The sequence below is a fragment of the Bidens hawaiensis genome, unplaced genomic scaffold, assembly GCF_021521415.1.
Source record: "Bidens hawaiensis isolate Kalapana, Puna unplaced genomic scaffold, B.hawaiensis_p1.1 tig00014471_1, whole genome shotgun sequence".
Lineage (NCBI taxonomy): Eukaryota > Viridiplantae > Streptophyta > Magnoliopsida > Asterales > Asteraceae > Bidens > Bidens hawaiensis.
In genome coordinates this window covers 1,118-73,206 of record NW_027492261.1, presented here as the reverse complement: position 1 = coordinate 73,206, position 72,089 = coordinate 1,118, and the positions used below count along the sequence as shown (strand labels likewise).

Sequence of the window (72,089 nt, the reverse complement as noted above, 5' to 3'; positions counted from 1 at the left end):
ATATATGTATGTATACATATAAATTTGAAAAATTACATATAAACTTACAATCTGATTAATCGCTAGTCAAAACCACATTGGTACCTCACCGCCCGCCTAGTGAGTTCTACAATACTGGTGCAGATAATCAAACTGATGTCAAATTTTCATGATATTACAGGGAACGATTGCACACGCTTTAGAGAAAACAAAGTACGAAGATTCCGACATGAAATGGAAGCAACTAGACCCTAAATATCACTTTTCCTGCCAATTCACAGCTGACATGATTGCAATGAATTCAGCTGATTTCATCATCACCAGTACTTTTCAAGAAATTGCTGGAAGGTATGATATTATTAAAACACAACTAATTTACTTATTTTGTTACCAGATTTTGACTTGTAAACTGTTTTTGTAACTTATTATCAGTAAAGATAGACCTGGACAATATGAAAGCCATGAGGCTTTCACACTTCCAGGCTTATACCGAGTCGTTTTGGGCATTAATGTATTCGATCCAAAATTTAATATTGCGTCTCCTGGAGCCGATCAAACTGTTTACTTCCCCTACACAGAAACACAGAAACGATTCACTTCTTTTCGTCCCGCTATAGAGGAATTGCTTTTTAGCAAAGTTGAAAATGATGAGCACATGTAAGATTGATGCTACATTGCTAATCATGTTAATGATTTCATATTATATTATTATGAAATTAACTTGTTAACACTAATGTTAATCTGACAGTGGATACTTAGAAGATAAAACCAAACCGATCATATTCTCAATGGCACGACTCGACACGGTTAAGAACATCACAGGGTTAACCGAGTGGTTTGGAGAGAATAAACGGCTCAGGAGCTTGGTTAACCTTGTTGTCGTGGCCGGTTTCTTTGAGAAGAAATGGCGGAAATCAAGAAAATGCATTTGTTGATTGAGAAATATCAACTTAAAGGTCAAATAAGATGGATAGCTGCACAAACTGATAAGAACCGGAACAGTGAGCTTTACCGGTTTATTGCTGACTCAAAAGGCGCTTTCGTGCAGCCCGCTTTATATGAAGCGTTTGGGCTCACGGTTATTGAGGCTATGAACTGTGGTTTACCGACTTTTGCAACGAATCAAGGCGGTCCAGCTGAGATTATTGTTGATGGTGTTTCTGGGTTCCAGATTGATCCTAATTATGGTGATCAGTCTAGCAATAAGATTGCTGATTTCTTCCAGAAATGTAAGGAAGATCCCGAGTGTTGGGATAGAATCTCAGAAGGCGGTTTGAAGCGTATATACGAATTGTGATTACTAATCATATCAAATCCTAATATATCATATCATATCATATCATATCATATCGTATTGTAACATAATGAATTGTTTCTGATTTTTCAGCTATACTTGGAAGATATATGCAAATAAAGTGTTGAATATGGGGAACATTTACTCGTTTTGGAAGCGCTTAAATAAGGAGCAGAAAGAAGCGAAACAAAGATATATTGAATTATTCTATAATCTACACTACAAGAACTTGGTATATAACTATATATTATTTAATTCTTTTATATTTAATTAACAGATTTAATAATTTTTGGGCATGATCAATGTCGCAGGTTAGGACTGTGCCCATTGCTAGTGATGAAGCTCAACCCGCACCGGTGTCAAGGCCAAAAGTGGCAACACAGCCTGCAACAAGGCAAGTCATCTAAAGATTTCTAGATTTATAGAAATAGTAAATGCTACTTTTTATTGAAAGTTTATTAAACGAACAACAAACTAATGAACGGTTTTTTTACCTTATTTTTTAACAGACGTTCGCAATCTACACTGCAAAGGTAAATCTATCATAATATTCCTTTGACATAAAAGAAAACAAGTTTTGGTTGACATGTGATAAATGTTGTTTTTTTTGCTTTATTTCAGGCTGTTTGGAGCTTAAAGGATTAATGACAAATGCATCCTTGTTAAAATCATGTGACTTCATTACAAAATATTTGTGTACACTGAAATTACTTAACTAAAGAAATAAAGTAATTCACATTCTTTGTCTATGCTGTATTTTCTCTATCTAAATAATAATATCTGAAATAATGATATATGATAACTCTGATTACAACGGAGAAGAAGCCTCAACATATAGGAAACCAGAAACTCTAAACAAACCTATAACGGGCCGGTGGGCTAAAGACATTAAATAATAATAATATAGATATTTAGCACTCTAGAAATTAAATGCTTAACCCGAATTGAGATTAATTAAAACCAATTCAAAAATCCAAACCATGGTAAAAAGCTTAGAAGACTTAAGTTCTTTAGTCACGTTAAAATATTGAATCACCGTGAGCCATTGATCCCATCTTTTGAGCCGGTGAACTGCTATCGTGTCGTTAATAAGCTCATGCGAGCATCTTCCATTTGTACCTGGATAATCATCATACATGGCGGGCTTGTTAGAAAACCGGTTTCTTGCTTTCTGTCCAGCATTTAACCATCTTCCAACCAGTTTATCCTCGGGACCAAACGTGTCATTCCTAGGAATATCAGAACTTGCAATCCATTCCACCAAGTCCCAAGATAAGACAAACCCCATACCCGACATATACGTCACAAACGGATTCATACTTTGACACGGAATCACAAACCCATAGTACAAATCAGATCTTGGTAGCGGCTGCAGTGATAGGGCCAGTGGTAAAAGGCGTAAAAACACATCATCGTCCGCCTTCATGACATAATCATAAGGTTGAGGTAGAATTTGAGGAAGTGAAGAGAAGTATGTATATGTTTTCCCATTATTCATGTTTTCAAAACAGTTGAGAATGATGATGTCATTGAATCTTAGGATCTCTAGGGATATTAGAACTCTTTGTTCTTGTTTTATGAGGTTGCAAAATACAAACTTGATGTCTATTTGGGCGAAGGGCGTAGATTGGATGCCATAAATGAGGCGGAGGAAGTGTCGGCGATCATAATTATCTGCCCGAGTTAGGATTCCTATTAGGAGGCTGAATTGCTTTGGTGATGAAAGGTTTTGGAGATGTGATGAATGTAAAAATGGTGTTTCTACACATAGAGTGAAGATGATGTAGATAATAATGAGGAGAGCAGAAGCCATTAGAGGTAACATAGTGAAAACGAGTCGTTTTTGGTTCATTTCCGATACGAGTTTGTATGGATGGATGCATTAAGGTTCATGTAGGAAATCAATGAAGTAAATATTGTTTGGGTGAAGTTGATGTTGTTTATGCATGTTTAGTGGTTGTAGAAGGTTTGCCTTTCATAAATTTCATGCTTTTTGCATATGGGAAATGTGTTTAAAGGAGGGTTTCTAGTGGAAAAGTGAATATTCAAGTAACGGTTGCAAAATTTATGGAAAAAAATGGTAACGCTTGTAGCATTGCCACTACATATGTTAATCATTCACTATGCATCATAATGTTAACCCGAGAACCTGTTTTGACATTAACCAAGTTGACACTTTTCTGAAACGAAAGCATAATTACCACTAATTGGTGGAATATCATTTATATAATGGATGTGGCATCCCAATATAAATATAAGAGAACAGCATGTGCTCTAGCAAACTAGATGAAACTATCAAAAAAATCAAGATTTTTTTTAATATCGGCAAATTTATTTAATTTTTATATGGAGCCTTAATTAGTGATCAATTTAGAACCCCAATATAAGCAATTAAGCATCATACAAGCTGAAATTGAAGAGGTATGTACCCGCCTCAACACCAAGCAAGGCGGGTCAACCCACAAGATAAAGACATTATGAAGGCACAAAGCCAAAACCCAGGCGCATGGCGCATACAAAACATGCTCAGGCATCATATGCTCGCGCATCACATATGCGCGCGGCGCATATCGCATGCTCTTGCACATCACATATGCTCGCGCGTCACATATGCGCGTGGCGCACCAGCGCGCGGCGCATATCACACGCTCGTGCATATCACACCTGCGCATGAAATATCTGCGCGTGAGAATAAAAAGAAGACTTCGCGCATCCTCAGGATGGGCGCATATCACACGTGCACATAATCAACCTCGTCCTTATCCAAATCAGGGTTAGGGCAACCTTGATTGTGCACGTCAGACAATCTTCTAGAAGGCATCTTTTTAAGGAGTAAGAATATGCTGATGTTGACAGCTGCCAAATGAAAGGTCGACAACTCAGCATGACACATGTGCTACCACATGATTACAACCAACGAGAAAGCGCCAGGTGTCCCAGAGGACACATGGCGCAGTGCGGTTGGAGGAGGCCAACGAGGCTGAGCCCAACCAGTGGAAACCCTAGCACTATAAATACAGCATCAACTCCACTTTGATGACACATTCATTCACACTCAATCATTGACAGTTACAAGCAGTGATATCACATTCAATCATATTGAATTATATTCACTCACAGTCAGTTACAGAAAAACACACAGTCACATCATCAAGGGTATTCAGCGATTCAGCAATACTCTTGAGATTGACTTACCTACAAACATTATTATCTTCTCCAAAAGATACTGATTCTCACGCCGGAGGGTTACCCCAAAGAGGACCCCTCTGTCCCTTTCTGAGGGGTAAGTAACGGCGCTGTTCATTTTGTAGGTGGAAGAACTCGGATCCAGAAGAACCATCGGTGAAATAGTTTAATCACACCCGAGGAAAGTAGATCTGCTACTAGTGAGTAGATCCACGTTTCTTCATTGGCGCCATCCGTGGGACCGAACCCACGACCACGTGGTTAAAAGCCACTTACACAAAAAAAAAAAAAAAAAAAAAAAAAAAAAAAAAAAAAACACTTACACAACCCGTCGACTTGGATAACGGGCTCAAGCGCGCTGTCGGCCCAGAGCCTGCTCATGCCGACCCCAACCAGCGCCTCCTCGCAAATTTTCTTCGCGGGGGATGGTTCGGCGGTCAGCTTTTTAACCCATGCGCCAGTTGGGTTCTTGAGGACATCCTCATCCGCAGGCGCAGAAGTGATAGAGCGCATGGTCATACGGATGGGGATCACACCGGCCTTAATGTAAAAAAACCTCTCAGACCAGTCATGAAGGCTCTTGAATGAAACAGTGGAGCACTTCACCTTCTGACTGCGAGGAATAAAAGAGATCCAATTGTCTTGGATCTTGGCCTTATAAAAATATTGAAAGCGCCGAGGAGTGGGTTCCTCGCGCTGGGATTTGCACATGAACTCAAAGTGAGTCACGCGCACGAGTCCAAACGGATGGACTTGGGATATGTGAATCCCATAGAACTTCAACAGTGCACCCACAAACCTTGTCATCGGGAGACGAAGGTTGCAGTGGGTGAAAAAGTGGCTATATAGGGATATATAGCCGGCAGGCGGGTCCGCCGCCGTTTGCCCGGACCTAGGCAACATGCAGCCAAACAGGGTGGGAAAGCCCTGAGAGGCGATGAGGTTGTCGAGATCGGCCTGCTTCAATTTGCAGGGGATTTCATTCCACCTTTTGGTGGCCTTGGTCCTCCCTACTTCCTCCGATGTGGTTTCAACAACCTTCTTCCCCTTTCCTTTTTGCTTCAATGTCGACATCACCACAGATTTCACACGGCGTCTTCGAGAGGCAACGGAGGTGATTGAAGGGCTAGACGAGTATGAACTATCAGACATACAACTGTAATAGCCGATAATCGAGGATTACAATCGATGTAAACACTCAAATCAGAATTTGAAAGCAGAAATTTGAATTTTAGAAACAATGAAGATGAAGATAAAAATTTCCTAAGGGCCTGCTTTTATAGGACCAGGAGAGAGAAAAGTGGCAGCTGATCGGATTCCACGCGCCCCCACTCGCAGGGGCAACCCAACGAAGGCGCGACACGTGTCCCTAACAGCTGTGTGAGGGGACAAAAAGATGTAACCGACCTGCCACGGAACAGACACGCGCCCTCACTCGCAGGTACAAACCAATGCGAGTGCGACACGTGTTCAAGACAGCTGTGAGGGGACGTGAAAGGCAACTGTAGCACCTCGAGCACACGAAACGTCTGACACGTTTACGGCGCACGTCATCACCAACCAACCACGTGTTTGGACCTTTCGTTTTCAACCAAATGGATAGAACTTCGCGCGACGATGGAAACAACCAAGAAAACGACAAAACCCCCTACAAAAGGACAATTCAGTGAGTCTAATATCTATCTTACCACGCTCGCGCGAGATAAGACACACATTAGACTGGGGGGGCTTGAAGAGGTATGTACCCGCCTCAACACCAAGCAAGGCGGGTCAACCCACAAGATAAAGACATTATGAAGGCACAAAGCCAAAACCCAGGCGCATGGCGCATACAAAACATGCTCAGGCATCATATGCTCGCGCATCACATATGCGCGCGGCGCATATCGCATGCTCTTGCACATCACATATGCTCGCGCGTCACATATGCGCGTGGCGCACCAACGCGCGGCGCATATCACACGCTCGTGCATATCACACCTGCGCATGAAATATCTGCGCGTGAGAATAAAAAGAAGACTTCGCGCATCCTCAGGATGGGCGCATATCACACGTGCACATAATCAACCTCGTCCTTATCCAAATCAGGGTTAGGGCAACCTTGATTGTGCACGTCAGACAATCTTCTAGAAGGCATCTTTTTAAGGAGTAAGAATATGCTGATGTTGACAGCTGCCAAATGAAAGGTCGACAACTCAGCATGACACATGTGCTACCACATGATTACAACCAACGAGAAAGCGCCAGGTGTCCCAGAGGACACATGGCGCAGTGCGGTTGGAGGAGGCCAACGAGGCTGAGCCCAACCAGTGGAAACCCTAGCACTATAAATACAGCATCAACTCCACTTTGATGACACATTCATTCACACTCAATCATTGACAGTTACAAGCAGTGATATCACATTCAATCATATTGAATTATATTCACTCACAGTCAGTTACAGAAAAACACACAGTCACATCATCAAGGGTATTCAGCGATTCAGCAATACTCTTGAGATTGACTTACCTACAAACATTATTATCTTCTCCAAAAGATACTGATTCTCACGCCGGAGGGTTACCCCAAAGAGGACCCCTCTGTCCCTTTCTGAGGGGTAAGTAACGGCGCTGTTCATTTTGTAGGTGGAAGAACTCGGATCCAGAAGAACCATCGGTGAAATAGTTTAATCACACCCGAGGAAAGTAGATCTGCTACTAGTGAGTAGATACATTCATTGTTATTTTATCAAAAAAGCCATGAAAATATGTAATGATGTACCTGGGAGCAAAGGTGTAAAAAAAAACCGGTATGGGACTGGTTTTAGGTAAACCGAACCGAACCGGTTAGAGTTTAAAACCGGTATCACCCAAACCGCCAGTTTATGGACCGGTTCCCCTTAAGATCTACTAAACCGGTTTGAAAACCGAATAGGTTTGTGGAAAACCAGTTTATAAACCGGACCGGACCGAACCGACGTGACCATGCCGGCCTATCTTGCTTCTAAACTGGTTTATAAACCGAACCGGTTTGAGTCAAATTACCAGTTTTGACCAGTCGTTGACCAAACCTGTTCGGTTTGGGTTTGAAACCGGTTTTGTACACCTCTACATGGGACTATGAGAGTATGTGACTACAAATGATCCATAATAAAGCCCATATAAGAGGGCCAACATAGAATCCTAAATTAATGACAAATATAGTGGTCTAAGATAAAAGATTAACCTCCTGACCATATTTAACTTCTTGAACACACCAAATGCCTCTAGTGCTTACGTACTAAACTCCCAACCCTTAACATTACTAGGGTACCTTGTGTTCCACGGTAAGAACCAACAAAGAGTACAAAGAGTCCACTATTCTTGAATATCTCCCGCCATTCCATATATTGGCTAAGATATCACATTTCTACTATAGTATGAAGGATTAATCTTGAATATTAGTAAAGTTAAAGGTTTATTTTATTAAGTTATAATTTAGTTATTTGAATTGTATTAGGTTTATTAAGTTATAATTTAGTTATTTGAATTGTATTATGTTTATTTTATTAAGTTATAATTTAGATATGTCTTGGAGAGCAAGTTTAGTGAGTCTATTTAAAATAGGGTCTAGTTTATTATTTTTTAAGTTTAGTTTAGTTTATAGTTTATTACCACATTGATATGATTGCATCTATCATATTTGCAACCAAGCTATTGACCATGGATATCACGGTTAAACTACAACGATCCCATCGGCCATATTACCAAAGTGATGTTGACTCTAGTAGCATATTGCTTATCTACAATACAAGCAATCTATCTTCCCCAATAAAGTACAACCCTAACTTCATCTTTTAATCCACACGATTTGAGCTGATAATCCATCTAACCCTATTCTTCTTAAAATATCCATATTTAACTCGTATAAAATTATGTCTTCAGCATTACACTTGGTGGAGGGTTGGATTGTTATAGCTTGACTATAATGATGATTGTGATTCCGCTGTATAACAAATTATGCTAAATAAAATCCACAATATTGACACAACTTTAGTTTGGTGTGAGAATTGCTATATTTTAAAAGCTATGAGAATACAATTTGAATTGATATAAAGAACAAGGACCCGGTATGTATCTTGCTTTTATTTATGCTAACTATTTTTATTTTTACTTGAATTCAAAGTTATTCTTGCCTTCACAAGGAGGTAATAGCCACAATGCTGGGTATCGGGGTTAGCTGATTCAAAAACTTTTTATGTGCAGTATACAAGAAGTGATTCCGATTTATTACACATGTTTAAAGAAATGACTAATAAAAAAAGAATCTTGATTGTGTCATCCTATAAAATTACTGTATGAAGTTCTTGGGTTGTTCAAACATATACAAGCTTTCATTTGCCATCAAAAGTATAATCTTAAATCTTAAATACTTAGAGCATGTTTGGGATTGAGTTTGAAAAATGCTTATTGGCTTTTTGATGTTTTCAAAAAGCAAATAAGCAAAGAAGTTACAATTTTATATTATATAAATGATATCAACCAATATTAAATCACTTAAAAAATAATTAAGTTGACTATAAAATTAGGGCCGTCTCCGAGAATTTATATACCTCGGCCACACTGAAATAGAAAAGCCCCAACCGCCGCGCTTAAAAAACTACTCAAGAAGTCAGAAATAGCATTAAAAGAAAATGTTTGTACTCAACCGAATGACAAACGGGCTAGAACTCATCATAGTAAAATTTATTATTTTCAATATTAACTTTTTAGGATTAAAGAATTTGAAATACCGTAATAAAGTGCTAGGATTCAAGTCTCAGTTCATTCACTATTAAGACATTTCCCTCTAATCGTGTCTAAACATTACTTTAGTTTACTTGTGTTTGGGTACTTCATTCATATTACCGGTTTCAAATGTTTTGGGTATTCCTGCGCTAACTTGTTTTGTTGGTTGAAACACATAGTGTAATCATGGACCGTAAAACTCTGTTTTCTAGTAGTGTCCCTTAATTCGGGACTCACAAATGTTATAAACAAAAGGTAACAAAGCAAAGTCTCCTAAAAGATATTCATTGAGAAAATGCTTAAACAACAATCACTGTCTTTCTATGTACATGCTATTATAGTTGGCTCCATGGCAGTATAAGTATCGCGATTGCAGTTCTCAAGACCAAGGCTTGTAGCCTCTTCTCCCTGCATTCATTTTGGATTTATAAAACACATACTATAAGTTTAAGGTTTAACATAACAAAATATGATTAGTTTGCAGGAAACGATTTGTTGATTCAAGTACCTTTAGGAGGTTTCTAAAGTAAGTAGTGGTATAATTCCCGGTTGGAAACAAAACTTCTACTAAGTCTGCAAGGACTAGTTGTGGTTGAGACACTGCTCCGTTGAACCAATCTTCCAAAACAAAATGAAGAAAATATAATTATTGTTTACGTACTCGTTAGCCTGTCATGATGCATCATTAGAACATAGCATACATACCAAGTGCCAGGTCAGTTGAAAGGCGTTTATCGTGTCTCCACACACTTTCATGTGACATAAAAGCAAAACAAGATTGATCCTCTATATTTAGGTTTTGAAGAAACAAGGTTGAGTTGTAGCCAAATGGGTCTGAAGTTAATGTTCCATCAATAAATACATCCACAGTCTAATATAATTACAAAATTTAAGAATCTGTGTGAGTATAAGTTTAAGGAAGAATTTGAATATAATGAGTGAAACTTACACATAAGATGGCATGAAGTTGTTCCAAATCTTCAATAGATGATATGTTGTATGTTATTGTGTTAATGGAGTCATCCAAGTTCTCTCCACCTGCATCTTCTATATACTGTTGTACAAGCAATTAACAAAATGTTAGTTAATTTTGACATTCTTAATAGTTGAATGTCAGTTATTTGAAAAGCATACCTTTAGCTTATATGCTTCTTTTGTGAAACTCCAAACACCCTGCACCAACACAAACATAAAAAATAGTTTATAAAATTATCAAAGTAACAACGCAGTCCACATAGTCTGATGATGCTAAAACGCGCTTTTTATAGGCATACATACATCATAAAACTCCATCCAAGCCACTATTGGTTTGAGCTTTTTGCTTGCAGCAGAATTAACCAAGCACATGGAGTTACTTTTCACCTACATAATTGCAAACATCAAATGTAACACGCATATGGCCAGCGGCATTCATTCCATTGTCACTTTTGAATCAATGGTTAAATATGGAAAATCAAACAATGCTACACTTACAGCATCATAAATTTCATTAGCTCTCATTTCCACATTTGCAAAAACTCCCAAGTACTTGATCCACTCGGCCCTCTAACAAGCCAACAATGTATAATCATGAGATATCTAAGGGTAGAAAATATATATGGGGTGTTTGGGATCACGTTTTAAAAGGGATTAAAACGCAATGCCAAAAACCCCCTTAGAGATACAGATAGAAGGTGGTACTTGAAGAGGAGTTTGCTCGCCGATGGGGACAAAAGACACGTAGTTGCACGACTGAGTTGGTTGATTGGAGTTATAGCTGATGAAATGCGCGGTAAACTGAGAAAACTGCTGTGGCTCACTCTTGTTGAGCATTTGAAGTTGTCCCTCATTGTAGAGTTTAAGAAGACATGGAGAAGCTATCCTATCTGATGTAATGCCTTTTAATGTTGGCATGAGTCCTAGAAGCTGTTCATGTTTATTTTTTAAAAAAGCTAGAATAGCTAAAGTTTCATAAGAGTTTATAAATAAAATTAAAAGTTTTGTAACAAAAACTAAAAAGGTTTTAACTGATTAGTAACTTCATTAATTGTTCTTTTATATAGATCAATAATAAAAGTTATAAACTTCATACAACTATGTTAACTTCAATTTTAAAAATATTCACTATTATTATTAGTTAACAAAACAGGTTATATGTGTCACATTTATAATTACAAAATGTCTATTTATATGATTCTAGCATTACATAGTTTTCTACTAAAATCGGCTAACGAGAAATAATCTCACGAACAATATTTAATTAAAACAATATATATACAATTGTATACATAGAACGATAAGACTTACAAACAAACGCATAATCTCACCTCGAAGAATGAAACTGCATACATTCAAAATAAAACAACCCATAAATTAATCATACATTATTATTTCATCAAAGTAGTTTGGAATTTAAGTATTAATTTAACTTTATGATATAAGTTACTTTTATTAATTTATAAATAAAGAAATTAATTTAAAATGAACCTGGAAAATAATTGACATCCAAGGAGAAGTTGGCTAATGGGATGACAAATGATTTGATCCTTGGCGTGCAATATTTAGTCTTTGCTGCCATCTTTGAGTTACTCTGCACCATTGTTTGCAAATGCAAGATTTTAAACTAACAATATTTATATAAATTATAAGATCATAAACATATATTATACTTCTTTTCATTGTAATAAATAAAATGGTTATATACTGTAGTTGTATAATCCAATGGCCTTTTATCCTTTTCTTTTATCACATTTTGTCAAAGTTTAAATATAAGCGTTTATACAATTCTCACCACCGCTTAAAATTGGTTCACATGCCCGATTCATGTTTAAATTTAGTATTTTGGGTACTAAACGATTTTAGGAAGTTCGGTAGGTACCAAGATCGAAGGCTCTACTAGGTCGCCAAATAAATTACAAAAAAAGGAAGAATATCACTACTTCTTCTTCTTGAGTCGGATTCAATCGTTTTCGAATTAAAGATTTGGAATTTTAATTCACATTTTGTGAACAAAAATCTTCTAAAGGGTGGAGCCCGTGACTAGATAGATTATTTAGAGGTGATGTGAAGTTTTGAAACCCGTGATTGGGTACCCAACAAAGTGGGTCGAACTTCTCATATATTTTTTTACTACAAAACAAGAAAAAGTAATGAAAGGAGTCCTCAAGGACACAATACCCCCTTTTTTTAAGAAGAAAAAACAAAAAATTATCCCCAATAACCTTTTTAATTCATATTGTAGAAACTATATACATAATAAAATTTTGGATGATTATATAATAGTTCATGTATCATGTATGGGCTGTCTCTAGAATTTCAGATGCCCGGTGCAACCGTTCCCACTAGTTATTTGACGCTTCAGATTCAACTCGAGAAGCCACTGTACGTAGGCAGATCTTGTTCTTTCACATTACAGTTCTTTGACATATTTCACTTTCTAGAAAGTTCAATTATCCGAACGCCTTAAATATCTATGTTATTTTAATACATGCAATGAGTACTCATAGTGTTAGATCTTTTTCCCAGCAGTTTATGACCACGACAAAATAATTTGGGCTTTATACGATATGTGTAGGGTATATACGAATGTAATTGGTAATGATTTTCCACTATTCCCTTTGTGGAATGATGCTAAATCTGATGAGGCCTCACTGCCTCCTTTATTTTACCTTTTTCCAAATCTTTCTAAGTGACACCGGCCAAATGTCCAAACAATCTCGCAAGGTGTAGTTTGTGAACTTACAAACTTACAAGTGTCAAGAATAAGGTGGAAACGAGCCTGATCACCTGATTCGTCTAAGCTTCAGCTTGACTCGTTTAAAACCTCATTAAAGTTTAAAATTGGCTCATATGTAATTTTTCAAACTCAACTCTAGCTTCGCTTGGACTTGTCTTGTTTAATATTTTACTAACTATTTAATTATAATAACTACCTACGTTTATATCAATATTTAAGTATTTACAATTAATTATATATTCTTTATAACACAATATACATTTCTAAGTATTTCTATCATAGTTTATACATTGTACTTTGATTTACAATGCCTAAAAATTAAAATTATCCTTTTTGGACCTACTTAATTAGGCATTTCAAACCTTGATTCTAGTAACTTAAATTAAGTTGGGTTTTTAGAATTCTAGTTTATTTAAACGGAATAAGAATTTTAGTTAATTTGACTTTGAGTAGGCCAGTAGGGTTTTAGTTTGTTAAATGTTGATGACTGATTTGAACCTTTAATCTATAATTCTATACTACAGGAAGAAATAAGAATTGCTAAACCGATCCAAAAATAAATTATTATGTAGCGATAGTCAAACGACCTAAAAAATTTCTGACCTTAGTTATTTTTTTTTATCTGGTTTGCCTCTAAACTTAAACCAGGTTATATTTAGATATGTTATAGTAAACCAATGAGTAACGATTAACGGTGACTTATATTAATATAGATACCTGGATGAGAAGATAGCTTTTTCCATGGAGGTCGTTTTTGATGACTTTGAAGGTATTACCATAATATATCCAAAAATAACTAGCATCTTCTATCCTCGAAATGTTACCGGTCACTTTTACTGTGGCACCCTCCACCATTACTCCGCCATTGAGTAGCGAAAGACCGCCCAATGCCGACGATAAAAGCGCCATATACACTAGTAACATGATTGTGTATGAATGAATATATGATTCCAAAGTCTCACCCTCTTAAAAGATATATAGAATGTAATGGCAAGAGAGAAAGAGTCAGAGGCTCTATAAATATAATTATGGGTTGGTTTTAATGGTGAGTTGGGCCTTTGTGAATGGGCATGTGTGTATATATATATATATATTTTTTTGAAAATTGACTTTCATTAAAAAACAAACACAACCAACGACTATCACCAAGACGGAGAAAGACGCCGAAAGCCAAAAACCAAAAACAACAATCACGTTACATCAAATAAACACCATCTTTTCCAATCCACTACCGCTATCTTAGATCTATTTTTGTACCAAAGAAAACCCAAAGATTTTATATCCGCAACCATTTCTACCACCTTAGTGTTCTTGCCCGAAAAAATCTTTTCATTCCTAGCCCGCCAAATCCCCCAACAAGTAATGATGACAATAAGTATGTATATATAATAAGTATATATTTTATGAGTCAGGTAAAGGCGAAGGCAAAGGGAAGTGGGTGAGTTGGTGTAGATCTTACCCGTGATCTGCCAAATATGTATATTATGATGTATATATGTGTGAACCCTCGGGTGGGCAAAAGTGAAATTGCACTAATTTTGACGTTATTTTACTAATCTCGTGAAAATAACGTTAAAAGTGACGGACGGTTAATCAGGCATCATGTAGTGGCGTTGATAGCTGAAAGATAAGGGTACATGCACCGATCAGCCGGTGTCCCGATGATTGAGTGCTATGTGCCTTATGTCCAAGGCTTGATGCAAAACTACTATCGAGCCGGGGGTCTCACCGGAAACAGCCTCTCTATCCCTATGGGGTAGAGGTAAGGCTGCCTACATCTTACCCTCCTCAGACCCTACCATAGCTTTGCTATTGGTGGGATATACTGAGTACGATGATGATGCTGCTGATGATTTTTAGTTTGGAAATTAAGGGTGGTTTGTCTTTATGTTTTTGTTGTTTGTTTTTTACTTTCTTTACTTTTCATATTCTCTAGCACGTTCTCTAAAAATATACATGCATCTCGATCTTTTAAATAGATAATCATAAACTGGCCATTTTTATTTATCTCCATTGCAGTCGTTAAAAACCAAATTGCATTTAATTAGTAACACCCTAACCCGGTTAATGCAGATATATTATTATATGAGTTAAGTTATAATAAGAAGATTAGTTTTTTTTGTAGAAATAATAGTAAATAATCTTGTCCAATCATTTTTAACTTGAATGGTTGAGATTAGATTAGAGAGAAAATTAAGTGTAAAACAATGGTAATGTCATAATAGGGATAATAAATTTCTTGACTTTCTCTCTCCACATGCAAGCCACATGTCAATTCCCCTATCATTTTAAAACGTCCATAACTTTTTTATACGACAGTTTTTTTTTAAAAACAATTTCACCTTAATAACGAGTGTTTTTTTATCTTTTATATGAGTATCATATTGCTATATAAAAATAAAAAAAAATTCATGGGTTTTTTACAAATTGTGTTGTACCAAAATTGTTTTCCAAAATTGTATTATACAATTGTGTTTTATTTTTTCATAGTGTTTTTTGCGTTGTGTTTTTTACATCGTGTTATTTAATGATGTTTTTCATTGTGTTTTTAATTTCATAGTGTTTTTTTTATTGTGTTTTATCATAGTGTTTTCCATTGTGTTTTACCGGTGACTTTCCGACGAATTTTTCGAAGACTTTTCCGGCAAGGTGGTGGCGGTGGGTGGTGGTGGTTGTAGGAGATGAGTAAAAATTTAAGTGGGTTTTTAAAATTAATTAAGTGGGTTTTTGAAATTAAGTTAATTGACTTTTCAATAATAAGGTAGTAGACTAAAATACCTTCATTCTTAGTCTTCTTAGAAAAATCAAACTTCTTATTTGAACATTTCTCATTATTATATTACATACATGTAAAAGACCTATGTATGATTAAATATATAATATATTTATATTTATATTTGACCATTATAATCATTTATATTATAATAGATCAAAATATTAATTATACTTTATTATATACTAGTTTGGTAATTGTTGATGGACCATATTACCCTTACTAACTAATAAAAGGTTCCCCCTTGGTTGTATATATATAGAGATAAATATTAACATCATAACATAATTAGGGGTGTTCAAAACTATCTGAATCCGAATCCGTATCCGAATTATCCGACTATCCGTATCCGAACTATCCGAATTTTCGGATATCCGAATCCCGGATATCCAAAAATTCGGATTCGGATTCGGATGTTAGTTTTCAGATTTTTCGGATATCCGAATTATCCGGTATTTTAATTTTAATATTTTTTATTTTATATTATACTTAACACCACAAAACCAAGAGCACACATAAGTCATAGCAGACACCACAAGCAGGCTAAGCAGGACGCCTCTTTCTCTCAAACTAACCCTCGCCGGTCAAAACTCTCGCCGTCGCCGGTCAAACCCTCGCCGTCGCCGGTCAAACCCTAGATCATACACATCCGCCTTCGTCTCCGTCACTTTATCTCACACAATCGCGACGCCTCTTTATAAATAGAAGGTGGGTGAGATGGTTAATGAAGCGGGCGAGTTGAGTAAACAGATGAATACTCTTATTGCGCTTCGGATTAAAGTAGAAGATCCGGATTATTGTGGTTTGTCGTGGCGGTTCACAGGTAGTGACAGAATAGCGACATGATATCTTCATATATTTTCTTCGTGGAAGATCTTGCTGATGTGTTTTGTTGAGTTCTCATTTTAGCAAATAGACCCAAAAAAAATTGGCAACAATTGTTTTTTTTATTTCTTTTCGGATGTTCGGATATCCGAGGTTCGGATATCCGAAGTTTCGGATTCGGATAGTGATTTTCATTATTCGAAAGGTTCGGATATCCGGTTTTGGATATCCGAAACTTCGGATATCCGGTTTTGAACAGCCCTAAACATAATCATACACCATAACAATTTTGTGTGTCTCTTCTCTTCTAAAACCGGGTTCCTCTCAAGACTCTAACATCATCCTTAACTATACATCCTAAAGGGGAATTCGATCAAGCTGACAACCATGTCGTCTACATCCTTCTCTATTACGATTACTACTCTCACTGTTGTAACAGGTTCATAGATTTAATATTTATCATATTTTCTATTACCTAAAATAATTCATTATAATGTTTATTAAATTCTCTATCTTCTTTAACTTCCCTCCGCACATCCTCACCATCTGTCCTTATCGTGTGTAAACAGAGGAAAACAACAAAAGAAACACGATTAGACCAAATATTGCTTAGTAACAAAACTAACAATAGTAATAAAGACCACTTTGAAATTTTTTTTTGTAAAGAAAATGTTACGTTTTACAAACTCACATTACATTATGTTTCAATCAAACTCAAACCATTCGATTTTGTAGAATCTACATTTAATAACGTAACGCCGAACTATGATGTAAACAAAACAGAATTCATACTTTAACTCCAAGTTTCACTTTCTCCACCTTATATGGTTAAAAAATCTAACTAGTTAAACATAGAGAAATTTATGATTTGTACCTTATGGGCGGGGACACTATGCATGTTCAATTTCTTAAATTGATTGATATGTATATGCCCTTGTACTTTTTCGACAGGCTTTTTTGAGCGCTTCCGTCAGTTTTACACGCTAGGGGCTGTTAAATTTAGGATATTTTCGTGTTTTCGTAAATAAATATTGCTTAATACCTTCATGCCCATCTTGTATCCGAGTTTAGACAAATGTGTATGGACCCAATTCTTAGGAGGCAATGTCTACCTCTCCGCTTCACAATTTCTACTCCTTCTTCACACATTCTTCTCCATTCACCTTCTTAAGCATTTCCATTTCTTCCTCACATCAACTTCCCAATCCTTAAATACCAGAGCACCATCCATTCATTTCCATGCACTACTACCATACCCAAGCACTCCATTCACCATCTACAAACACCACCACCGAGCACCGGCTTTGAGCACCACCACCGTCACCGGCTACGAGCACCACCACTGTTACCTGAACACCTCAACCGTCACCCGAGCACCACCACCGTACATGTAGCATCGCCGATCTCCACGCCCATCGAAGTCAACACCGTCAACCCAAGTCAACACCCATCAAACATCAAGTCGATACCCACTTCGATCATCCATGGATTTTAAGTATTCGGGGGAGATCTGATCCTCCTAATTCTCCGGTAAATCATTATAGTTAATCGTTAATTTTTTCGATAAATCGGTAAATCGTTATAGTTTAATAGTTAATTTTTCAGCCTTTTGTTGTGTAGCGGGAGTGTGGATGAAGATTGAATCGACACGTGCGTTAGTTCGGATTTATGTTGGAGCGGTGTTCTCTTGCCATTTATAGTTGCCTCTCTAGGCGTAGTTAGCGGTGTCGGTTGTTAATCTAAGGTTATATAACCTAATATTAAAACGGCATTATATAACCTAATACTAACAAATGACACTGCTAACTACGCCTAGAGAGGCCACTCCAAACATCAGTCCACGAACGGCGGGAGAACACCCGCTCCAACATAAATCCGAACTGACACATGTGTCAGTTCTATCTTCACCTGCACCCTCTTTACACAACAAATGGCCAAAAAATTAACAATTAAACTATAACGATTTACCGAAAAAATTAACGATGAACTATAACGATTTACCGGAGAAGTAAAAAGATCGGATCTCCCCCAAGAACTTAAAATCCATAGATGACCGAAGCGGTTATTGACTTGATGTTTTGGTTTCATTTGGTCAATAAGTTTTTTTTAAACAACTTTTTACAAGTTTCAGGTTGAAATTTTGAGATAATTTGGTTAAAAACTTAAAAGAGAAACTAGTTTCTAGTTGATATAATTTTAAAATATTAACACCCCGACTTTAAGCGGAATACGTCCGGGTGCAACGTGTAGATCAGTCATAAGCTCGTAACACTATTAAAGTGGCAATAATTATATTTATTTCGTTTCATAACATAACAAGTACATAATTATTCAAATAAAAGAAAAACACTAAACACTTCATCGAATAACATAAGTTCTTTTATTTAAATAACCTAAAGTATACTAGTGATCTTCATTCTTAACACACCATCGGTTCAACATGTAGCCCGTTTAAAATAATATATATGTCAACAATTATGTTGGTGAGTTTCATATGTTTTTGGCGTATATGTATATATATATATATATGTAATGTGTGATTCAACTACCGTCATACAATAAATATTCAAGCGTAAAGTAAATGAATACAACTAGTGACATCCTCCCGTTCCTTTAGCCGAAGCCGTAGTAGTATGGGAAATGAGAAACACCATACGCTACAACCGAAGTCGTTACGTTAGAAGGAACAGGTGCGTCCCGTCGGACCCTCCCACTAAATGTATGCGTTTGCGTAACTTCCACCATTAAAACAATAAACACGTTGCAAGCAAGTTCACGCATAATCATAAAAAATACGCAAGAATAATATTACGTTTACGATAAATGTGAATCGGTTTGCAAACAAGCGTATAACTAACGAAATATAAAAACTTGTTAAGTGCTACACACCAAAATATTAAAAGTGTTAAAAGGGGTTATGAAAAACTCATTTGGAGTGAGGAATATGGTAATGAGATGACGGTGATGGTTTAAGCGAACTAAACGGTTCCATGAGAAGGCCCAACAATTTGTCCTAGTTATTAAATTATAAACAAAATACAAATCTAAAACAAAAATAAGCGAACTAAACACGAATAAAAAACGAGTTTATAAAAGATTTGGGATCGTTAAAGTGTTCTCACAAGATTTGTAAAAAGAATTAATTAGTATTCATAAAAGTCGATATTATTATTAGTACTATTATATTGATTAAAAGTCGTTATTATGATTATATATATACCTGAAAATGTTTAATGATAATTTATTTTTAAAAGTTTAACGTGGTTTGGTTCGTTAAACAAGTGTAAACAATATTAGTTTTTAGTTAGAGTTTAGATAAAATGATAAACTTGATTAAAACAAATAATAGAGAAATAAAAAAATAACAAAAATCACAAAATCGGACCAGGGGGTTCGAACCCGTGCCCCTGGCTGGGCTTAAGTGTTAAGATGAAGGCCAACCAGGCTAGTGGCTAACTCGTTTAAACTATGAAACACAAAATACTTAAACATACTCCCAAATCAATCCATAACCTCTAGAACCCTATGATTCAATTGAGGGTCTTACACTCTCTGTTAATCAAATCAACAGGTGGGTTTCTAAGAGGGTTCAAAAACGACTTAGAAGCTATATTTTGTAATAACTCGATTTTTCGTTTATTAAATAAGTAACCAATACCTGACCCGTTTTCGTTTTTGGGTAATTTTAATCAATAAAATATTGTATTATTTAAATATATACATTTAATATTCTTTTAACTTTGATTAATATACACGTTTCACCCAAAATTTTATTTTAACCCTCTTTGTATCCAAAACTAAATTATAGGGTCCAATCTGCAAAATTTTGATTTAAATATTATATTCTGATTTTGAATCTAAACCCAACCCGTATCCAAACCCGTTTAAGATCCAATCCCATACCCATTTATTTTCTTGCACCATAATCTTCGTTGTAAAATGGAAATCGATTCTCCTAAATCGTTTATACGGCTATTTCGTCTCACACCGACCATGTAATTAAGGAAATACTGTTGGTGCATGATGTCAGTAGTTCAGTTTCGAGTGTCTGTAATCGTGTTAGTTAGATTTGAGTTTTGTATGTAAGCGAAGTTACTAACAAGTTCGCTTATATGGGCGAACTTGTTAGACAAGCGAAGTTAGGGACAACTTCGCCTGAACATACCAGGCGAAGTTGTCGTGTCTATATAAGTTGTTTGTTACGGCTTATTCTATAGATAGATTGAGAGTTTGTTTATTCGTGTATTCGAGTCAGAGAGTTTTGTATCCGGTGATCATAGTATCACGTGTTTACGGTTGAAATACAACGTGTGTTTGGTTATCATATCGTGTGTTAGCTCGTATTGTTTTCTATACTCGTAACGTCTTACGTAGGGATTCCGCACCTACGTAGTACGCGATATCTCGTGTAGATCCGGCTGGGAACCTACAATTGGTATCAGAGCTTTTGCTCGATTGTGTGGTTCGGGATTATCACGCGGGTATAGAAATCGTTCCGTTCGACTATTCGCGGGACGAGTTTTCTGAGCTTTTGTGCTATACTCTCCTCCTACAATCTTAAACAACCCATAACACCTTCACAAACCTCGAAAAACCCAGAAATCTAATCTGCAGAAAGTTCGTGTTCATCAGGCGAAGTTGCCGTCACTGTTAGTAGGGTTTCGGCGAAGATATAAGGTTAAGCGAAGTTATCCACAACTTCGCCCACCTCTTCAAGTTCGCTTACCTCAAGCGAAGTTACCCACAAATTCGCCTACCTCCCAAGTTCGCTCAGCTTAAGCGAAGTTATTCTCAAGTTCGCCAATCCAGCAAATTTAAGAAAGTGAGCGAAGTTACAAATTCACGCGAAGTTAAGCTTTAAGCGAAGTTATCCACAACTTCGCCTACAGAGCTGTTTGAAAATAAAATTTTTTATTTTTGGATTTCTTTGAGTTTTGAGAAAGATGTCTTCGATAAACATTACTGAACTGGTAAAGATGGAAGTAGAAGCGGGGTCGGCTACAAAGGCACCTAAGATGCTTAAAAAACTGATTATGTAGCGTGGAAAGATCGTTTTGAACAATATGTCAAGTATCAAGATGCCAAGATGTGGGTGTGCATACAAGATGGTTACATTCCACCTACTGCTGAGTATGAGGGTCGTGATCAAATCAAGAAATACAAAGAGATGGAAGAAGAGGAGAAGAAAATGTATAAGGCCGAAAGCAAAGCTCATGCAGCAATTACAATGGCTCTTCCACAAGAGATACTTCACACCTTTCGAAAGTATAAAACTGCTAGAGAGCTTTGGGAAGCACTTGAGAACCGGTTTGAGGGCAATGTGGGAATTCGTGCCTCGAAAATTAAACTTCTAAAAACCCAATTCTCGGTCTTCAAGTATCTGAAAAATGAATCACTTGATGATATCATCACTAGATATTATCATCTGATGACTGAACTCAGCAACTATTCAATTGCTTACAAAGAAGATGAGATAGTTGAAAAGCTTCTTGATGCTCTCCCACCGAAATGGGAGATGTATACTGTGTTAATGAGAGAAGATAAAGACTTTGCTAACTATGACCTGGAGACAGCAGTTAACAACCTAAGAACGTTTGAACTAAACGTGGTACGAAAGGAGACACCTACCGATCAGGTTCAAGATCCGGGTATGTATGGTGCAAAGGTTAACTCTGGATCAAGTTCGAAAACTGAATCATCTGCTTATTACTCTAAGGGAGAGTCAGGCGCTAGCTCAACACATGAAGGACATGTATCTCTCAACATGAACGGTGATGTGTGCTTTGTAGCTGGAGGATCAAATGCTTCTCAACCTCAAGCGACCAAGAGTAGTTTTTCCCCAAGTGTGTCAAACAACAACTACTCAAAGATGCCCATGAGTGTTAAATCTGCTGAACAGCAGTTTGCTCTCTATGCATCTTTTATTGCTTCGTATGAGAACTACATTCAGGGTAAGATTGTTGATCCTGCGATTTTGGATGAAGACTATGATCAGATCGATGCTGATGATCTGGAGGAGATGGATCTGCAGTGGCAGATGGCTATGATTGTCAGAAGGGTGAAGAGGTTCATGAAGAAGACTGGCAGGAAGTTTGTCGGAGAGATGCCAGGGTTTGATAAGTCGAAGGTACGCTGTTACAACTGTCAGCAGAATGACCACTTTGCAAAAGAATGCAAAAATGAACGTGTAGAACGCAGTCAAAACAGATCTACACAGCAGAGTGGTAGTGGTAATGACTATAGAGCCATGATTTCCAGACAGAACGAGGAGTACAACTGGAATCTGCATGTTGAAGAAGTATTTGAACAGGCCAATTTGGCAAAAATCGAAACTGCATATAGTGAGAAGGGAACTGGCGAAAATGAAACTTATATGGCAGATGCGGCAGACCAGCTCTCCGAGGTAAGTACCGAACTCCCTTGTACTAAGTGTGAACATCTGTCTGAACAACTGACAACTATAACTGATCAGTTTGTTAGTTTGGATGCGCAATTTAAAACTTTAAAAGAAGATCATCATTTCACTAAAGCTAGAGAAAATAGTTACAAAGTAAAAATTAAAGCTAGTGAGAAGGATATTAAAAGTCTTAAAGCAAAGCTTGCTGAAAAAATTCAAGTGATTGATCTTAGCTATGAGGTTCTAGAAGAGAAAACCAAACTAATAGCTGAAAGGGAAAAACAGATAGCTGATCACCAGGTAAAAGTGGTGGAACTTAACAGGAAACTGGAGCAATTCAGAAATTCCTCCGCTATACTTGATCACCTCGTTAGTGATCAAGGTTCCCCAAAAAGGGGAGGAATTGATTATCATGAAGTTCCACCACCTTTCAATCATAATTACACTTATGACCCTAATAATCAGAAATCTGTTGATGTTGACTATGGTCAGACAGTTCTAGTTCAAGTTACTACTAAAGAACCAGAAGTTAGTAAGCCTGTTGCAAGTGTTAAGATTTCTGCTCCGAGTCCTGTCTCATCTAACTCAGACAAGTCCTCTGAGTCGTGTGAGACAAAACAAGAGGAAGTGTTACCGAAAGGTGGAGAGAAAAATAAAACACCTGAAAAGAAGTCTCCACTAAACCCGTATGTCCCACCATATGTGAGACTAACGGGCAGTAATACAGCCTCAACATCTAAGACAACTATTGATAAGAAAGTTGAACACAGGAGTTGTTTTAGATGTAATCAATTAGGACACCTTGTTGCTGATTGCCCTCTGAAGCAGAAATTCAGAGGTGTGAGAACTTCAAAATCTGAGAAAAGAACTAACGTTAATCAATATAATGGTAACAATGAAAACCCATCAAATTTCAGAAAATGGACTAATCCAGGTTTTCAAAGAAATAGATCTCAGTTTTTCACTGCTAACCTCCAAACCTTAAGTAATAATTATTTTAATTCACGAAGGTTCGGATGGCCTCATAGTCAATCCACAAGAAGGTATCCTGTTAGGACTCATAGAAATCATTATGATACTAACTTTGGACAGCCAAGGTACGGAATGTATCGACCCAAGACCAAACGGTCTTGGGTCCCCAGATTTTAATCATCTGCTTTAATCGTGCAGGAAAAGTTGAACAGGGCTGCCAACAATCAATGGGTTGTGGATAGCGGCTGTTCCCGGCACATGACGGGTAACAAGAAATTGTTACACGACTTGAAACCTGTTCAAGGAGGAAGAGTGAGTTTCGCAGGAGAGAGCGGTGGAAGAATTACAGGAATAGGGACGGTGTCGAATGGAAAGATGACTTTGGAGAAAGTAAATTTTGTTGAAGAACTGAAGCACAATCTGCTGAGTGTTTCGCAGATTTGTGACAAAGACTACACCGTACATTTTACAAAGGATGTGCTTAAAGACCTGAAGTGGTGGTTTGTAGATTGTGAGACAGCTGAGGCAGTGATGGAAGACGAAGATGAACAAGAGCTGCTTAGAGTGTACGATCCGATGCACTTGGTAAACTTATCGCAAGCTGATTTGCAGGTGTTGAATGACAAGAAGATATTTTATATTCCTGCTTGGAAAGACGAAGCGAGGAAATATCAAAGAGTTGTCTCGGTTTGTGTTCGAGAAGGAGTGCATGCTTGAGGATAGAAGATTGAAGATTACAAGACACGTGTTTGAAGCTAAAGAGATGAAGCTACTGCCAAGGGGGAGTCTGTTGGTGCATGATGTCAGTAGTTCAGTGTCGAGTGTCTGTAATCGTGTTAGTTAGATTTGAGTTTTGTATGTAAGCGAAGTTACTAACAAGTTCGCTTATATGGGCGAACTTGTTAGACAAGCGAAGTTAGGGACAACTTCGCCTGAACATACCAGGCGAAGTTGTCGTGTCTATATAAGTTGTTTGTTACGGCTTATTCTATAGATAGATTGAGAGTTTGTTTATTCGTGTATTCGAGTCAGAGAGTTTTGTATCCGGTGATCATAGTATCACGTGTTTACGGTTGGAATACAACGTGTGTTTGGTTATCGTATCGTGTGTTAGCTCGTATTGTTTTCTATACTCGTAACGTCTTACGTAGGGATTCCGCACCTACGTAGTACGCGATATCTCGTGTAGATCCGGATGGGAACCTACAAATACGATCAATTTGATATAGCTTGACAATATTAACGAACCGTCTCATAACAATTCTGATTACACCTGTTAGGACTTGGAATATTAGCGAAGGGGTTCATCATTCTCACATCATCATCATTGTAATTTGGTTCATCTAATCAGGTGAGTATTTCACTCCCCTATTTTACGATTTTCAATGTTTTGGGACATATGTGTATTTACAGTACTTTCTTATTATTATTATCCACATGAGCAACTGTTATCCTTGTGTATATATCAGTTTATGCCTAACTTTCTATTTGCTTACTTGCTTTATTTTACCGCATTCGGAAAGGTCCATCATAATAGTATGATCATACGACTGTCGTAGTGGTCGGCATCCAATCGCATGAAAATAGTTTCCCCAAATCATTTTTGGTAACGAATGCACGATTCGCATGACAACGGTTTTGCCCTTTTTTATTATTTGTTTGAATTGTATACATGTTATGGCTTAATTGTTATCTCACATGAACACTTTGCGTTTTCCTTTAAATATTATATTGTATCTCAATTAACTAGTGTTTTACTCACTCAACTTAGTGTTAACAAAAACTATTTTATTTTCTACGCATATGCAGGTTTAGATTTAACTGATTGAAAGCTTTGGAAGAGATTTAACTGATGCATTAAGTTAGAAGAATATTATCAAGACAACTTATCAAGACTTAAATTTTGAACTTATTTATTTTATTCTGATGATTTGTACTTGTCTTATAGAATTTTTTGTATTGTTTGAATATTTAATTGAAATTAATAGATAATGTCATTTTAAAATTATTGCATGATAGTACCTTGAGAGCTGTGAGAAATTAATTCGCGCCCCGGCATTTCCGCCTTAGGTTGAGGTGTGACATATTCAATTACCTGAAATGGTTAATGTCACACCCCTACTAAAGGCGGCGGAACATGCCGGGGTGCAACGATTTCCCATAAGCGCATGACACTATTTAAAGCGACAATATTTTAACAAACTCATTTAATTTCACAACATCGAAAATGTCACATAACCAAATATTCATAAGTCAAATACAACAACATATAACAAAATATAGCAAATCAAATATTGTTCATTTTTGCTAATATCCTAGAGGTATTTGTGACGTTTTCTTCTCCAAATTTCATAATCAACCTAGTTGCAAACCTGTAACATTTCATAAAATAAATTTTATCAACACAAAGGTTGGTGAGCAATTCATAAGTTTGAGCACATATTTATATAGTAAGAAAAGCCACAAAACTTGTACAAAACAATAAATAAGAGCAATAACTTGGATAAATAGATAAAATCGCTAATAGATTTACGTTAGCGACACCTTGCTATGAGGGGATGCCAAATAGTCTAGGATTTTATAGTTATCGTTAATTGCATTACGTTAACGACACCTTGCTATAACGGGATGCCTAATAGTCTAGGATTTATAGATCAACCAACCAAAGGCGATAAACACATAGGCATATAATCATAGAACACCAAATCGAGCATTTATTTAAGTAATTTATGTAAGTAAAGTATACAAATAGCGTTTGTGGTTTGAGACTCAAGTATAAAACATTTAGTTTAGATAAGATGAAATGTCACCCCAAAACAAAAGATGGAAAACGGAGTATGAAACTACTCATGTTCAAGTAATAAACTTGAAAAGTTGGTAATTTGAAGATTTGCCGGAACGACGAGTTAACGTATGAAGCCTAAATAAAATAAAGTCTTGGATTTAGAAAGGTTGTCTTGAAGATCTTAAAATAAAATAATTGTTGCAAAAAGTAAACAATTAAAGTTCAAGGTTTATAATGTAACTATCTAAGAATTTATAATAATAACCCTTTAAAAATGTATGTTTGTTCGAAACCGGGTTAAAATATCTAACCTTAATATTTACTTAACCTATGTTAAGTAATAAGGTGAGAAAAATGCTAAATGCAAGTTCCTTTGGGACAAAAGTTACTAAAAAGGGTCTTTAACGAGTGTTCGGGTTGTTGGTCGGGTCTTGATAATTGGTCAAACCCAAAGTCAACTTTCCAAAATGATGAATGTTATGAGATAACTCAATAAAACTTTATAAGGCTTAACTAAGTGTGTAGATCTATTGTTTTAGAACTAACAACGTACGTTAAGCGAGTGTTCGGTTTTGTTGGTCCAAACTATGTTATGAGATCAAGTTGGATTCAATATTTCCAAGTACTTAAGACAATAATTAAAAATCATTTTGTAAACTATTTTTAAAGAAATATACAAGTCTTAATAGCTAAAAACACACTTGTGTGTCTTAAGCGAGTAAAAATCGGATTGGTTCGGTTTCCATCTCACAATACGTTACTTGATGGTCTCCACATGCCCAAATAACCAAGAACTTGTACAGATGAATTTAGAAACTTAAATCTAACATAACGCATGTTTAAAACAATTATTTAATAAAACTAGTAACAAGTTCGGTTCACGGTTTGGACTATTTACGGTTAAACAGAGGTTAGTCTCTACAAACCCCCACCATGGAGCTTCATAAATATGACACACAAACTAAAAGATCATAAGTTAAACAAGATTAATATGTTCAACGAGTTATATAAGTGTATATATATCAAGGACCACAGAAGTCCTACATGAAGCCTTGCCTTACGAAGTCCGAAGCTTAACCAACCGGAGGCGGAGAAGCAACTACCAAAGGTAACAAGGGGTGTGTATTATATATATGTTTTACCACTATAAACAAGTATTAATAAGACTACATAAGCTAAATAGAATGAAAGATTAAACTTGGTTTGACATTTGGAAGTCAAACCTTCAAGAACACATAAATAACAACCTTGAATCTCTGAAGAATTGAGAGAGAATTTGGAGTGAGAGCAAGTGTAAAAATGAATCATATGGGTGTGCATATATTGGGTAAGGGTCAAAGCTTCTTTGCAAGGTTCTCTTTTATGTTTGCATGAAAATAGGTTGGTTAAACAAACAAACAAAGCACAAAACAACAAACAAAATCCGAATTGAGTGCAGGAGGTTCTAGGCGTCGTGCGAGCTCCTCTTAGCCCCTGGCCGCGCAGCGTGCCCAGGGGGTGGGGGTGGCCCAGCTCGTCTAGTGGTTCGTTTCGCGTCCGGAAGTTCGTTGTTGATGCAATTTGCTCGTTTTAAGGTCGTTTTTGAATCCGTAAAAGGGGTTTTTCAACTTAAACAAATGGGAATGATTTGGTAACATAAAAATCCAATATTTTATATATCATGAGTTTCGGTTTACAAAACGGGTCGGTTTACAACATAAAACAATACAAATACGAATACAATCGAGACCCGAATTTGACAAATGTCAAAGTTAAGGTTTGAATGAGATGCAAGAGTTAGGGTTTTTTGCCAGTGATGATTTCAATAGTGCTTCTGGACAGTTTTGCATATGCAATTGGGATAGCGTTTTGTGCCGCGATGATGAAGTGAGGGTGTAGTGCTTGTTAATTGGATATTAGACTAGTATTTATAGGCTAACAAGGTCAAAACGGGTCCGCGTTTATGTCACACTCTCAAAATCCACTAACGGAGTTTTACCGTCAGAGGGTGTGAACTGGCAGGATCGGAATCATCAGTTATAATCAAACCATAAAATAAAGTTTCAAAACCATGAAAACGTTTACGAGTAATTAAATGCGGAAGCGTAAAAACCTTTAATCAAAAGTTGCGTCACGCAGGACGACTTAAAACCAAAGATAACCGTTAAAAATAAGTTTGCAGGACAAAAGCGTTTTTAATCAATGCATGTTCCTAAACCGCGCGCCCGACTCGGCTACCTGAGAATAACATACTAAAAGTGTCAACACAAGGTTGGTGAGTTCACAAGTTATATAAAAATAAATCGTTTAGCGTTTGTGTTCAGCGTTACAGCGTTACAGCGTTTTGCGTTACAGCGTTACAGCGTTTTGCGTTACAGCGTTACAGCGTTTTGCGTTACCAGATAGTGTTATGTCAAATTATATATCGATAGGTATCTAGCCTATACAACAAGTATTACTAAGTGTTCGACACCGAAGCTGACTCGTTTAATAAGTGCCTTGTCACCAGGTCCTCCAGATCATGGTACGTGTTAGCCAAAATTACACCCGCTCGACCTCCAGTCGAGTTTAGCGTTGGGTGGGGTTTGTCAAACCCAGTAGTACTACTCAACAGTGACTCGCTATTTTAAATATTAACCGGTTCGATGTGTAGGACTTCAAATATTTCGTTTGCCACTTAGCCTTTACAAGTGATATATAATTTATAACAAAATCTTAAATGCGTTGTGGAGTATGTTATCTCCCCCAAGTGAAAAACGTTTGAAAACAGTTTAAAGAGGGGAAAGTGAAACTCACTGTTTGCGAAGAATTTCCCAAATTAAATCACCAAGATGCGCGTCACCGAAAAACTCTCTCTAGCGTTCTAAAACAATAAAGAGATTTTTCTAAGTGTCGGAATATTATCGAGTCTCTAGACCCGGCACATAATACCTATGCACATAACATGTTTCGTGTTTCGTTTGTGAATCATGTGTGACTTTAACAAGTGTTTTTGTGACACATTACATGTGTAAGCAATCATATACGTGTCATGTATTCATGAAGTACATCACTATCAATTATTCCCCGTAAGGGCATTTTGGTCAAAACAAAACAATTATATAGCAAGTATCATGTTTCATGCATTTTTACACAACTTAGCAGCTAGTTTCACCGAGACAGAAATCCTACTAGAAAGATTGTACTATTTCACCGATCATAGCATCTCAATTAATTTACCAAAAATCATCACAGAAGCACATATGTCTTAGGTTTCCAGAACATATTTAATTATATTTTTATTCCACATAATTTTCTCACAATCATCAAATCATTACAGCAAACTCATAACAGTCAAATTCATGCGCAACAGAATGTTATTTGCAATTCTCGTTAAACGAAAAATCCAATATATGCAAGACCACTTGGGTTAGGTTCCTAACTCAATGAGTCAACTTCCAGAAGTGGAACCAACCCAATTGGTCTCGTAGTTCATGAGATATAACATTTACAACATAACCTAACAGCAGGTCTAAAAGCTCAGCTTTGCACGATGTTTTTGTAAATTCATAAGAGTTAACTTCTACTTGTCCAAAAATTACAAATTTATACTTTATAGAAACTAGACTCAACCTAGTTTACTGTAGTATCAATAATCTCAACCAATTTTCATGTTTACCCTTCGTTACAGTCACTTAAACATCAAATACACATTCTGTCCAGAAACTGTTTGCATCCAAACTCAATATATTCACAACCTATGAACTATCATGCATTCATATGATCCTCTAAACTCCATAAACACCATCCATGCACATCAATTACATATTACATACTTGATTAGGGTTTGTGTTTGAACTCAAATCAAAGACACAACAATTTACATGCAACAAGATTCAATCTAGTTATCAAATCATCATCCAAATAACAACAATCATATTAGCTATACACACTCACAAAATCGGCTGCTAGGGTTTGTTATTAACCAAACAAACATCAAAATCAAGCAACAAGAATGTATAGGATAATCAAATATACCTTCCTAGCACCTAGTTCTTCAATCAAGGGCTTGAATTGATGTTGTATGTGTGTGTATTGATGGACGGCAGCCAAGGGAGCAAAGGGTGGGGTTTCCGATCGGTTTTGGAGAGAGAGAATAATAAGTTAGGGTTAAGTGATTAAGGTTATATTTATAGACATACAAGTTACACTCAAGTCCCTCCACTTTCAATTATTGTTTTTCTAACTTAACTAACTTAGTTCTTGTTTCTTGTCTAGCATTACACACAATATAATCAAGTAACACATATGTTAACACGTAATTATGACATAATTATTATGTTGACGTTTTTCGTTTATTTATCAATCGTTTGCGTCAACTCGTTTGCGTTTCGGTGCAATTCCCGAAAGACTACACATGTAGTAAGTGTTAAGCGTCATTTAAACCCTAGTTTAAATGTAATGAAGTGTGTGTTATAGATTCAGTGATCTTAAGTTTGAATTGACGGAGTTGAGTTAACGGAGTTAACCTGAAATTGACGATTGTCACAGTTTAAGAGTTAATACAATTGATTTGATCTAGCTATCAATTAACAAACTTTCTATGTTGATTTGATGTCGCGTTGCACAAGAAACGAGTAATTACGTCCAATTCCATGAATTTCGGCTTGAATTGTGGATCAAAAAATCAAAGGGGGGGGGGGGGGTCGGTAGCAGCGAAAGGGGTGAGGGGAAAGAATAATGAGAGGGAAAAAATGGTTTTGGTATTTGTAGTTTGGTCCTTGATTTTACTTGGTGATAAATAGTTTCAATAATCAAAGTGTAGGGGTTAAAAGATACATGATACATACTTTAAAATGCAAATATAATTAAGAATTCGACGTGTTTATTAAATACGAGGATTTGATTATAACGGGTAAGAAAAAATGAAAACAAATATTAAGTCTGAATTTGACAAATGTCACAGATATAAACAGTCCAAAATAAAATAACTTCTTCAAATATTCAATCAACCCACTTGTTGTCTAGTGGTTGGAGGCTTGTTTTCTCTAATGGAGACTCAAGTTCGAATCCCACTTGTGTTACATTTGGGTGGATATTGGCAATGGAGGATTTGAGCTAGACATTGTGCCAAGGTTGTTAGTTCAAACTCTGAGCCCACCCAGGTTTTCATCACACCGTGTGTTACGCCTGAGAGTTCTGCTCTTGTGGTGGCACAACGATTTTCAAGTGGCGGTCGGCGGTATGGCTTCTCGGGGAACCACCAAAGCCAAACTCTGAAGCCAGCGTGGGTATGGTTAAGACAACATAGTCTGGCCAGAATGGGGCATCGGGGCTCTCAAAATTTGGAGAGTGTGGTAGCCTAAAAACAAGAAAGTCGTTGTTCTTAAGAAATCTTTAATTAACCAATTATCAAACCTGTAGAAATGCATAAAATATATTTTGTCAACACGAATGTTGATGAACAATTCCATGATTTTATATATATAATATTACGAGGCAAAAATCCACAACTCGTATGTGAAACCGTAAACAAAAGCGACAATTGAGGTGTATATAAATCATATATAAATGATGATCCTTTCTAATAGCTAGTCAAAACTATCAAACTACAAGGAGGAACATATGATCATACTTATTGATGATGAGGATGAGGCCAACATAAAAAAAACAATAAACATTTAGCAATTAATCATATGATGTATATATATGACACAATTAGACAATTATTCTAAGAAATACATAAACTAAAGTTTGTGGTTTGAGGATCTAAGTCTTAAATCATTTTTGTTTGAGTAAGTATGCATGCTATCTCCAAAGTATAAAAAAGAAAACGATGATGAAATTACTCACTTGGAAAAAGTGACTTTGATGAAGAAAAACTTAGAATAAATCCTCAAGTAAACGAGCCCGACAGTTCATTTTAACGTGCGTGTCCTAGATTGAAAGACCTTGAGTTAAATTGAGTCTTTGAGGATGGGATATAAATGGTATAGTAGTTCATAAAAACAATTCTTGGATTTTCGGGATTTTAAGTTATATTTTACAAAATGCGGTTAAATATAGTAAGTATAAAATAAAATAAGATTTACATGAAACCGGGTCTTTGATATTTAGTTTTACTTAACCTTTGTTAAGTTTTACATAAGGGAGATGGTTTAGTGCAAGTGTGCACGGTCCCGCCAATGTAAGCATTAAGATCTGACTTTTAACGGTTTGTTCGGTTTAGTCGGTTCGGGACTTGATAAAGTACAAAATCCAAATCCAAATCCAAATTTACATCACCATGATATATTAAATATATGAATTACTTCGGTAAAATCAGTCGGTCATACAAGTTTGAGAATTTTATTAATTAAAGTCCCAAACTCGGGTTTAAGCGAGTGTAAACTGGCCCAATCTAGGTTTAAAATCAAGCTTGGTTCCAACACACCATAAACTTAGAAATAGAAATAATATAAAACGAAACATAGTTTAAAAGGTTAGAACAGATTTTTGATGGTTTGAACGGTGACTAGCTCGTTAAAATAAGAAGTTTGATTTTTATTCGGTTTTTACCTAAAACTTGTTTTAAGTCGAGATTTGTTCCAGCACTTCCAAAATCCTGATTGAGTAATATAAAGTAAAACATAACTAAAAAGATAGGTTGAACTTTTGTTGGTTTTGAACGTTAACTAACTCGTTAAGACGAGTGTTCGGTTTTATTTTATTTTAATCCGTAACTTGGTTCAAGCCAGGATTTGTTCTAACACTTCAATATCAACAATATAAGAACTAAAATATAAATAAAGTCTCAAATCTAAAGTGATTCATGCAACATGTTTGCTCGAAAGTTAAATAAAGTGCTATATGAGTGTTCGGTTTTGGTTTTATCCTTTAATTGGTATGAGGCCGAGGATGGTTACCATACGTCTAAAACCACAGAACTAAAATCGAGTAAACTTTCCAGATCCAAACTCAAATAGAAGGTTAAACAAGTAAATTTTCCCGAAATCGACCAAACGGGCTTAAAATGCATAAAATGTGTGTTTGAATGTCCAAAAACCTTTAATAAAGATGAAAATGACTTTCTTAAGATGAAATAAGTTAGAACAAGTGGAAATATCATAAACATTTACCCGAAATTGTAAGGCCCCGTTACCGGTGCCCTACATTTGGTGTTGGATTTACTCATAAACGCATTTCTAAGTATCAGAGTTAACTAAACATTCGCGGAACATAAGAACTTTCATAAAACATTTCATAACAATCCAAAACTTGTCTTAAACAAACAACTTGTCTTTCAAAAACTAAGTAATTAAAACATAACACGTCTTGGGTCTTCTGATGCCAGCCTCTTATTCAATGCCACGTGTCCCCTCAAGCGAGCTGCCTTATTATACTCACCTGCGTGCATACTAAAAATCAGCTACGCTGATTGAGTTCTAGTTAATCACATAACATACAATACATTCATAACTACATACTTTCATACTTCCGTTTATAATATACTTACTTACCTTCGCACTTTCGTTCTTTCATATACTTACCTTACGTTTTAAAGAGCATTACACCCTATAACCTTCGCATATATTGTTAGGGTATGCAACCCTTTAACCTTCGCATATATTATTAGGGTAGCAATCCTTTATCCTTCGCATATATTATTAGGGTATGCAACCCTTTATCCTTCGCATATATTATTAGGGTATGCAACCCTTTATCCTTCGCATATATTATTAGGGTATGCAACCCTTTAACCTTACCTTACCTTTCATTATCATATCCGTACAATTAATACCATACACAACATAATCGTACATACTCCCTTATTCACATACACATTTCATACATACTATACTATAATTACCTTAACAATACGTGCAATGCCCGAAAGTCGTTCACGTACTATCAAGTATACATACATAACTATCACAATCGTCAATAAGACATACACTTACCATTTAAGGTAAGTGTATTAACATTCACATCGAGTATGCACACAGCCCCGAAAACATAACAAGGAAATGGGGCTAGAAACTCACCTGGATGCGATTACGTTCACCGTTTATGGTTATTCCCTTCTTGAGCTGTGCACGACTAACTGTATAAGAATTAACGTAACAATTAACTATTACTACTCGCATTGTATTTCTATCTTTATATAACCCACAACGAACGGGGGTCCGCGGGGCAACGCCCCTGGCAGCAGGATTCTAGGGGCGGCAGCCCCTAGCGGGGTCCAAGGGGCAGAGCCCCTGGCTTGGGTTAAGCTGCCAGGTCAGCTTGGAAAAATTTTATTTTCATTAACTGTCTTAACACATTTTCCATTAACATTTTAAGTTATTTTTAAAGTTTGGCTTGTTCGCTAAGCCTAAGATAATAGGCTTGTTTGCTTTATATTAGATATGGGCTTAGCCCAACTGTTCATTATGGTATCTGGGCCCCACTGGATTTAGGCCCAAAACCCAACATAATGGGGTGGCCGAAAACATGGCCGAGAACCCTTTGGCAGAGAACTCAGGACCGAGAATCATGCTTGACCGAAAACACATGTTTGGCCGAGAACCCGTATCTGACCGAAAACCTTTGGTGACCGAGAACCTTTGTTCCTGACCGAGATCCCTCATGGCCGAGAACCCTCTGGTTTGACCGAGAACTCTCAGTTTTGGTTGAGAACCCTCGGGTCAGGTGTTTTCAGCTCATCAGTCTATTTTCTCGTTTCTTTCCTTATTCTAGTTAGCTGATACGGGTCCATATCAAGGATTTTAACCACTTTTCTTCATCGTTCTCAACCGTTTAACCGCCCAATATCATCCCACTATCAAGATTTACTCGTTTATAGCATAAAGCTTGGACCTTTATCATAAAAACGTTCTTTACGCTAGACCTAGGGTTTCCTTCATGAACCGTATCTAGCCATGAGTATATTACGTCCATTTTTAATCATCAAGTTGTTAACTTTATGTTTTATCTAGACCCGATCTAGTCTATGTTCAAGTTTCATGGCTATCCGTTCATAAAAACGTAAGCTTTAAGATCAAGAACATACCTTTAAAGCGTTTTCTAGGTCAAGGCTAGCTTGATACGTGGTCTTGGACTTGTTATCTTGCTTGTATGATCAAAGGTCTAACGTTGCTATGATCAGTTTAAGGTTTGGATGGCGGCCGGTGGCTATGGGAGGTGTATTTGGCTTAAGTGTGTGTTTTATGGTGTAGAGAGAATAAGATGAATAAGATGGATGAAAATGGAAAGATTTAGGGTTTAAGGGGTTATTTATACTCCCTTAAGCCCATGGACCTAAGGCCCATCTTTTCTTTTTAGTCCATGATTAGTTCCTTTTAATTAGCCTACCTATATTTTCCCTTTTACCATTTTACTATTTACTTATTAACTCAAGTAACTTTTCCGTCATAACGAGTCAATATTCATTATTATTATTATTCGAAATTTTGGGATGTTACAGAAATGGATTGAAATGCATCCGTTTACTTTTAATGACAAACTTAAGCAAAACTAACTAGAATAACTTGCTAGTTCAAACAATTTGGCAGAAGAAGATGAAGATGAGCATGTGAAATGGCTGAGATTGAAGGGGTGTTTATGGGGAAATATTGGGGTTTGAGGCAAGGGAGCATGAATGTGTCTGGCGGATAAACCAACACCCTTGATTCTTTTTGTTTAAATGATTTTTGAATTAAATAAATTATAACCGGAGATAAAAAAAAACATGTTGGAGGGTTCTAGAATGATCATGGGTCAAGTCTTGGTTGATTGAATAGTTAAAACACGAGTTCGGGTCTTAAACGAACAAAAATAAAATGCTTTTTGAGGGGGCAAAAATGATTTTGAGGTTGAAATATAAAAAAGATCAGTTTATTTAAATACTTGAGGGAAATTAAATTGGATGCTCACAAACTGAAATTTCCGATAGCATAGGGATAAGAATAGACCATCAAAAAGGGACATAATAGTCATTAAAGCATTAAGTTGGACGAAATAATGACATGAATGGGCGTGTGCACGCCGTAAAAGTATGAGGGCATATATTAATTAATTTAAGAATTTGACCTGTATAATGCTCTACCCATAAAACACATGGGCACAAACCATAATTTTCTCTTAAATATATGATGTACTATAATGGGTATTAATGTTATTTAATTAATTAACAAATAACTCAAATTCTTCATTTCTATTAAATTTAATTTTGCAATATAACTCCACTGTTGACCAAAATATCCATATACATTATAAGTTTGAAGAGATAAGCAAAATGTTAAATTCCTATTAGTCAAAAGGAATGTATTTATCATTATTTCATACAATTTTCACTTGTGTTTACATGTTATTAAAAAAGTAATGATGTTGTAAGTACAAAATCAATATAAAATTTATTTATGTTAACCGTAAATAAAAAGAATGACTTAGGTGTTGTTTGTTTTTTAAGACAAAAACTGTCTGCAATCTGATTTCATCTGATTTTATGTCTGCAACTGAAGATGTAGTTTGAATGTCTGCAATCTGAAAATATAATACTGTTTGTTTTATAAACTGGATATCGTCTGCATAAGCTGAAAATTAGTTATATCACAATAGATAGAAGTCATTTAACATTCAAGTTATACAAAAATACCATAGTAGCACCAAGTATTAATAACAAAAAAAAACTAAAATAAACTCAAAGTACGTTATTTTGCATTAATTCTTGTGCTATTTGATCTCGAAGTTGACTCATGAATTGACGGTCCGCTGAACTTCCATGTCGTGGTAATTCTTCTTCTCTATTTTCACCACCATGTTGTACATGTTCATCTCCATCCTGAAGACCTACATTTGGGTGATCATATTCATCAAAAAGCTCATCGCTTAAACCCTCTTTCCGTATAAAATTGTTAAGCGCAAAACATGCAATGGTAATATTTCGTTGTGTAACCAACGAAAATGGAGCCATTTTCTTTAATATTGGAAAGCGTGCCTTCAAATACACCATAAGAACGTTCAATAACATTTCTAAGCTTTGCATGTGAATTGTTGAATTTTTCTTTGTCGGTTAATGCACGCCTTCGACGGAAATCTCCTAGCCAATACTTCACATTTCTATTTGGTGCCATAAATCCTCGAGTGTGTGCATACGCAACATCACATAGATAATATTTATCTGAAAACAATTCAATCTTCAAACTATATAATATAGATAATAAAGTTAAAATCATAAATATATACCCGAGGGAGGAAATGGAAATGGAGCATTTGTATTTGTTAATGATTCGGACAATATTCTAGAATCATGTGCTACTCCTTCCCATCCGGCCACGAGAAAAGTAAATATCATGTTGAAGTCGCATATGGCCAAAACATTTTGATAACAATCGCCTTTTCCTCTTCCTCTATATAAATGTTGTTTCTCAACAGGAACAATAGCATGTATCAAAGTTCCATCAAGTGCACCAATCGCTCCCTACGTAGAATTTAATAGTTAATAGTATATGTGGAAAAAAAATCACCAAAGTATTTGTATGATGTACCTTAAAAGTTTGTCGTAATCTCTTATGATGCCCCGGAATATTTGGATTAGGATTAAAAAATGTTGGTACTATAACCTCTTTAGCAAACTCCATCATTCTTGACAATACTTCATGAAAATAATTATGAATTGTTTGTTTCGTGTAACATCCCGAAATTTCCAAAATAATATTAATTTTATTACTTAATAATAGAGGGAAAGTTTACTCGGGTTATCGGGAAATAAATAAATAGAGTAGGAGTTGGTATGGGTCGGGCTAATGTCAGGTAATGGATACGGGTTATGGACTTGGGTTATGAAAGAAGGAAGGAGAGTCCATGGGCTTAAGCCCGTGATCCCTAAATATAAATACCATTAATCACCATTTAATCCTCATTCTCACATATTCCATACACCACCAAAACACACACAACAACATCTTATTGTGACATCTGCCCCGATCCGACCCGACCCAGGTACCCGTTTCTCTGACCCGACCTCTTTCTTTTATGATTTAATATTTATTTATACTTATATTTTACTTTTAATAATAATAATATATTTTCCTTCCCGTTTCTTTCTCTCTCTTTCTTTCCGCCGTCCCGTCCCTCTTCTTCTCTCTTTCCGCCTTCTTTTCCCTCTTGTCGCCGTCCCGCCCTTAAGCCGTGTTTCCCTCTTTTTCTCCTTACTCTTTGCTGTCCTTTGTTCCTTCCCGCCTAAGGTTTTCTGCGCAGCTCAACGCGCCAGACTCCTTACAAGGAAGCCTGCGTGAAGACCACCTGTTATTGCGATACGCGAGACGAACTGTCCCCGCAGCGCGCTAAGGATTTTAGTTCTTCCCGCGGCGCGCTATGGATACCGTTCTTCCCGCGACGCGCTAAGGAGTATAGTTCTTCTCGCGACGCGCTTAGAATTGAAGTTCTTCCCGCGGCGCGCTTAGAATTGAAGTTCTTCCCGCGGCGCGCTTAGAAATGTAGTTCTTCCAGCGACGCGTTAAGGTTGGTTCTGTCTGCCTTCGCGCTCGCGCACTCTTGACCTTCTGTGTCTGCCTTCGCGCTCAAGCTTTCTCGCGCTATGTCTTGAGTCTTTTCTTCTGTTTAATCCAGCTGTTTACTTTTGTGTTGTCTTATCTTCTGTGCTGTTGTCCTGACCTATCTTATGTCTGAAAAGCCACTTTTGGCGCAGCATGCGCACCAACCCCATTGGTTGACAGAAAAAGTGACTGACATTATCTTTTGAGATCTGCTTTTCCATGCTTTGACCAATACCTTTATCTGACCCTCCCATGCCTGTTTACTGTTACCTGTCAGCTTTTCCTTTGCCCCCTGCAGCTGCCATATCTTTTGATATCTTTTGCTTTTGGAATCTTTTACTTTTTGGAGATCTTTTCCTCTTTTCTAGGGATTGTGTTCCCTAGGGTTTCTCTATAAATAATAATATTATTTTTCCTAACACATCACACACAAACACTTAATTTAACCTCCTCCTTGCTCTCTCTGCCGTCTTCCTCTCTGCCTCCGTCTTCTTTCCTGTTCTGCCCTGTTTTTCCGGTAATATATATATTATATATAATAATTTTCTTACTAATTATGCTAACTTATAATCAAGACTTAAAACAAATCATTAAAACAATAATCTTATTTATAGGTTAACTTGTGCTTGTTTAAAGTTGGTTCTTGCTTTATCTTACACCGCATCGTTTATCAAGTGAGTAATCTCGTACCTAATCCCTTTTTGCTTTTAATGTTTTGGGATGTTCATGTGTTCATACAAACTTAGAGTCTTAACTGTTTATGAACTTTAGTCGCGCAGTATCCCATGTGTTGAGGACGTAGACTTGGTTGTTTATTTGTATGTGTGGATCATTAACCGTCTTGTCGGTCTATTCCGCAGTTCTCATGGTACCATTAGATGAACACGGGAGAACTATCGTTTATGATTTTCTCTTTTGTTTACACTTGCACAGTCTTTCTTGTTTGTGAGCTCAATTGTGAGCACTGGCAGTCTATGAATCTTAGAGTTGGTCCCGATCGGATTACACCCTTGTTGAAAACCAGACATACACATGTTGCGCGCAGATTTATTGTTATCTATGTATTGTATTAAACTTGATTTCTCACCAACACGCAAGTGTTTGACGTTTATTTTAACACATGTTCAGGTTTGCAGTAGCTGTTTTGGAGCTTGTGGACACGTAGGACGTTTTTACTTTTGGACCTAGATTAAAATGTATCAAGACAAGTTGTTGCTGTTCGAATATTATGATTTATAATATATTGATTTATGATGATTTATGTTATCTTGTGTCTACTTTGCGCGTGCGCGAATGAATGTATTTATTAAATATTGGCACCCAATAGTGTCACGAGTAATGAAACAATATGTGGCGCCCCGATGTATAATCCGCCTTTGGTCGGGGTGTTACAGATTGGTATCAGAGCTCGTTGACTTTAGGATAGGTGGTTAGACGTAACGGCCTAGAATACCTAAGAGTCCCCTCTCGCGCATGAGAGAAATCTCATGTTTGCGCGCTTATTGTTAATTACTCGTTATTTATGAATATGCTCGCGCCTGCGCAGTATATGATTTTATGTTCTATTCCGCGATATTTCGATTTTTGTTGAATTTCGATTTTTATTGATTTTACTTACATATTCGTTTGTTGGATTTGAAAATCCGAAAAGTCATGGTGATACATGAATATTTGATTTTCAATTTCCATTTACGATTATGTTCTGAGGTTGGAGACTTGAAAAGTCATGGTGATACATGAATTGTCAACCTCCAATACTCATTTTCTTGTATATTTTATATTGAAGATTGAAAAGTCATGGTGATACATGAATCGTCAATCTCCAATACTCGTTTGCTCGTATATTTTAAATTGGGAATTCGGAAAGTCATGGTGATACATGAATTGTCGATTCTTGATTCGAATTTGTTACCTTTATTAAGTCTGCATTTAGGGTCATTTATTTTACTTTTGACAGTAACTGACTCCGCGAAACCAAGCTTTTCGAGGTTATACTTTGCGCTAAAACCAAGATATTAACTAAAATTAAAACTTTTATAGAATGCCTCCGCTATCTCGCCGTCATCAGAGGAGAGAAGCCTCGTGCAGACGTTCGCTGCAACGTTCCCAGGAAATGGCCGCCGCAATAGCCCAAGCCTTAAACCAAAACAATGCTAACACCTCTGGTTACAACATTAAGTCCTTTAACGCTGGTAACCCTCCAAAGTTCACAGGTCTTGAAGGAGCCACCGTGATGCTCCAGTGGCTTGAGAAAATAGAAAACACTTTCCTCCACACCCAATGCCCCTCAGACAGACGAACCCTATATGCCTCCAGTGTCCTGGAAGCAAGGGCGCTTACATGGTGGAATGGAGTAGCTCATGCGCGTGGCGCAGAAGCTGCTTCTAGCATGACATGGGAGGAATTCAAGGAAATTCTGACGCGAGAATTCTGCCCTCCCAACGAAGTTAAGCGCCTGGAGGAGGAATTTTGGAATCTTAAGCAATACAGCGGTGAAGCGCGCGAGTACGCGACGCGCTTCCATGAACTAAGCATGCTTGTCCCTCACCTTGTTACCCCTTCCCGCCGAGCCATCGAGAAATTCCTTGGGGGTCTCCCCATGGAAATTCAAGATTCTGTATGGGCCAGAAACCCAGTTACCCTCTCTGACGCCATCGAATTGGCCGCTGTGCTCAGCGACAACCATGTCAGAGCAGGAACCCTGTTCCTGCGGGGACTGAGAAGACCAAATCCACCAAAACTGTCCCTGAACCCACAGAAACCAAACCAGAACCCTCAAACCATAACCAGAAACGTAGGCGCAGACAAGCTTACGCGCTTACCAGCCCGCCCATAGTCCAGCAACCCGCCTATCAACCTCTAGTTTACACGCCTAACCCTCTGTCAACCTACCCAACACCTCCTGTAGTCCACAACTATGCCTTAACCAATCCAGCACTCCCTGCCCCGCCAACTAAGAAACCCTACACAGGAAACCACCCCTTTTGCCCAACCTGTAGACTCCACCACCCACCTCAAGTCCCATGTCGACTTTGTAACCGATGTGGCCGCGCTGGTCACCTTGCAGAAAGCTGTAGAGTCCTTCCCGCCAATCCAGTTGCGCCAACACCACCAGTCTACCCGCAGAACCCACAACCAACCTACCAAAACCCACGACCCAGGTCGTGCTATAACTGCGGTGATCCCAGTCATTTCCGGAACGCGTGCCCAAGGCTACAAGTTCAGATTACGCAAGCGAATCCGGTGAACCAGATTTCGAACCAAGTGACACGCGGACGAGCTTTTAACATAACCGCGCACCAAGCGCAAGCGAATAATGACGTAGTTAATGGTACATTTTTGCTTAACGGATTTTATGCTTCTGTACTTTTTGATACTGGCGCCGATCGAAGTTTTATTTCTCGCGCGTTTGAGCAGAAGCTTGCGCGACCGCGCAACGATTTAAAAGAAAATTTTTCAGTTGAATTGGCTAATGGTGAAACTGTTTTAATAAACTCTGTGATCAAAGATTGCACGCTTAACCTTAACGAAAACGACTTTCTGATCGACCTCATCCCCATGCCTCTTGGAAGCTTTGATGTTATCATTGGTATGGACTGGCTCTCGAAGAATCGCGCCGAAGTTATTTGCGCCAAGAAGATGATTCGCATACCTCGAGAAAATGGTGATCTTCATATCTACGGCGAGAAACCCTCCCGCGGTCTTAAACTTATGTCTTGCGCCGAAGCCCGAAGGCTCATGCGGAAAAGGTGTATTGCATTCTTAGCCCATGTGGTTAAACCTGCTGAAGAAAAGAAGAAGCTTCGCGACATCCCTGTTGTGCGTGATTTCCCTGAAGTTTTTCCTGATGATCTTCCTGGTATCCCTCCCGCTCGTGAAGTCGAGTTCCGTATTGATCTTGTCCCTGGTGCTTCCCCCGTAGCTAAATCTCCTTACCGTCTTGCGCCCGCTGAGATGCAAGAATTGGCAAGCCAACTTCAAGAGTTGACTGCTAAAGGATTCATTTGCCCTAGCTCTTCGCCCTGGGGTGCTCCGGTGTTGTTCGTTAAAAAGAAAGATGGATCGTTTCGCATGTGTATTGATTACCGCGAGTTGAACAAACTCACCATTAAGAACCGGTATCCCTTACCGCGTATTGACGACCTCTTTGATCAACTCCAAGGTGCCTCTTGTTTCTCCAAGATTGATCTCCGCTCTGGCTATCACCAGTTGCGCATCCGCGATGAAGATGTTCCGAAGACTGCTTTTCGAACTCGTTATGGCCATTTTGAATTCTTGGTCATGTCCTTCGGTTTAACCAACGCACCCGCCGTTTTCATGGATCTAATGAATCGGGTGTGTAGGCCTTTCTTGGATAAATTCGTGATTGTGTTTATCGATGACGTTCTGATTTATTCTACGACCAAGGCCGAGCATGAGCAACATCTTCGATTGGTATTGCAAAAGCTTCGAACCGAGCAGCTCTTTGCCAAGCTCTCCAAGTGTGAATTTTGGTCGGATGAAGTACAGTTTCTTGGTCATGTTGTAAACAAGATGGGTATTCATGTCGACCCATCCAAGATTGAAGCAATCAAGAACTGGATTACGCCGACCACTCCTACTGAGATCCGTTCCTTTCTGGGCTTAGCTGGTTATTACCGGCGCTTCATTTCGAACTTCTCAAAGATCGCTTTGCCTTTAACAGCTCTAACGCACAAAGGTAAACCGTATATTTGGGGCTCGAAGCAAGGAGAAGCCTTTCTAACGCTCAAGCGTTTGTTGTGTGAAGCTCCTGTCCTTGCGCTACCTGAGGGTAATGATGATTTTGTCGTGTACTGCGATGCCTCCAACCAAGGTCTCGGTTGTGTTCTTATGCAACGAGGCAAGGTTATCGCTTACGCATCAAGGCAACTCAAGGTTCACGAGAAGAATTATACTTCTCACGATCTCGAACTTGGTGCAGTTGTTTTTGCCTTGAAGATCTGGAGACACTACCTTTATGGTACTAAGTGTATCCTCTACACTGACCATAAAAGCCTTCAGCATATCTTTGATCAGAAGGAACTTAACATGAGACAACGCCGATGGAACGAACTCATCAGCGATTACGATTGTGAGATCCGGTATCATCCTGGTAAGGCTAATGTGGTAGCCGATGCGCTCAGCCGAAAACCCTGCCAGCTTAACTGTATCTTGCCGCGCACGCAGCTTCACTTCGCGCCGATTCAAAGCAACCTTGAATCGCGTATTCGTGACGCGCAGCGCGCATCCATCAGTAATGGTAACCTTCGCGCCGAGTTAGCGTGTGGCGCGGAAGCGCATTTTGTCCCTAATCTGAGTGGAATTCTCTGCTATCTCAATCGCATCTGGATTCCCTTTGATGAGAATCTTCGCGCTGATATCCTGAGTGAAGCGCATAAATCTCGGTATTCTATTCATCCTGGCGCTGATAAGATGTACAAGGATTTGCGCATTACTTATTGGTGGCCCGGTATGAAAAAGGATATTGCTATGTTCGTAGCTAGATGCCTGACCTGTTCTAAGGTAAAGGCTGAACACCAACGCCCATCTGGTTTGCTCGAACAACCAGAAATTCCTACGTGGAAATGGGAAAGTATAGCGATGGACTTCATTACCAAGTTACCTTTGACAACAAGCAAACATGATAGCATTTGGGTAATAGTGGATCGTTTGACTAAGTCTGCTCACTTCCTGCCCATTCGTGAAAACTACCGTGTTGAGCAACTCGCGCAGCTTTATGTCAAGGAAATTGTCTGCCGCCATGGTACTCCTTTGAGCATCATATCCGATCGCGATGGCCGTTTTATATCTCGCTTTTGGAAATCTCTCCAATCTGCGCTAGGAACTCGCTTGGACATGAGTACGGCATATCATCCTCAGACTGACGGTCAGTCTGAGCGAACTATTCAAACTCTTGAGGATATGCTCCGATCTTGTGTTCTTGATTTTGGAGGTAATTGGGATTCACACCTGCCTTTGATTGAGTTCTCTTATAATAACAGCTATCATTCCAGTATCGGTATGGCCCCATTTGAAGCACTTTACGGTCGTAAGTGCCGCTCCCCGATTTGTTGGAGCGAAGTGGGAGAAGCTCAAATCACAGGACCCGAACTTGTTCAAGAGACAACCGATAAAATCGCCAAGATCCGTGATCATCTGCTGACTGCCAGAAGCCGACAGAAGAGTTACGCAGATCGTAGGCGGAAGCCTCTCGAATTTCAAGTTGGTGATCTTGTTCTCCTCAAAGTGTCGCCCTGGAAGGGTGTTGTCCGCTTTGGGAAGAAAGGTAAGCTTGCTCCTCGATATGTTGGACCATTTAAGATTCTCGCGCGTGTAGGAAAAGTTGCCTACAGACTTGACCTGCCGCCCGCGCTCAGTAATGTGCATCCAACGTTCCATGTATCCAATCTCAAGAAGTGTTTAGCCGACGAGAACCTTCACATTTCACTTGATGAAGTTCAAGTTGATGAATCTATGCATTTCGTTGAGAAGCCTGTTGAGATTATGGATCGCGAGGTTAAGCAAACCAAGCGCAGTCGCATCCCTATCGTGAAAGTTCGCTGGGAGTCCAAGCGCGGAGCCGAGTTTACATGGGAAAGGGAAGATCAAATGAAGATCAAGTACCCGCACCTGTTCTCTGCGCAACCTACTTCGAGATAAATTTCGGGACGAAATTTCTTAAAGTAGGGGAGACTGTGACATCTGCCCCGATCCGACCCGACCCAGGTACCCGTTTCTCTGACCCGACCTCTTTCTTTTATGATTTAATATTTATTTATACTTATATTTTACTTTTAATAATAATAATATATTTTCCTTCCCGCCTCTTTCTCTCTCTTTCTTTCCGCCGTCCCGTCCCTCTTCTTCTCTCTTTCCGCCTTCTTTTCCCTCTTGTCGCCGTCCCGCCCTTAAGCCTTGTTTCCCTCTTTTTCTCCTTACTCTTTGCTGTCCTTTGTTCCTTCCCGCCTAAGGTTGTCTGCGCAGCTCAACGCGCCAGACTCCTTACAAGGAAGCCTGCGTGAAGACCACCTGTTATTGCGATACGCGAGACGAACTGTCCCCGCAGCGCGCTAAGGATTTTAGTTCTTCCCGCGGCGCGCTATGGATACCGTTCTTCCCGCGACGCGCTAAGGAGTATAGTTCTTCTCGCGACGCGCTTAGAATTGAAGTTCTTCCCGCGGCGCGCTTAGAATTGAAGTTCTTCCCGCGGCGCGCTTAGAAATGTAGTTCTTCCCGCGACGCGTTAAGGTTGGTTCTGTCTGCCTTCGCGCTCGCGCACTCTTGACCTTCTGTGTCTGCCTTCGCGCTCAAGCTTTCTCGCGCTATGTCTTGAGTCTTTTCTTCTGTTTAATCCAGCTGTTTACTTTTGTGTTGTCTTATCTTCTGTGCTGTTGTCCTGACCTATCTTATGTCTGAAAAGCCACTTTTGGCGCAGCATGCGCACCAACCCCATTGGTTGACAGAAAAAGTGACTGACATTATCTTTTGAGATCTGCTTTTCCATGCTTTGACCAATACCTTTATCTGACCCTCCCATGCCTGTTTACTGTTACCTGTCAGCTTTTCCTTTGCCCCCTGCAGCTGCCATATCTTTTGATATCTTTTGCTTTTGGAATCTTTTACTTTTTGGAGATCTTTTCCTCTTTTCTAGGGATTGTGTTCCCTAGGGTTTCTCTATAAATAATAATATTATTTTTCCTAACACATCACACACAAACACTTAATTTAACCTCCTCCTTGCTCTCTCTGCCGTCTTCCTCTCTGCCTCCGTCTTCTTTCCTGTTCTGCCCTGCTTTTCCGGTAATATATATATTATATATAATAATTTTCTTACTAATTATGCTAACTTATAATCAAGACTTAAAACAAATCATTAAAACAATAATCTTATTTATAGGTTAACTTGTGCTTGTTTAAAGTTGGTTCTTGCTTTATCTTACACCGCATCGTTTATCAAGTGAGTAATCTCGTACCTAATCCCTTTTTGCTTTTAATGTTTTGGGATGTTCATGTGTTCATACAAACTTAGAGTCTTAACTGTTTATGAACTTTAGTCGCGCAGTATCCCATGTGTTGAGGACGTAGACTTGGCTGTTTATTTGTATGTGTGGATCATTAACCGTCTTGTCGGTCTATTCCGCAGTTCTCATGGTACCATTAGATGAACACGGGAGAACTATCGTTTATGATTTTCTCTTTTGTTTACACTTGCACAGTCTTTCTTGTTTGTGAGCTCAATTGTGAGCACTGGCAGTCTATGAATCTTAGAGTTGGTCCCGATCGGATTACACCCTTGTTGAAAACCAGACATACACATGTTGCGCGCAGATTTATTGTTATCTATGTATTGTATTAAACTTGATTTCTCACCAACACGCAAGTGTTTGACGTTTATTTTAACACATGTTCAGGTTTGCAGTAGCTGTTTTGGAGCTTGTGGACACGTAGGACGTTTTTACTTTTGGACCTAGATTAAAATGTATCAAGACAAGTTGTTGCTGTTCGAATATTATGATTTATAATATATTGATTTATGATGATTTATGTTATCTTGTGTCTACTTTGCGCGTGCGCGAATGAATGTATTTATTAAATATTGGCACCCAATAGTGTCACGAGTAATGAAACAATATGTGGCGCCCCGATGTATAATCCGCCTTTGGTCGGGGTGTTACACTTATAACCCGAACCAAGATCCGAAGGCGAAAACCCGAGCTTGTTGGTGCTGGAACGTCGTGACGAACCAAAACAACATCAAGGCTTAACCGGGTTCGTAGTTCGACTCGTTCAAGGTACGTTTATAGTTAGAAATCGTTCGTATAGGTTCGGTTTGATTTGGGAAATCATAGATCTGTGTTAGTTTGTTATAAACGAACCTAAAACAACAAATATTACTGGAATTGATTAGCATTTGATAGGTTAATTGTTAACCTAAAAGAACCCGTAACCTATATGCCTAAATCGCACCCCTTAAACATCGATGTTAGGCCGATTTGATGGTTGGGGTTTGTAGGCGCTGGTCAGACGATTACGTGGATACCTAAATCGAGTTATTTGGTTAAGAAACGAAGATGATTAAGGACGAACAGTAGCTGCAGCCGACAACTTCGCCTGCAAGCTAAGTTCGCCTGATGACAACTTCGCCTAAAAGCTAAGTTCGCCTGATGACAACTTCGCCTAAAAGCTAAGTTCGCCTGATGACAACTTCGCCTAAAAGCTAAGTTCGCCTAAGGGTTAACTTTGCCTAAAGCTAAGTTCGCCTAAGGGTTAACTTCGCCTAAAGCTAAGTTCGCCTAAGGTTTAACTTCGCCTAAAGCTAAGTTCGCCTAAGGTTTAACTTCGCCTAAAGCGAAGTTCGCCTAAGGTTTAACTTCGCCTAAAGTCGAGTTCGATTAGAAAATAAATTATAAACGATAAGTAAAAGTAAGCTAATACTAGGCCACCAGATTAGATCAGACGAGTATTGATACGTGTAACTTATACAGTCAGCCGAGCTCAGTTAAAGAAGGGATTTACAACTATCGGAGGAAGAAGCAGAGTTCAGGTGAGTTTCTAGCCCCATTTCCTTGTTATGTTTTCGGGGCTGTGTGCATACTCGATGTGAAGTGTGAATACATTTACCTTAAGTGGTAAGTGTATGCTATAGATGTTATACGAGGTAGCTATTATATAATACTTGTTGGTGCGTGAACGATCTTCGGATATTGCACGCATCGCCAAGGACAGTGATTGCCAAGTGGTTATTAGTGTGTATGTATGCTATGATGTGACTTGCTTATTATATAAATGATATGAAGCATGTTGTAGATAAGTAGAGGTAGAGCGTGTTAGAAGTGGCAAGGGTGTAGTAAGAGTGATAGTGGCATGACGATGGTACGTGGTAGGGTAAGCCTATACGTGACTACGTCATTAAAGTGGCAAAGTGGCATAACGTTAAACGTTATTAAAGTGGCAAAGTGGCATAACGTTATACGTTATTAAAGTGGCAAAGTGGTAAGGTGGTAGGTGTAAATAAGAGGCTAAGTGGTAAGGTAAGCAGGTTAGATAGTGGACTACGTGTCTTCGGATACGTATATGATACATGTAGTGGTTGTATGATAAGTTGCTTGATTAACTAGAACTCACTCAGCGTAGCTGACTTTTAGTATGCACGCAGGTGAGTAGGAGGAGGCATCTCGCTTGAGGAGACACGTGGTACTGAATAAGAGGCTGGCATCGGAAGACTCCAGATGTTTAAGTTTAATGTTTCGTTTATATTGAAAGGCAAAATGATGTTTTAAGACAAGACGTGTTTTGATATGAAATGTTTTAAGAAAGTTTTTATATTCCGCGAAAGTTTTAATGAACTCTGATTTGTAAGAACTGTGTTTATGATTAAATCCGACGCGAAAGTAGGGCTACCGGGTTCGGGGCCTTACATTTCGAGTGTTGAAATCTACGCTTAACAACTGAAAAACGTTGATTGTGACCGAGCATCATAAAAAACATAGCCATTTTTTCTTCAAGGGATACATGTCTACTATCTTTTAACCAACCTTTTAGTCTAAAATGTGTGCAAAGTCGAACAAAAGAATCACGCGACATGCGTAGGAGTTCAATGCATTGTGTATTGTTCCCTTGCAACAACTCTAAAGTAAAATGGTGTCCGAACATAACCGACGTGTTATCTCTTTTCTTTTAAGACGTCTCGGCCAAAAGTATCTAAGATACAAGAACATCACAATGAGGAGCAACAACTTTTGATTATAATCCATAAAAAACCTGTCAATAACAAGCAAAAAAAAGCTCAAAAACTACCCTATTTATTGCAACAAAATAAAAACTATTGTCAAAAATAGCCAAATATAAAACACATAATGTTTCAAATTACATAATTGTTTAGGATACAAAACATATAATGGTCCTATGGCAATGTCATCCAGTACAACCAAAAATAAAACACATAATGGTTCAAATTACACCAAACACATAAAGGTTCAAATTACACCAACACATAATGGTTCAAAATACTCATATCGCTCACTACTTGAATATCCCCAATGTCGTCCCTGTCATCTTAATCCACCCTTTCAACACCTCAGGGTCCGATGGTAAAGTCATGCATGCTTGTCTCATATGTGTTGTCTGACCAAAAATATTAAAAGCTGCCAAAAACAAAGGATCTATAGAACTTAACCCAACTAACTTTAACTTCTCATAACATTCATCAGTTGATGGTCCTCCATGCTTTTCACCATATTCTTAAGTGCATCATGCATATCACTAACCAAGTTTTCTAGGGTAATGGAGGTTTTAGCCTTTTTCTTTGGCCTAACTTATGAATCATTAAAGGGCTTAACACTAGGTCCCTCATTGTTGGTCGGATCTTCATCTTCATAACCTTGTTCATGAGAGTCTCCGTCATCCTCTTCTAAATTAATACTAGCTTCTATCTGAAGTGTTTGGACATGTGGGGATAATGAAACCCCAGATATTTGGGTAGATGTCCATTGATTACCACCATTTGCACTAAGGCCTTTAAACACGGTTATGAAAAGGTCATGATGAGGCAATGGTCGTGTTTTCAATGACATCGCCCTTGGGTGACCCTGCGCCAAATTAATAGGAACTATAATAAATACTTTTTTATTCTCATTATTCTTATTAATACATGGAAAAATGTTGAAGTTCTAAAAAAAACACACCTTTTTAAAATCTTTCCATTCTTGAGGCGTTAAAGTGAACATATTTGTTTGTGGGTTGTAGAGATTTCCAGTCTTGTTTCTCAAATAGCACCATCCTACATATTTTGCTTTCAAAGTATCAAAAGCATTTCTAAGTTGCTTTTGAGTCAAATTCATGCCAAACTCTTCCTTAAGTTTCTTTCCTAGCCTATCCCAAGACTCTTTACGCAAGCTTTGTCCATTTCTACCTACTCTCCCTATTTCTTCAAGACATGTATCTAACATGCATTTGATAGTCTCATCCGTCCATTGTTGTCGACCATCATTATTTTCCATCTAGAATTAAATCAAAAATAAAGATTCTTTAATGCTAAATTAATAAAGAACCTTATCGTCTCTCTCTAATACTCAAGTTATTAAATCACAAATAAAGAACCACAAGGAATTTCAAGCCATATTGTAGTAATATGAATTCAATCAAGTCACTTTACATCATATATGTAGCAGCGAGAAATTAATTTCCAGCATGTTATCAATTAGTATACACATCAAGCATGTGTTATCAATTAGTATACACATCAAGCATGTTAAGTTTGCTTTTATATTAATTATAAATACACAAGAAAGACAATGGCTAATTACTCAAAGGTCAAACCAAGAAAAGATGAATCAAGACAAATCATGACTACTTTGAAAAAAAAAAAAAAAACTTTGGCAGTTTAGTCAAATTAAGACTTCTTTTAAATCTAAAATGCTTATTTTGAGTTTGATAGAATCAAAACTTCATTTTCCACAAGTGTTAAGACTTTTATCCTATTTGTTTCCTCTTGAGTTTATCATCAAAACAATTCTTGAAGTCCAAATTAAGTTCTAATTTTTTCAAATATAAGAACATGCACCTTAGTTTTTTACATTTTAAATATGTTACGCTAACATCTAAAATACTAATTTTGACTTCTTATTTTCTCAACAACCTCATTGAGGGGTTTATCAAAACTTTAGTTTCCTCAAGTATCTCAAGTACCTCATCGTATTCTTGGTTTCACCTTTGATTCATCTCTGTTCTATATACGAATGATTATACAAGAGAGAAAATTAGGGTTTACCTTGAAAGCACATGCGGGCGCGGTGAAGAACAGATCTGATGGACGAAGGCGCAGTTCGGTGAGGCGGCGGCGATGTCCTGTTTTGCGGCGGCCGGCACGTGAGTGTGTTAAGTTATTTAATTACTCTCACAACACACGACCACTACGGTTCCTAACGATGCTCGTGACATAATTTGTATAATCATCTTGTATGAAAGCTTGAAGTCCTCCATAAGAGAAAAACAAAGTAAGCAAATGGAGAAGATTGACTTATATTCATATCTGAAAGCCTTTGACGTTTTAAAGATTAATGTACAATATATATCTACAATCATCTTAGATATAAGAAAATTGTGGCTTGATGACCAAGTTGTAGTATGACAAGTATAAATAATATCATTTGATTATTTATCCACATTTAACATAAATAAATTTTGTTTACTTTTAAAATTTTCACTTCTTTTAATTTTATTATTTTATTTCATCTTTGATTTTATACTTTCAATACAAGTTACTTGTTTACTTACATACGTATATCGTGGAGGAAAACATTCAAATAATAATGGATACGGTCTTTTTAAAGAAATTGGAATATAACATTTGCTTTTCTCTTTCAATTTTAGTTGAGTTTCACCCACGTGTTAATGTATTTGGACATTTTGGTTAATGATATTGCAAAATTCAATTAATTAGAAAACTCAATGGAGTTATATACAATTAGATTTAATCTACAATTAAAGAAGAGTTGTCAATTAACTGAAAGACGTAAATACCCTAGTGCTAATACATCAGTATTAACTAGGTTAAGGCTCGCTGTGGACTATAGAAGAAAGATAAAATAAACAAATGGGGATTAGTATTAGTCTATTAGATATATAATTTTCAAGATTAGAGATCAAACCTATATGTTTAATTAAACTAAGGACCAACCGTGTAATTTACTCAATAGAGTTTGAACAATTCAAATAAAATTAAATTTTATATATTTAATTTCTAAATACATAGTTCCGTACCAGTGCATGGTATTGCTAACAGTTTACTTTCCCTTTCTTGGGAATAATATTATAGATGAAAATTTATTTTTAGGTTATTTAATCTTCTTAATAAGTTTGTTAAATTTCACAAATTTCCAAAGGGCTAGACTAAATGTCTTTTTTCTTTGTTATTAAAGCACACTCTGTAAAAAATAAAACTATTATAAAAAAAAGTATTTGAAACAATAATAAAAGTGTTATTTTGAATAAGAAAAAATGTTTTTTATGATATTTTATAAAATCAAAAAATCTTTTTAATTTAAAAAAAGTAAACAAAAAAAATCCTTAGAAAGAGTTTTAAATATAATAACAATAATAATAATAACAAAATGACAAAAATAAGAAGAAAAAAATATTTGAATCGTATTAATGTAAAACATAAGGGAAATTACATTCGGTAAAGTAAAAATAAAGAAAAAGATGCAAGTTTTGTAACACCCATTTCTAAATACCATAGCACATAATTATTATTTTTAAGTATTTATTTTATCACATAAACAAGAGATTACCAGTTTACTATAATTAATTAATTAATTATACAAAGTATATTTAGATGTGTTAAAGAAATTAACTTAATTGGCTTTTTGACAACATGCAACTTTGACTAAAGTCATTGCAGAATCAAAATGAAAATATGCACCGCAATGTACTTCAATATCATATTATAAGAACGACGAACGAAGATTACCTTTATACACGCGAGGTCGGGCAAGGGTGTCGTCTTCAAATGTGCATCTAATGGTTGAAAATTGTTTTGGTTTCGCAACACGATCGCCCCTTGTGTCTTGGTGGCTCATGCAATGGCTTCGGAAATGTGTTCAAAGGTGGGCATGCATTGAGTGGATATAAACGGTGTAGCTGCAGAATGTATGAGGAGAGGCTAAGAACTCCGGTGGCGAGGAAATACAGAGATAACGTAAGGAAGTCGGTCGACGTTGGGTATTCCTTATTTTTGTATTCCGATAGTAATCAAATAAGATGGATTTATAGAAATTTGTTGCAAGTAGGTTATCAAAAGAGTCGTCTGTTACATTTGTAATCAAAGCTATCAAAAGAAACCTTCCCCTTTAACACACTTTAATTTACTTTGATTTATTCAATTTTCATTTGTGTTTCTATTTAACTCCATTCAGTTTTCCTTAAGTACAGTTTAATGACATACATATATATACATATTTCCAGTTACGTTATGGTGATTCTTATTTTAATTTATTTTTATATTGATTTGTAAAACTAGTTAACCAATTTAAACCCAACAAATGTTAAGCTAAATGTTTTAGTTCTTACTTTACAATAGTAAAGAGTAACTAAAGTTTACATCTAAACTAATTTCTAGTTATAAGCGTAATAATATAGATTCTACTTAAAATTAAAATTCATAGGTTTTGCATAATTACTAATCTATATTCAATCCATTTATCTGTTTTAGATGTCAAAGGAACGTCGTTTGTGTAGCCGTGAACTGTTATACGATTCTATATATGGTTTCTCAAATCTTTCGTTTTAAGATGCTATGGTAGTATGATGCAATGGAGTGAACGTTATTTCATTTAACTTTCATAAGAAATACCGTACTTGAGTCATTATGGAACTTTTTATTTTAATTTATTTTTAATAGTCAATACTGTTTAGAGTAGACAGAAAATTTAACGATACAGAGGTGAAAAAGAAGTCTTTGAAACGATTTTTGTATATCTAACTCACCAATTTGATTAACAAAACCATGTTATGATTACACTGTGTTGAAACACTTTGGTTTAAGTCTCTCAGATGACATATTTACCATTCGAGATAAATGTCATGATTTCATAACACTGACAAGCATTAATTTCTTTTGCTAATCAAATAAATGCAAACTTTACAACAAAATAAATGAATTCTAATTAACATTTGAATATACTTGATTAAAGCCACCGATACTAACCCGCTGACAATTCAAAATAAGCTAGCGTCACTCAAACAGTTTGAAATGTTCAATTTATTATTTGTTAATGTTTGTTGTAGCTTCCGTAGTTAACTCTTATTTATCCTCTTGTAATTATGTTGTAAACACTGTGTATATATCGTTGAGTGTAATAACATAAGGAATTTGGCTTGAATAATCCTTTTATTATATCCAACGATGTGTATACAGAGCTTGCAACACAATTACAGAAGGATAATCAGAAGTTACCTACGGAAACTACAACAAACATTAAAAAATTGAATATTAATTTCAAACTACACACCAACACTTAATTTGAATTGTGAGCGGGATTAGTATCAGTGAATTTAATAAACATAAACTAAATGTATAATAATAATAAATTACAATTCACTCCCTTGGATAAAACGAAAGGCGAAAGAAAAATACAAATATTAATTATAATAATTCAACCCGCAGACAGTTATAGTTATAACTCCAGGGAAAGCTAAGTTTTATCTTTTTCTATAGGTATACAACTTCACTTTGTATGGTCAGAGACAGATAATATATAATGTGAAAATGATATAGAAAACTAGTAATTAGTAATTATGATGAACCCATATTGTAGAAAACGCCAAAGCCAATGTCACACATGGCCATATCACCTTCTCCAAAACCACACTTGAAATGCTCCATTGATCTTCATTGTTCACAAGTGAACCATCATCATCTTTTGACTTCATATCACTATGACCATTTTCTGCTGATTCTTCAAGATAAAAACAACATATCCACAGAAGGGAAACCAAGGTGACAAAAGGGCTCATTTTGTTCTTGGTGGATATTACTCTCTTTTTAAGATTTGGTTGATCATAAATCATTAAGCCTGGGTTCAGTTGGACTTTGACGGTTTGGGAAGGGACTATTTGCTGAAAGAAGGTTTTGGAAGCATGTCCGGTCGACACAATCAACCCGTGACTGGCTTTGGTTTTCTCGTAAATTTCGAAGGTTGGAGTTGTGGTGAAGTCATCCAAATCGCCCTCATCTAAGAAGTTGTTGTTTGAGTTGGTGTGGTCTTCGTTGACAAGTTCACGTGAGAGTTGGTCTTCTGTGTTTTCCATGTTGTGATGGCTGCTTGATCCTGCAACTGTTTTTCAAGTTCTTAGTGAGATGGGTTCGGACTGGTTCGACCAGGAACTGGACAGATAACTAGATTGGGAATCAAACACATAACTAGTCCGATTATGTATATTTGAACCATTATGATTGCTATTGGTTGGACCAAGAACCGTACCGGTCAGTCCAACCAAATTTCACTAGCTTATTTTTTACGTAGTATTTTATGATTTTCAACAGCTTAAACTAGTTAATTCGGGGGTGTTTGGGATTCCTTATTTTCATCAAATTATAACTTATAAACTTTGTGAAAAGTTAATAAGGTGTATAAGGTGTTTGGTAAACCATAAGGCCTTGTGGATTTTAACTTATGGTGAAGGCAAAATAAAGGGGTTTTGAAAAGTTGGGAATATGTAACTTATTAACCGTCTAATGAGTTTGATTTATCCATTACACCTTTCTAACCGGCCTTAAACCCCATTACACCCCTTTTAAAATAGAATGTCTTTTTTGGTCATCTTGGTTTTTCTCAACACATAAGCTAATCCAAACATTTTTTTTAAAACTTCTTTTCAAAATTTCATAAGTTTATAAGTTCTTTTAACCAAAAGTTCTTTTTCACTTAAATAAGCAACCCCAAATACACCCTTAATTTATTTAAAGTTTCATACTTTATAAGGTATTAGATTCGAATGCAAAGAAGTACATGAAGTTTCTCTTAAAAAAACCATTGCAAAACCAAAACTTAAAAGTATTGTTACATTTAATTTTATATCCGCTATATATATTTATATGTTTATATTTTAAATTATTTAACACATTACTAGACTTTAAACCTGATCTCATCGTTCCGACCAGCAAACCAACCTGTATAAAGTAGTCTCCAGTTATGAAAAAATTGCTTATTGTGATAGACTGATAGTAAGTTAGTAACTAGGAGTTAGTTATTTTTACCTTGAACCTCTTGTTCCTCCCTCTTAAAATTTGGTACATTTTCCACTGGAACAGTCTTGTAATCTTTCCAAAACGTCTGTATCAAGAATATTATTTCCAGTTATAACAACTTCAGGATTAAAAAGATATAGTTAAATCATGATTAAACTCGTTTGGGTAAAAGAGCACTAATAGGAACAAGTGAAAAGATTGATATTTACTAGGAACAAGTGAAAAGATTGATATTTACCCCCTCAAGATCTTTATTAGACATACCAACCCATCTCAAATTCTCAGCCATTCTATTAGTTCCAAGTTGGTCATCAGCATCACCAACCTCAATAGACCTCATATTCTGATCATATCCCATGAACCTGAAGGAACCAACATCATGCATTTGATTGTTAGTATTATTAGCCAGAAACCAGAAATCGTCTTCATTATGGCCGGAATAACCTCCACCCCAGGTATTCTGATTGATGAAATCTTGTGAAACTTGAGCAACAGAAAGGATTTCTTGCAAAATGTCTTGCTGAGGACCGGTCGAATTTGAGAGGTCGCGCATGCTGCTGCTTGTCTGTGGCATGTTCATCATATCTACATAGCTAGTAGCCCCTTGCTGTGGGAGATCTTGTAACTGCAATGGAGGCATTGATAACCTTTGTAGAGTCCAGATTCGCTCTCGCATTCTCGCTCATCAAGGCGGTACTCGTGCATAACCCAATCGCTTCGTGCACCATGCGGTGCTCTCCCTCGGTAATAAACCAAAGTCTTCTTCATCCCCACGGCCCTAGATTGTGAGTTCACATTCCTGTCCTTACCCGTTGCCTTCCAATAACCACCTTTCGTTGCTCGATTCGTCCTTGATCCATTCGGGTATTTACGGTCTCTTGGACTAAAGAAATACCATTCTAGATCTTTGCTTGGCAATAATGACTTCCCTGAATAATTATATATATTACATTCTTCCAAACATATTATAGCAATATACAAAAGAACATGTAAACAAGGAGCAGATTAATTTGGTAAAATTCATATAAACTTAATTAGTGTGTTTCTGGAACTAGATTTGGTGAGATTAATAAAGGAAAAGTTGGTAATCATATCTATCTTTGAAAGAACAGGTAAGAATAGTCAGGTTCTTTCCTCTTTAATTGGCTTTTTGACTTCAATCTTGTCAGCAAATAACTAAAATTTGTTCTTATACGAGTTTAAAAGTTAGTGGGGGCCACTTTAATTCCCTTTAAATATTAACTTTCCTCATTAACTAAAAATCATGCATCATGATGATCTTGTGCTCAGTTTTTGATCTTAAAAGTTTCAATCACATTTGACTGGTCTTCTATATATCCATATCTATGTATATATATGCATGAACCTAAATATGTTTATATGTATATATACTTATGTGTCTGTGGTTTCTGTACTTAGTTATCACATATTATGAGCCATATAAATTGAAAAAAATAAATTAAATTAATTATGATGAAGGTGGAAGCACGCGTAACAAACACTAGAGAACCTTCATATTTTTCTCCTTTGGCCACCAAGAAATAGAGATTAAATCGAAAGAATATAAAAACCCTTTGACAAGAATCTTAATTCATGATCATGCTCTTATTGCTTTTTATTTTATGCTTTTTTCTTTTACTATTCTTGTAATACAAATGCAGAAAATGGCTATCAATGATCGAACTGATTGTATATATATATAAGCATTTAATTAAATAAATTTTTTATAACTCAAGATGTATGTATTAACATAAGATATGTATTGAACTATGCCATGAGGTGTCATTTATAAATAACTAACCCTAATTATAATTATTACTTTGTTTTTGATATTTTGATTTTCCATAAAATTATTTCACGTATATTATAGTTTTAGAATATTTGTTGATACTTGCATAAACCAGAAAGCAACCTAAATTCTAGAATGAAATAAGTTTTTTTTTTTTTCATAACAGTAAATAAAACAGGAAACTTCCAATGGATGCATGACATGCATATATATAATATATAAAAATACCTGGTAAATCCCAAGGTTCGCACTTGTAGAGATCAACTTCAGGGATAACTTCCAGTTCGATTTTATGTCCATTTATTTTCCTCTTCAGATAATATGCAACAAGCTCTTCGTCGGTTGGATGAAACCGGAAGCCGGGAGGCAATGAAACTGGGGCCATTTATGTTTATATATCTATGCGTCTCTTATAATATTATGAATAACACAAGAGCTAGCTAGCCTTGAGACGCCAAAAACACTGCACAAGAAGTTGATATATATAGATTATTAGTCATCAAACCATTTTACCAATACATCACACATATACATGTATATATAGAGATACATATAGAGAATAGAGAGAGAGACCTTAGGGGAAGAAGAGAAGAAGTAAGAGGGAATGAAGCGGTGGGTGTTTGAGGGTTTTTGATGGAAGGAAAAGAGAGAGAGAGAAGGTGAGGAAAAGCAAACGGGGTGGGATTATTAGGAAGTAGGAACACGTACTTTATCTTTAAATAAATTTGTTTTTTCATCAGCTTGATGCTTTTTTTCTTTTGTGAGTCTTCTTCTCTTTCACTCTCCAAAATTTTATGATAATTTATGTTATAATAATATGTGCTAATAATAGTAGGTCTGGTAAGGACAGTCTGTCTGTCTATGCACGATAATGTGAATGCTTGAATCATCTTGTATTATTATTTTTTTCTTTGTTAGGATATTGTTATACTTTATGAAAAGTCATAACTTATGTTCTACTAACACCAATAAAACCATTGATCTTGTTTGAAATATTCAAAATTGTGCTTATGTTGGGAAATCAGAGAAAAGTTGCTGTTTGATTGAATTACTGTGTTGTGTAAATTACAAGGAGTTTTCTACATATGGTCATGATACAACCATCAACATTCAAACATTGTTAAAATGATGTTGTTGAAATCCTAAAAATGTTTATAATAAATTTAAGAAGCTTAGAATGCATAAACGAACATTGAAAATTGTAATGATGTTTAAAATGATTCTTTTAACAAAGACATATATCTAGCTAACCTGATGGCCTATCTAATGACTGTCTTAGACGGGGTTATATTCAAAAGGTTGGACGGCCTGTCCAACCATTTAACGAACAATCTAATCTTGTGACGGCCCTTCTAAAGATAAACGATCCATCTAAACTTATGAAAGCTCGTTTAAAGCTTAATTTGGTCAAAAAGTCAAACCAGAGGCTTGACGTAGTATTTAATCATCTGATGGTCCGTCTAAAGGAAAATTTAATTATTTAAAAAGAATTTAAGTGTTAAATATGATAACCAAACAAAAACTTTTAAATAAGGTTTGAAACGATAAAACTAGGCCCACACTACAAGAAATCTGAGATTTAGCGGCGACACCTAAAAATGTAGATCGATATACGTATGTAAAATGCTCGTTTTGATCCGAAATTACATTTAGATCGATATATGTGTGTAAAATGAACTTTATATATGTGTAGATTGATCAATATATGCATTTTTAACTCATAATATGTACTTTATTAAATTGTAGGAACAAATTCGGGCGTTGTTTGAAGACCTCAATTTCACCGACCAACTCATCTTGTTCAATAATTCGCAAAAGGGGGAAAGTAGTAGGTATGAAGATGAGGACGAAGACGATGCCAACGAGGACGAGGATGAAGACTAGTTTAGTGTTTATGATGTTTTAAGTTTAGGATGAACATTAGTTGTTTATGTTTATGTATAGGATGTTCTAACTAACAAATTATGTTCTAATTTTGTATGTTAATATTTATGTAATCTAGGGACTAAAAGTCGGACCACGCAGGTACTGTGAATAAGAAATTAGAAACATCAAGAATACAATAGGTTAAAAAAACGAAAACCTTTTTAATAGTTTTAGCGGCGACAAAACACAGAGTTTAGAGACAACAACGGTCGCCACTAAAAGTGTTGCTTTTAACGGCGACGCTGGGTTTAGCGACAACATCATTTTAGCGGCGACGTGTAGCATTAGCAGTGACAAAAGGAATATCAGCGACGAGGAACTAGCGGCGACATGCCACTGCTAAAGGATTTAGCAACGACAATTTGGATCTTTTGTCAAACCCAAATCTACGGCGGAAATGCTGGGGCGTAAGCTGATTGCTTACAGTTCTCAAGATATTATCATGCAATATTTTTAATGAAAATATCTATTATTTAATTTCAAATAATCTAACAAATTTCAAACAACCAAAGTACATGATTCCACAAAAAAACAAGTACGGATAAAATAAAATTGAAGTTATTGTTTCTTCTCTCTAGCATGCAATCCTAAGTTTATTCAAACAAACTTGGAAATCATATTACACGATTACCTGCATATGCGTTAAAAATACAATAATTTTGTCAACATTAGGTTGAGTGAGTAAAACACCAGATAAGTATAGAAACAATTTAACCAATGAGCAAATAAATAAGTTGTTGATAAGCGCAATGCCAGATACACTGAGCTGGCTATTACGACAATCCAACCAAATAAGCAAGTAAATAAGTTTTCGATGAGCGCGATGCCGGATAAACTGGGCAATGGCTATTACGACGGTATAAGCAAGTAAATAAGTTGTCGATGAGCGTGATGCCAGATAAACTGGGCGGTGGCTATTACGACAATTTAACCAAATAAGCAAATAAACACATAACAAGTTAGGCATAAATTGGTATACACACATAATTAACAGTTGCAGTTGAGTATTAAATAATAATAGGATAATTAAAATGCATATGTCCCCAAAAAAGCAAAAATGAGTTAAAATGGGGAGTGAGATACTCATCTGATTAGATTAACAAAAAACAAAAGATAACGTGGGAAAGATAAACCCTTCGGAATTACCGTCAAGGATTCCTAGTTAAATAATATAATATTAAATTAATTATAAAGTATATAACATGATTTGATGAATTAAGATTTTGATGCGATTTGAGTTATTTTATGATTAGAATGGTTATTAATCTATTGGACACTACGGTTATTGTTATCAGGAAATCATTATTATTAGTTTTGAATATAATATCATTATACAATTATTTAAATAAAATTTAATTAAATATAAAGCAATTATAAATGTGTACATATAAAAATATAACTTGTAATATATTAAATAATTTAATACCAACGTTAAAATATATATATTTATCATACAATATGTATCTTGGAATATTTAACGAAAATCTAATTTTATAAATATAATTAATACGTTTAAAATACGAGTGTCACAATTTTTTTGAAAAATGATACATACATATATATAATATTTTTATATATAAAATTAATATAAGCAAATTTATAAAGACGATTAACGACGAGAAACGTCAATAATAATGCTCGGGTTTTAATAAAATAATATGTGTTTTATTATTAATATATATTCATAATACATACATATATATAAATATATTGATATATATATACATAGATACATATATATATATATATATATATATTCACGAAAACTTAACGAGCTTAAATGACAAAACGTAAACTTTAGTATATCGGTTTAATATAAATATCATTAATTTTATATTTAATATTAGTTATTATATATTTGTGAAACATGGACCATTAACAAGAAACAAGAAAATAATAAAGGAAAAACTGGGCCGGGGTGAGGCTCGAACCCGCGCCCTAGCCGGCTTGAACGATTAGAACACACACACACCAGCCATGTGGGCTGGTGTGTTAGTTGTGTAAAGAATGAAAAAATAATGATATATGCATACACAGATGATGGTTGGTTAATTTGTATATAGTTTAGTTCGTTTATTTATTAGCTTTAATAATTTATTGTAGGAACTTCAATACTTCATACGTGTTTATTATATTTCAGGTCACAGGCGTTAAAGTACTCAATTTGAACATGTTGTGGCACGTGATGAAGACCCGGGACATCTAGCACTCAAAACGAGAAATATTAAAGAATTATGCTGGTGACAAGCCCCATCGCGATACGCGATGGGCTTGCTTGATGACACATTGCGTATCGCGATGGGTAGTAAAATGAAGGTTGACCAGAGTCCATCGCGATACGCGATGGACCGCAGAAGAACCCATCGCGTATCGCGATGGGTAATGCAGACGGGGTGTTAGAGATTTATATCAATTTTCATCATATTCAACCCTATCTTAACACACTTCAAGGCATGCGATTTCCAGAGCTCAAGGAGGCCGATTCCACCATACTGGATCATATCAAGACCATCTACATGCTCTATTTCATCCATATTGAAGATTTCACGATGCCGAGACGCGGCTAAACTCTTAGAATCTCACCCCGGGAGTGTAAGGTTTGTAAGTTTAGTTCCATATTCCATTGGCGTAGAAGCAGTTGAACAACTGGTAAGATTAAACCGTTTAAACAAACTTGTAGCATACTTCTCTTGTGAAATGAGCATCCCCTTTATGTAAATCTAATTTCTATACCAAAAAAATAATGTAAAATTCTTAAATCTGTCATTTTGAATTCCTTGTGCATTGACAATCCAAATGTCCATCGGTTCTCAGTGTGAGTTACTGGCAATTATGAGATCGTCAACGTACAAACAAATGACTAACATAGTATCATTTTGGTGTTCAGATGTGCACTTATGAAATCCGCTATCACTAAAACAAGTGTCTACTCTTCGATACCAGGCCTCGAGAGCTTGTTTTAGGTCATATAATGCCTTTTTAGCAAACAAATCATGTTCTCTTCCCCACTTTTAACGTATTCTTGTTGCAGATTAATATAAACTTGTTTGCTACTCGAATAAAAGTTAATGATAAGGTTCATTAATTTGTTATATTTGTTGTAAACGCTTTTTGAGATAAATTTGTTACGTTTGTAAAATACTAAAATGTAACATGTGAATTGATGTATAGTATAGTGATGAAAAATACAAGATTTAGTTAATAACTTAAAATCTGGAAGAGAGGGTTGGTCCAGGCTTTTGCCACGTGAAGTGGGGAGGGTATCCGACGTGTCAAAGCAGGAAGAGTTGCTGGGGTTTGATTGGGGACCCACTTGGTCTTGTGTTTCTTTTCCTTTCCATGAATCCATCTTTTTGTGCTTTTCTTCTTTTTTGAGTTTTATGTTTTCTTCTCAAACCTGTATTCCTAACCTCACCACCAATGTATGTATATATGTATACTGTATACACATATTCTAATATATATGTAATATTCCATTAACAAGACTCAAGTTATCTAGTTTTGGTTTTGGCAACAAAATATACTTTGATTTTCAACCTGTACATGCATGACAAAACTAGCAAATCAGGAAATGACAAACAGAATGTGCTAAGATCACCAATGTAAAAAAAAAAAAAAAAAAAAAAAAACCCTCAAAACGCAAAAGTACAATGTGATCTAGAAAAAGAACCAAACAAAATAGTACATGTATAAAGACCTAAATCTAACAAGCTAATTTAAAAGAGAGTGATAAATCTAGCCAGCAAGATGAAAATGAAAGTGGAAGCTAATTAGAATAAGGTGAAAGGAGAATGAAATGAAAACAAAATAATAGAAAAAAGGCGAGCGGGATATATGGAATGTTTTTAATGGAGTAAGATTTCTTATATAATTGTTGATTTCATTCTGTCGATCAATCATACACCTCTTTTTTAATTCCCTCATTACATTTCATTTCTCCTCTTATTTATGCGTATCAAACAACAAACGTTACCTTGTCTACATATGATATACTCCAATTATCAAGTTGGTTTTTAAAATGCTTAAAAATCGAATTCTATTTAGTCAAGTTTGATGGCGGTCAAGATGGTCAAACAATCTGTTTTGACAATTTTGTCTATGGTTTTCATACTTGCTAAATCTTTTACGATGAAACTTTTATATAGCTACTAATATAATTAAACTTTTTAAACCATACTCGATGTAAAATAGTTACAAGTTTCCATACGTGTCTCATTCCCAAAATAAAAATCACGCTTAGGTTTAAAAGGATAAAACTGTGAGATTTTGCCCTTGATCATGCAATATTCATCGGGAAGACAAATAAAAAAGAACGAGTTTTGTGGACACATAATATTATTTGGTTGGTTTAGTTCGTCTTTGTTCGTGTAAAGTAATTTCATGAGAAGCATCAGAAAAATATGTGATTTTTACCGCTGTAAAATGTGATTTTCGTTTTTTAAACATGTACAAAAGCGTAATATTAACAACTTATTGAATTAAAAGGAACATGTGTGAACATGCATGTAACGTAGTAAAGTGAACAAGAATACCAAGTTATTAAAATGCGTTTCATATTACATTAATTAATTTAAAGTTGAATGATGATTATGTCTGCAATGATATTTGGCTTGATAAAAATAACAAAAATATTTCAATAAAATAATTATAAGTTATCAGGGTTCTTTTTCGAAATGCAAAAGTTATTAATATATTTTGTTACAAACAACGTAAAATAGAAGATGGTATATTTTAAAGACTATAAGAAAACAATATTTTTTTATTGATAGAAATGCCGAAAGGTAGTCGGCCCAATGTCTCTTTTCGGTCTAGAAAATAATCACTTGAATCTTTGCCCAAAGAACAGAATAAAGAGAGTATTTCCAAAATAATTAAAAGTTATAAAACAGTTATATATATAAGTCTACTTTAAGAAAATAAATATAACTAAAGAGATCAGGATCCTCTATATATGTACAAAGAAATTATACTTGTATTTTACAAATCAAAAGAGTATAATACTCAAGTATATATACATCCTTGTATATGTAATGTTGCTTTTTAAAATTCTAGTGTCCTAAAAAAAGCAATACGATTTCTCATTCTCATATATTGCTTAATCTTCTTAGTGTATGCATGCTTTTAACTTAGGGGTATAGAACATTGAACTTTTTAATGAATAAATAAAGTTAAGCTAACTAAAACTTAAGCCAAAAAAATAGTTGTTTTAGACATTCAAATTCTTCTTTGCTGCGGTCTCTCCGAATCCGATCCTCTTGCCTTGGACACATTATTCACTCGATCATGTAGATTAGATTTTATTTATTTTTATCTTATTGTCGCTGTGCCGTCACATTTGTAGCTCCTGTCATCATAACTTTTGTTGTATCTCTTAGTATCACTGTTATGGTCTTAAACATGTCACCACTTTAATTTGCCACCACAAATTTTCTTATGTTTAACGTTTGCCACCAACGTAGTGCCTCCTTCCGCTATTGATCTAGCCTTAAATCAGCCGTCATCATTTGCTGCCACGGAGTTTTCTTACTGTTTAACACTTTTCTATTTTTATTTATCGAGATTGTATGTTCTACTTATACCTTCATTGTTTTTCGCTCCAGCATATGTTTTCCTCCTGCTCTCATTGCAGAGGAGTATTAAAGAGAATATATTAGTTTGGGTTTATTGTTTTATAATTAATTTGGTTAGAAAAAGTAATTTGATTATGTTTACTTTCTAATTAAGCACAAACTTTATGGATTTTCTTTATTTTACATCACTTAAATAGTTTAATCTGTTTTAATCAAAAGTAACCATTATGAGCTCCCTAAATGAAGGTGGAGGGTCAATCTAGAACCTGATGCTTTATGGTATAAAAACATCAAGGATTGGCGATCTAGATAATGACACCACACCTTCAAGAAAGGTTGGAAATGGGCTTAAAGTTATAACTAGTTTTTGGCATGCAATCCTTTAAATGTAGGCGTGGTTGTAAAAATCCTAACTATACGTCGATTAGTCATCGATTAATTCTGGTTAGTTCTGATTAATCCTCGATTAATTGTTAGTCTCCACTCTATTGGTCGACTAATGACCTGCGATTAGTACAACACTCCCTCCCTGTGGGCTATAATCGGCTATAATCTTGAACTGAGAAAGCAATGTTATAAGAGTGATAATAGCTTTTTGTTCTGGGCCCAAGCCACTGGGCTTGCAGAATGTAGGTTGCTTATTGGCCCAATAATATAAACTTGTGTAAAATGAAACTATGCAATTTGTAGCTGTAAGTACTCTGTAAGCATAGATGATCAAATGTTGGGCTGCTTAGACTCTTGGTTAGAGCACCATAATTGGAATGACTAGCGTTGAATTTGTTATAACTTGTGTTTGTTGTGTAAATATACAGATGTATTAATCCATTTAATTTTACAGTTATTGAGTATTTCAAGGATCATGTTAACGAGTCGAATTCGATATATTTTGAAACAGAGTGATACTACAAAAGTTTATAACGTGTGTGAAAAGTTTGATAATCATATTTATCATTAAACTATAAGGTATGGATGCCATTTTACTAGTGTCACGTCACCGCCATATCAAACCCCATTCACTCTACTCTCTTTCTCAATATCTTAGAAATAGTCACCAATTTACCACGTCTTTTTTTCAAATAAAGGAATAATATTTCTATAACTAAGACCAATTTAATATAATTAGAATTAATTTTATTTTTTAAATTTACTAACATAACTAAAAAACTAAATATTTGATATATTTGAAAACACTACAATATGTTTAATGAAAATTAATTAAAAAATTACATTTAATAAATTAAATTTAAAAAATATACATTTAAAACATTAGATAAAATAACCTATTATATTAATATAAATGGAGATAATAATAAAATATCACTTATCAACTTCTTCTTCTTCTTCTAAGCAATCGTTTGACTCTTGCAACTCATTAAACCCACAACTTTTGTTCTTTGGTTTATTAAAAAAATAAAGAAGCAGCAACAAAGCTTTCATCGGTGAAATGGACGGTGATATTTCAACAATGACTTTGCCCTTGGGTGGTGCCGACCAGACCTGGGTGAGGTTTGCCGCCGACACTGCTTGGCATGTCAGCCTTTGAGCGGCAACGCAAGATCCACACTGGACAGCCTTACTTAGCATTGGTAAAATATTTTAAAAGAAGTTACCACGAACCCATATCCTTTAAGTTATACGAACTTAAGTGACAATTTGAAAACATTAACTTTTTTCATTTTTTATAACATGTAATTAGGATGAATCAACTACTAGTACAAAACGACTATAATAAAGTGGCAAGCAAACGGACAACAAGTTGCGCCGCAATCCCCTTTTGAATAGCAAAGTCAATCCTACTAAAACCGAAGCTTTGGGACCTAGGAGCCGAAGATGTTCCTTATACGACACGTTGAACCATACTCAAAAAAGTTACAACCTCTGGGGCCAGAAAACCAAATGTATCAAAAGCAAATGGGAGAAATACATGTTGATTCTCTAAACAAGCTTTCTTGCATTTAACAACTTTGCCCGATTCAACCTTCAACTTTGCCCGATTCAGCTTTCTCGTATTTAACAACTTTTCACACACGTTATTAACATTACATAAAAAGTTTGATAATCATATTTACCAGGGTTTTTGTGATTGTGCTTACAAAACAACCTTGTCAAGTAGTAGACTTAATAGGTTTTTTTTGGTATTTAAACCAACACTTTGGATGTTATTTAACGTACAATAATTTCAAACCCTTCGCATCATCGCATGGGCTCGACATGCACTTGTATGGTATGTAAAAACTTATCTTATATTTTAGATCACAACTGATCACTTCTTTTGTTAAATTAAGGTGTAAAATCAATTTTGTTTAGACACATAAACCCAAACATAACTCGTGTATATGTAGATTGACACGGATGCAACCCCTTTATAATCAAAAACTTTCTTTACATTTCTTTTCGTATTATAATTATATATTATAACTAGGAAGTTTGGTGCTGCTACGTGTTAATTGGGCCACTTGGCGGCACCGTATTGTTCATTATCATTTTGTTTGTATTTTTTTAGTTTCGGTGTTATAACGAACATAAAGGACCGAATTCGGGTACACTCACAACCTTAACGACCGTGACCGACAACGTTCGGGTTTTATCAACGTCCAAGTTCACCGAGTGACACCACCCATTGACCCACCTCAATTTTTATATTTTTACCGTTTTTTAGCTTCGACACCGTAACGATAGTAACCTAAACTGACCGAATTCGTGTCGAGTTACCGCCTCAAGGCTCTGGATTGACAACGTTTGGGTTTTATCACTGCCCACGTTTACCGAACAAATAAGCATAGAATATTTTATTTTTTATATATGTTAATTTGACAATTTATTTTTTGAGTTTAACGCTTAGGTTTTACCAACGGTGTCTATACCTTAACGGGCATAACCAGTCATGTCTGAATTCACATTGACCTACCGTCGTAACACTCAGGGTATCACGACACCTGGGTTTTAACACCGGTGTTTTACCAGCTGTCCCGGAAAACACTAGTTAATAAATAACGTTGTTATTTGAAAGGCCAAAATATATTTTTTGGAGAAAAATATATAAACAAAACAACATAAATCATGTTGGTTAAAACAAATATATAAAGTCAAGTCCCGAATCGATAATCAAACACACAAACTAAACGAATAACCCTCGTTTATATCAATCAGAAAATATCACTATAAAAACTGATTACAAACCCTCAAACCCTAACTCGGTTTGACTCTTGATAAACCCTAACTCGGTTGCATCTAGATGAACCCTAACTTGGTTACATCTCGTGTGTGCCTCTTGGATGAACCCTAACTCGGTTACACCTCACACCGCCACAATCTATAATGTCTAACCATGACATGTTTATATAGGACTAACCTAACTTGCTATCAAAGACATTACCTATTATAATTACAATACAATTAGGTTACACAACCAATTATGACTAGCTTGTCAATATTAGTCCCTCAAGTTCACCGACTTGTGACTTAGAGTCCGAAATTACTTCCAACAATCACCCCCTAATTTATGACTCAAAATAGGTGGCTCTTCACCTCCGAGCATGTCTCTTTTGCCCTGTTTGATTTGACCCATGAACATGACCTCGGTTTTCACAACCATCTTGGCCTTGATCTCCCCGGAACTTTTCTTGATCCATAGATGTATTCTTCGGTTCCCCCGAACTCGACTACCTCTGTGACCATGTCCCCGACCATTCACTTGGTCGTATGAAAACGCATAACCACTCCTTTGGCTGCAATCCAGGTCATCTAATCGAGCGAACATCAGTCTTCTTGATCTTCTTAGTAAGCACCCGGTTTGATCCAACAAATCAAACCCTTAGGTCAGAACATAACTCTTTAACCCGTGTAAAACAAACTTTGAATCAAACCTACTCGTTCAACCCAACAAAAATATGAACTCTGAATTAAATCGTCTAATTCAACCCAAATAAAAACTTCACAATAATGGTCAAACCAAACTTGTTAACCAACAAAGAAAAACAAACCAACTTGTTTTATATATTTTCTTTGAAGTATTCGTGAGCACACCAAAATAAATCACCTCTTGATTTATTACCTTTTCTTTGTTTATTCACAAAATAAATCACCTCTTGTTTTGACTATTGTGTCCTTCTCTGCCCAAGAAGAATACTGTGCAATCTTGTCCACAAAATTCCAAATAGGTTTTGTGATACTTTTAATCTTTTAATCACAAAACAAGTAAATCACACAAATCGGAAAAATTGCAAATCCAATCTCCTTGTGCTAAACCCAATAAACAGAACAACCTTTTCTGTCGATCGCTACTACCGGACAAGCAACTCCGATTGCTACTCTTAGACGTTGCTGCTGCGGAATTCCGATCACCTAATCTCAGCCCCCGTCGTCGACCCTTGTCTCGATCACCGACCTCGCCTCGATTACTCTATCACGCCTTGACCGAAACCTCCTTATCAATCACGAATTTGATCGATGTCTTGAGCCTTCGGTCACCTTATCGATTTCTTGAACTTGGCTCTGATACCAATTCAAGTCCCGAATCGATAATCAAACACACAAACTAAACGAATAACCCTTGTTTATATCAATCAGAAAATATCACTATAAAAACTGATTACAAACCCTCAAACCCTAACTCGGTTTGACTCTTGACAACCCCTAACTCGGTTGCATCTAGATAAGCCCTAACTTGGTTACATCTCATGTGTGCCTCTTGGATGAAAACTCGGTTACACCTCACACCACCACAATCTATAATGTCTAACCATGACATGTTTATATAGGACTAACCTAACTTTCTATCAAATACATTACCTATTAATTACAATACAATTAGAAAACACAACCAGTTATGACCAGCTTGTCAATATTAGTCCCTCAAGTTCACCGACTTGTGACTTAGAGTCCGAAATTACTTCCAACATAAAGTTATGCATTTATTTACTCGATGAGATTTAAAGACAAATATGTAAAAGAGTTATATATATATTTTAAATACACATATGAATGAGATGTAACACAACAATCATAAATCTAACGTGTTCGGTGAACACGTTGAATAAACTAGTTCTTCAATAATAATATCCGATGGATGTTACAATACCATACATGTACCCGTACTTGTACTCGAAAATATCTGTACCTAAAATCAGTAAATTCGGGTATCTGTACTCTTACCCAATTTTATTGTCCGGGTACAGATACTTTCAGGTACGGTACTCGTTTTGATACCACTTTGTTATTTATAAAAAATCTCCACTAAACTTAGTATGAAATATAATATCCATTCATAATTGTAATGAATTCCAAAACATACAAAGTCTCCAAAAATAAATGTTTAAAACAAAATTAACTTACGCAAAGAAAGTTAACATTCGTTTAATTTTCCCTAGTTATCTTTTCATTTTCCCCTTTCCATTTCTTTATTTATTGTTTTCTCAATTACTATAGAAAAACAAGATAGAAGAAACTAATTCAACTGATATATATTATGATTTGACAATCTTGCTTGAAAATTAAGTTATGAGTGTTGGAAACCTAATAAAAGCCTCTTATATTATGAATGGGTACCGATACTCGTAATACTCGTATTTGTATCTGTACATGTACCCGTACCTAAAATCAGTAAATGTCACACCCCGACCAATGTGGCGGAACATGCCGGGGTGCAACCTGATTGGACAAATACACAAGACATTATTTAAAGTGACTATATTTAATTAGCTCATTTATTTCATAAATCAATAATCAACACATCTCGTTCACACAAACAATTTGAATACAAGTAACAATTATATTGTTCGTTTTACTAATACCCTAATGGTCTTGGTAACGTTTTTCGTCAAGTCTTCGAGTCAACAAACGTCAAACCTGTAACATTTCATAAAATAAAGTTTGTCAACACAAAGGTTGGTGAGCAATTCAT

At 36.2% G+C, this 72,089-nt stretch overlaps 4 protein-coding genes and 1 pseudogene across 5 annotated transcripts in view; 1 reads left to right on the top strand and 4 right to left on the bottom strand.

Moving 5' to 3' along the window:
• The window catches only part of LOC143546852 (sucrose synthase 6-like), a 4,434-nt pseudogene extending 2,739 nt beyond the window's left edge, over positions 1 to 1,695 (top strand). The window contains exons 8-12 of the transcript XR_013137665.1: positions 161 to 327; positions 412 to 636; positions 728 to 1,272; positions 1,367 to 1,505; positions 1,585 to 1,695. The product of XR_013137665.1 is annotated as a sucrose synthase 6-like (transcript). The remainder of the gene's footprint in view (positions 1 to 160; positions 328 to 411; positions 637 to 727; positions 1,273 to 1,366; positions 1,506 to 1,584) is intronic.
• A 512-nt stretch (positions 1,696 to 2,207) lies between these two features.
• Positions 2,208 to 3,358, bottom strand: LOC143546843 (beta-1,3-galactosyltransferase pvg3-like). The gene has a single exon (XM_077038411.1). The coding sequence runs from the start codon at positions 3,123 to 3,125 to the stop codon at positions 2,208 to 2,210; it is 918 nt and encodes a 305-aa protein (XP_076894526.1). The 5' UTR covers positions 3,126 to 3,358.
• A 5,848-nt stretch (positions 3,359 to 9,206) lies between these two features.
• On the bottom strand, positions 9,207 to 13,977 carry LOC143546838 (uncharacterized). The gene is made up of 11 exons (XM_077038407.1): positions 13,640 to 13,977; positions 11,674 to 11,776; positions 11,514 to 11,527; positions 10,888 to 11,112; positions 10,681 to 10,752; positions 10,486 to 10,569; positions 10,342 to 10,380; positions 10,157 to 10,261; positions 9,913 to 10,078; positions 9,716 to 9,825; positions 9,207 to 9,615 (listed from the first exon to the last, which is right to left on the bottom strand). The coding sequence occupies exons 1-11, from the start codon at positions 13,844 to 13,846 to the stop codon at positions 9,529 to 9,531; spliced, it is 1,212 nt and encodes a 403-aa protein (XP_076894522.1). The 5' UTR covers positions 13,847 to 13,977; the 3' UTR covers positions 9,207 to 9,528.
• Positions 13,978 to 50,108: 36,131 nt separating this feature from the next.
• On the bottom strand, positions 50,109 to 51,177 carry LOC143546837 (L10-interacting MYB domain-containing protein-like). Its single transcript, XM_077038406.1, has 2 exons — positions 50,835 to 51,177; positions 50,109 to 50,738 (listed from the first exon to the last, which is right to left on the bottom strand). The coding sequence occupies exons 1-2, from the start codon at positions 51,147 to 51,149 to the stop codon at positions 50,466 to 50,468; spliced, it is 588 nt and encodes a 195-aa protein (XP_076894521.1). The 5' UTR covers positions 51,150 to 51,177; the 3' UTR covers positions 50,109 to 50,465.
• A 3,640-nt stretch (positions 51,178 to 54,817) lies between these two features.
• Positions 54,818 to 59,223, bottom strand: LOC143546836 (NAC domain-containing protein 45-like). Its single transcript, XM_077038405.1, has 5 exons — positions 58,917 to 59,223; positions 57,557 to 57,828; positions 57,138 to 57,524; positions 56,909 to 56,984; positions 54,818 to 55,985 (listed from the first exon to the last, which is right to left on the bottom strand). The coding sequence occupies exons 1-5, from the start codon at positions 59,071 to 59,073 to the stop codon at positions 55,438 to 55,440; spliced, it is 1,440 nt and encodes a 479-aa protein (XP_076894520.1). The 5' UTR covers positions 59,074 to 59,223; the 3' UTR covers positions 54,818 to 55,437.
• Between the last annotated feature and the right edge of the window lie 12,866 nt (positions 59,224 to 72,089).

Bases quoted from the DNA above. Each gene is read 5' to 3' on its own strand.
- LOC143546843 (XM_077038411.1), bottom strand. From the start codon at position 3,125: ATGAACCAAAAACGACTCGTTTTCACTATGTTACCTCTAATGGCTTCT.
- LOC143546838 (XM_077038407.1), bottom strand. From the start codon at position 13,846: ATGTTACTAGTGTATATGGCGCTTTTATCGTCGGCATTGGGCGGTCTT. The intron at 10,570-10,680 runs GTAAGTGTAGCA...GCAATTATGTAG, and splicing joins CTAATGAAATTTATGATGCT to GTGAAAAGTAACTCCATGTG. The intron at 9,616-9,715 runs GTACTTGAATCA...AAATGAATGCAG, and splicing joins ACTTTAGAAACCTCCTAAAG to GGAGAAGAGGCTACAAGCCT.
- LOC143546837 (XM_077038406.1), bottom strand. From the start codon at position 51,149: ATGGAAAATAATGATGGTCGACAACAATGGACGGATGAGACTATCAAA. The intron at 50,739-50,834 runs GTGTGTTTTTTT...AATTTGGCGCAG, and splicing joins AATGGAAAGATTTTAAAAAG to GGTCACCCAAGGGCGATGTC.
- LOC143546836 (XM_077038405.1), bottom strand. From the start codon at position 59,073: ATGGCCCCAGTTTCATTGCCTCCCGGCTTCCGGTTTCATCCAACCGAC. The intron at 57,525-57,556 runs CTCTACAAAGGT...CCTCCATTGCAG, and splicing joins AATGCGAGAGCGAATCTGGA to TTACAAGATCTCCCACAGCA. The intron at 56,985-57,137 runs GTAAATATCAAT...TTCTTGATACAG, and splicing joins CTAATAAAGATCTTGAGGGG to ACGTTTTGGAAAGATTACAA.